Source organism: Vombatus ursinus, unplaced genomic scaffold (assembly GCF_900497805.2).
Source record: "Vombatus ursinus unplaced genomic scaffold, bare-nosed wombat genome assembly UNPS02014768.1, whole genome shotgun sequence".
Taxonomy (NCBI): Eukaryota; Metazoa; Chordata; class Mammalia; order Diprotodontia; family Vombatidae; genus Vombatus; species Vombatus ursinus.
Window position 1 is genome coordinate 9071119 of NW_020954546.1, and position 60828 is coordinate 9131946.

General features: G+C 48.4%; 3 protein-coding genes across 3 annotated transcripts in view; 1 reads left to right on the plus strand and 2 right to left on the minus strand.

Moving 5' to 3' along the window:
* Positions 1-8035: 8035 nt before the first annotated feature.
* Positions 8036-44888, minus strand: PARL (presenilin associated rhomboid like). The gene is made up of 10 exons (XM_027862232.1): positions 44767-44888; positions 37808-38003; positions 36968-37108; positions 33640-33688; positions 23194-23289; positions 21801-21950; positions 20318-20388; positions 17230-17331; positions 13090-13187; positions 8036-8385 (listed from the first exon to the last, which is right to left on the minus strand). The coding sequence occupies exons 1-10, from the start codon at positions 44886-44888 to the stop codon at positions 8274-8276; spliced, it is 1137 nt and encodes a 378-aa protein (XP_027718033.1). The 3' UTR covers positions 8036-8273.
* A 2834-nt stretch (positions 44889-47722) lies between these two features.
* DUSP28 (dual specificity phosphatase 28) lies at positions 47723-49576 on the minus strand. The gene is made up of 2 exons (XM_027861504.1): positions 49169-49576; positions 47723-48666 (listed from the first exon to the last, which is right to left on the minus strand). The coding sequence occupies exons 1-2, from the start codon at positions 49574-49576 to the stop codon at positions 48532-48534; spliced, it is 543 nt and encodes a 180-aa protein (XP_027717305.1). The 3' UTR covers positions 47723-48531.
* The window catches only part of ANKMY1 (ankyrin repeat and MYND domain containing 1), a 142609-nt gene continuing 131088 nt past the window's right edge, over positions 49308-60828 (plus strand). The window contains exon 1 of the mRNA XM_027861499.1: positions 49308-49318. The gene's annotated coding sequence lies outside the window, so the exon portion shown is untranslated. The remainder of the gene's footprint in view (positions 49319-60828) is intronic.

The window sequence follows — 60828 nt, forward strand, 5'->3', positions numbered from 1 at the left end:
GAGAGGTAAGAAAGGGTAGAGTTGTCCTGGCAAGGGGAAAGGCTGAGGCAGAAAAGAGAGACAGAGGGAAGGGGCAGGAGAAGAGAGAGAGGGAGGGGGAGAGAAAGGGGAGGAGGGAGGGAGAGGAGGGGGAGGAGGGGAGACAGAGAGGGAGGGAGAGAAGGAGAGAGGAAGGGAGGGAGAGAGGGGGAAAGGGAGGGAAGGGAGAGAGAGAGAGGGAGGGAGGGAGACGGGGGAGAGGGAAGGGAGGAAGGAGGGAGAGAAGCAGGGAGAGAGGGAGGGAAGAGAGAGGGGGGAGGGAGGGAGAAAAAGAGGGAGGGAGGAAGACAGGGGGAGAGGGAAGGGGAGAGGGAGGGAGGGGGGGAAAGGAGAGAGATAGGGAGGTGGGGGGAGGGAGCGAGCTCTCAACTCACAGAATGGGAGACTAGTCTTCTCCCAAGCCATTTCTATGCCTGAAGCGTGCCCACCAGTCATAGCTGAGGCTGGCTCTTTTCGAGAGGACCCTCGACCTCTTCAGAAGCGCTGTCCCAAGGTGGAATGGGCCCCCCAGTGGAGGTGTGCAAGCACAGCTTGGATGCCCACTCCAGACATGTTCTGCCGGGGAGCCCTTTGGGCCACTGGTTGGACTAAATAGGATGTGCAGGTCTCTTCTGTCTCTCATGATTCTGTGACTCCACAAGACCCCCAGAAAAAGCAAGTTGTATAGAAAAGAGATTCACTGCTTCCCAAATAATCCTCTTTTTCTGTTGAAACTTTGTCCATGGAAACGTTCGTTTTCCCCACATTTGTCAAGTTCAAAATAGATAAAACCAAACGCCTGTGGTCCTCGGGCTCTGCCACTCCGTCCGAGTCCACGCACTCGTCGCTGGAGACCCCAAAGCTCTCTTCGCATGGCTCATCCCCCCAGCACACTTGGGGCCAGCTGATGTCTTTCTGTTTCATAACGGTGCCCACGGACCGCCGGCTCTGGCTCCCCAAACCACCGAGTCGCTCTTCTTTGTCTCCTGTGCCCTCCTAGAATGGCATCTCAGACATTCTTAGTGGCCCAGTTACCGGCAGCACACTGTAAAAAGACTGTCGCGCATCTCGACCCACAATCACAAAAGGGTAGTTAGGGATTAAGCTGGTTCGGTGCTTTGCAGAAGCTTAGCTGCCGACCTCTCTATAGTGAAAGATCCGACCGGGACATAGAGCACAAAACAGGCTAGGGTGTGATACGAGGCAGAGAGACAGCAGCCTGACAATTGTGCTTTGGAAAAGGGCTCTGTCGGTTGGGGAAATCAGAGAAGGCTTTAAGTAGGTCGCCAGCTGAGTAGGGAAGGAACAAGGGGGTTCTGAGGGGCCCAGTGGAGGGAGCCCACTCCAAGCACGGTGGGTGGCTTGTGCAAACACAAAGAAGTGGGAGACCCCATATGGAGTTTGGAGAGCTGCTTTCGGGCCTCGCTCCGATGGAACATGGAGCCAGGGACAGGTAGTGGCAGGCCTGAAATGCCAGGCCCAGAAGTTAAGTTTCATCCCACGTGCAAAGGCAGCCATCGAAAAAGGACTGAAACTGTCGTGTTTATGCTTTAGGAAGACTTACTGTGTTTTGTTTAAATGAGCTTTTTTTTTTCTTCCAGTTATGAAGCATTAATTTCTCTCCCTCCCATGTATCCTGCCCCCCCCGCAAAAAAAAGATAAACCAAATCTTTATAATATGAAGTTAAACAAAATGAATTCTCACATTGTACATTTTAAAGAATTTGTGCCTTATTCTGCACCTTGCCTTCGAGGCCTTTCTGTCAGGAGGTGGGCAGTATAGAGCCCTCATGTCTGTCTTTACATTCCTGCTGTTGGCGTATTAATTAATCAGTCACACAAACATTACAAACTGTTGTAGTGACATAATTGTTCTGGTTCTGTTCGATGTACTCTGCGTCCGTTCATAGGAATCTCAGTTCTTTCTGAAACAAGAGGAAGATGGCTTTGGCAGCTGTGGAAAAGGTGAGTGGGAGCCCGAGACTCCAAGCAGATGCTCACTGGGAGGTTATTACAGTAGGTCAGGTGAGAAACGAGGGCTGCAACAGACGGCTGGGGGGGAGCCCCAAGGGGACTTGGCTGTGGGCTGGACATGGGGGGAGGAGTCAGAAGTGGCTGTGGTTTTGGGAAAGGATGACTGAGGGTGCACGAGTAAACCAACTGAGGTCTTGTAATGGAGCCTCGACTATTAGCAAAGTCAGGGAGTTGGGTAGAGGGACACGGCCATCAGAGCAGTTGGGTATGGGGCCCCCGTGGGATAGACAGTGTACTAAGATTACAGAACTATAAGCAGAAGGGGCCTTCGAGCCTACTGAGTCCAGTTCTCTCATCTTACAGATGAGGAAACTGAGGCACATCCTGATTAAGTGACTTGCCCAAGTGTCTGAGGTGGAATTTGACTCCAGATTAACCACCCTACACCTGGTTGCCCCCAGTAGGCAGCTGTCAGACACTTGGGATGATCCTGGGATGCTTAAAAAATCTTTGTATCTCCAACGAGTAGCACTGTATCTGGCACAGGACAGACAGACACACCTAATAGATACTTGCTGAATGAACAATCAATTGACTAAAACTCAGAGGAGATTAGAGCTCACTGTGCAGAACTGGAAATTACCTGCACAGACGTGATAACTGAACCGACAGGAAGAGCTGAGATTCCCAAAGGAGAGTGTCCAGAAGGAGACCACAACGAGAGGGCTTATTGTGGAAGAATCTGTGGTTGGCATGGTCCCCCAGATTTCGGGGTGAGGAGGAAGAGAAAAGAGGAAGGACCAGGAGAGGAAGGAGTATCTGGAGACGGGAGTGGCCAAAAGCATTGGGTCCTGCAGAAAGGTCAGAAGGAAGGAGGCCAGAAGACTGCTGGACGTAGCAATGAAGAGATCATTGCCCTCTCTCTAAAAGGCTGCCATTTTTAATAGAGTGGTGGGGTCAGAAGCGGATTGTAAGAATGTGAAGGCTTGGGAAATGAGTTTAGCAATGGAAAGTGGGGCAAGGTGTGAGCTTGAAGGGATGTAAGTTTTAGGCTGTGAAGAAGGAATAGGCACATGGGCAAAGACTGCGCTGGTGAGGCCATGCACATCTGGGCTGCAGGCTTCAGTTCTGTGAAATGCAGGTACATGAGGAACAGGCTGATTTTCCAGTTGACCAAAAAACAATCTTTGAAAGGATTGGTAGCATCCGAGAGTGGAAGGAACGGCCTTGGGGGGGAAGTGAATTCTTGTCCTTTGGAAGTCCATACATGGAGCCTTAAGACGGTAGAGACAGAATTCCGTAAGTTGGATTAGCTGCCTCTAAAGTCCCATTCAGACCGAGGAGTCATCCAGAGACAGCGTGGGCTACCAAGGCTAGGGAAGCCAGCCTGGGAGGTCAGAAGGCCTGGGTTCAAGCCTAGTATCTGACACAGGTAAGGGCTTGTCACAGCTTCTCAGGACCCCTAGGTGACTCTAAAACTATCAGATCCAGAATGGGTCCTGATCTGAACGGGTCTAATACAAAAGGGAACAAAAATTACAGTATCTGGGGGGAAAAGCATCGAAAGCCAAGACAACTGAACAGAAAAACCGGGGCTGGGCCCACAGTCAAGGCTGACTCGCAGCCGATCAAAAAGGAAGGCCAACCTGGAAATAGAAAAATGGGATGGGATTTATCCAAATCTGACTTCCCTTGCTTCCCTTTCTCTGCTCATAGGCTGGCTCCCTGGTAACAGGAACGCGTGCCTGCTTTCTCCCCAAAGACACCACTTCCCTCAGAGCTGCACCAGAACACGGGGACGGCAGCGCTCTGGAGAAGCGAAGAAACAGGGCGGCAAACTCTATCTAGTCGAAATAAAAGGGCTCGTTGGGACCTAGATATTTCCTGGCTCTAGACTTGGCTGCATGGATGGAGGGGACCCCTTAGCATTCCTTCGTTGTTGTTCAGTTGGGTCCGACTCTCTGTGACCCCATTTGGGGCTTTCTTGGCAAAGATACGGGAGTGAGCGGTTTGCCACTTCCTTCTCCAGCTCATTTTACAGATGAGGAAACTGAGTGAAGTGACTTGCCCAGGGTCACCCAGCAAGGAGTGTCTGAGGTTGGATTTGAACTCGGGTTTTCCTGACTTCAAGCCCAGCACTCTATCCACTGCACCATCTTTTCCTAGCTTTCTTCAAAGCTCAGATCACGGGTTGGTCACCTCCTACAGAAAGCCCTTACTCATCTCCCTAGTGGCCAGTGCTCGCTCTCCTCATGTTATTTTGGATTTACTGGTTTACTTATATCCCCCAGTAGAATCAGAATGTAAGCTCCTTGAGGGCAGGGACTGGATTTCATTTTTGTCCTTGTAGCCCCAGTACTTAGCACACAGTAGGTGAGCCTGGTGGTGGTCTCTGCCTAGCACTAAGCCCACACTGGAGGCAGGGCTGTTTGGTGGAATGAGCCCCAGGTAGGGGGTCTGAGGATCTGGGTGAAAATCTCACACCTGCCATTAGTTTCCTGTATGACCTGGAGCAAATTTGGGCCTCAGTTTCCTTCTCTGTAAAAGAAGACTCCCCTTCTAGCTCCAAATTTATCACCTAATGTTCTCAAAATACGCCTGTTGTCACCCCAGCCCACCCACGGGGCACGGAGCAGCTAAGGAGGGAGTGACAGGGGCTTTCCCGGCAGCCGCATGCACTGTGAGCTGACAGAGACAAAGCCAGGGGCCCGTCTCACTGATCGGCTGTGACAGAAAGGGGAAATAACGCAGCGAGCAGCCGGCAGTGCGGACAGCCGCGCGGCGAGTAGGATGAGAGGGCCGGCGGAGAGCTCCTGACGGTTGGGTTCTATCGGGGCCGCTCGGCTGGCATGGCTCTGTGCCAGGGCACGTCACAGTCTGAAGAGGCAAAGGGAGAACCAGAGGAAGGTCTGCCCACCGCCCTACTCCCCGACCCCTCCCCAGCTTCCTTCGAGACACAGCCGAAGCCCCAAGAACTTTTCTAGGAGACCTGCCCCTCACCCCGGCTGAAGCGCCCTTGTATTCATCGCGTTCAGGGTCTAAGCGATGTACTCGGGTCTGGAGAATGGGATGAGAGCTCCCTGAGGGCAGGAACAGCTCGACTTTCATTTTTGTATCTCCAGCTAAGCTTAGCACAGTGCTTGGTACACAGTAAGGGCTTCATAAATGCTTGTTCGTTGACTGATCGCCAAGAAGTTTAATCCTTTGGAAATGAAGGTGCTGCTGCCAGTGGCAAGGAGGAGCTTGAATGCAGGGTCTTGTGGCCCCAGGCCCGAGGCCAGGGCAGGAGAACCTTGCCAGGACCCTGGAGTGGGCTGGGCGCAGGAGTCTCAGAAAGCTGGCACTGGGTGAGGGCACCCCCAGATATAGGAGGGCAAAGGCGGGGGGTGGGGTGGGCTGAGGACAGTCAGGAGGAGCCAGGAGGACCAAGATATCGTAGGGCAAGGCCACGGGGTCCGGCCGGTGACGGACATAAGAAAAAGGTTCCCCAAGAAATGCAGAAAGCCTGCAGAACAGAAGAGGTCGGTGTGCTGTCCCTCAGGAATGCTCTTCACACTGGAAGGGGAAACATCTGGTGATGACAAGGCGGTCAGAAGCCTGCTGCTCGAGGGGCCCCGGGCTCAGAACGAGGCACACAGTCAGCACTTTAAAAATGCAGCCTCAGAGAGGTGAGGAAGTAAAGGAGAGCACCCGGCTGTCTACACCGAATTAAAACTTCACAAAAACATACTCAGCGTCTACCGTGGGCAAAATGCTGACTTTCCAATCCCCAGGTGTAGAAAAACTCCACTGCAGGGCACACCTTCGCAGGTGGGATTCTGTGCCCCTCCCTGCTGGTGATCCGGAGGAATGGGAGAACGGAAAAAAGCTGGATTCTGGAAAAGATCCATGGGTGAGCTTGACAAATTCCTGGCAATGTTCATGGGACCCCAAGGTCAGAGGGTTCAGAGCTGGAAGGAACCCTAAGGACGCTCTGGTCTAATCTTCTGTTCTTACAGATGAGGAAGCTGAGACTGGGGTGGGGGGGGGCTGGATTTTTTTCTTTAAAAAACATTTTAAGGGGCAGCTAGGTGGCGCAGTGGATAGAGCACCAGCCCTGGATTCAGGAGGACCTGAGTTCGAATCCGACCTCAGACACATAACACTTACTAGCTGTGTGACCCTGGGCAAGTCACTTAACCCCACTGCCTAGCCAAAAAACAAAACAAAACAAAAAAACCAAAACATTTTATCGATTCTTTTTGTCCTTATGCCACCACACACACACAGACCCCCCATATATATGTACATATGTATGTGTGGATATGCATTTATGTATATATACACACACACACATATATGTATATATGTGTGTGTTTGCGTGTGTATGTACTTGGGAGGGAATCTTTCCACTCTGAACAAACCCTTTCTTGTAACTGAAGAAAAATTAACATAAAACCCCCTAACATGGTGATTGCATTGGACAGCGTGTCCAACGTGCTGCCCCACCCCTCGGTCCTGACCCCAGGAAGGAGGCAGGCTCCTGTGGAGCAAGGCCAGGAACTCGGGTCCTTGGGTGACTAGCAGCACTGAGCCAGACAGGACGACCCTAGAGAGGCTGCAGAGGGAATACCCACAGAGACCATCTCCCACCCCACCACGTTCTCCGTCTGCTTTGGATCTGTCCACATGCATCCATGGTGGCTCCCCCAGTGAGAATGGAGGTTCCTGAAGGGCAGGGGTTACTTCACCCTTGTTTTTGTATCTTCAGCCTGGTGCCAGGCACAAAAGAAGGCACTGAATGAAGGCTTGACTGACTCGTTAGAAATGTTTGCATTTTAAACTGCGTAATAATGGCATCTCATACAGCACTGCCAGGAAGCAGGGTTAGCGTAAAACTACATTAATAAGAGATCAATGCTTCCCAAAGGTCAAGGATGACCACTCTCTATAAATGAAATGCCCCTCCCCCTGCTGATGTCAGGTTATCTGACTGAACACATTAGGGAGAGGTGCCCAGGTTACCTTGCTTTCTTGGGTAGGCCTCTAAGACCTTGAGAGGGGGTCCCCGTAAGGTCAGTCCCCCATGAGAGCAGGACTGGAAGGCACCAGTCAGGGGGTCAGGCCTCTGTCCTGTGCCCCACAATGGCAGAGGCCCTGCTGCAGCCAATAGCGAGAGAGGCAGAGCCTCTGTATGCAAAGAGGTGGGCATTCTGCTAGTTTACAGATGCTACGAAGCTGCCTTAGGGAGTGGATTTCATGTTATTCCTGACGGCTAAGGAGGAAAACTTTCCTGCCCTCATTTCCTTGGCCCCCTAACACATTTCTCTTCATTTAAAAAAACGTCTCTTGTTAACTTTTCAGGAAAAGTTAAAAAGGCTGATGTTGCTTTAAATTCTCTACAATCTGAATTTCCAAGAAATAATTCTCATGCACGAATAAAGACTCCACTGAGGAGGGTGATTATGCTTCTGACTAGCAAATAAAGGTTGAGTGAGAGATTGAAATTGGAGCATAAGCCTCCTGATTCAATGTCGGAGGAGCTGGGCTAGGGTTCAAACGTGAATCCATCCAAGTTACTGCCTGCCCACACCTAGATTACAACTTCTATTTAAAAACTGCACTGAAAATGAATCTCAATGTATTCCACTCACTGCAGGGCAGCAGTTTATACTTCCTGTCTTGTGAAAATCACTGAAGGCATCCTTCCGGACCCGGCCAGAAAGGAGGTCTTCACTCATCAACCACCAATGGACCAAGAAGAACGAACCGGCCCAGATGAAGCAGGCAAAGACACCTGAACAATCACCAGGACCAACAGCAAAGCTGGGCACCTGCCCCCCACCCCCGCCCCTGAGGCAGGGTGACACTGCAAAGCCAACGGGAACTGAACAGGAGCCTCCTACAGTCTGACACCAACGTTTAAACGTGTAAGTTCACCAGGGAGCAATGACAATCCTGCTGCTCACCGAGCGACTTAGAGAGCTCGAGGCTGACTTACTCACCGGGTTGAGGCAGAAGGTAAGCACCGCAGCTGCTGCAGCCCTCAAGAAACATCCTCCACTTACAAACTAGAGACAGAAACATTTATTGTGCCAGCTTCCTCTTAATTCACTTCCTACTGGAGACAAACATCTGGAAATACCGTTACAGATCCAGGCCCTACTGGTGCCTAGGCCCAGGCTTCTGGCTTCTGGGCTACAGCCAATATACTGAGACTGAATGCTATTTGTCTCTGTGTCTTCTAGGTGGGGTCACACCGAGGTGGGGTCACAGCGAGGCAGGACTCTCTTCTAACAGGATTACTCAGATCCACCTCCTTTCTTGGGGCTATTAGTCCTCATTTCATGCCAAATTTTCACTAGTGGCTCTCTGTTCTTCCAAATCAGCTCATGGCCATATGTAATATACCATCTGGGAGAAAGAAAACAAGAAATCAGGACACAGGCCCCCATCGGCATCCCTGGAGGGGCAGCTGCACCGATGACATCCGAGTCACCCAAGTTTAAGGCCGGCCGAAATGTCATCGTTTAGAGCGTTCACGTGTGATGTCTGAAGCAAAACGGAGGGGGAGAGGTGTCTGGGCTCAGAAGAGCCAGGTCTGAATCCTGGCTTGGGGTTATGCTGGACAAGTCGCTTCGCATCTCAGTTTCCTCTCAGAGACGGCCCGTCCACCTCTCAGCAATGCTGAAACACTCGAATGAGACCGTGAACACAGGCTCAATAAACATTTACCAGTGTGACTTGTGCATTTGCTGAATTGTATTAGGAAACCAGCTTTCTGTACTCATCAAGCAAAAGTTTAAAATTTGAAAAGCATTTAAACAATAGCAAATATTTAATCAGTGGTTCTTGGAACCAGATTATCTTCTAATAATAACTGGGGAAAGAGCCCTGATTATTGCAGGCACAGGGTAAATTTCTCAAAAACCCAAGTGTCTTTCATTTGTCCCACTACCCGGGACTGTAGGAGAACAGAGGCATGAGGACATCTCCACAGGAATAAATATTCCGCGCCCTCCTCGCCCTCCCGCTGCCTTCTAGGAAGCTACCGCTCCTCCCAAGCAGAGGTTTAAGGACCTGATCAATTGGCACGAACAGTACAAACAGGTTAAAGTGAGTTATGGCATAATTACACTTTTGATCTAGGAAAGAAGAGATGAGACAAATAAAGATACAGCTGCTGAATGAGTCATGGGCATGAGGGCACTTATGGCAAAGGAGGAAAAGCCTTCAGACTAAGTATGGCTGCAACATCCTCCCTCCCAGGGGACGGGAAGGCAGGGAGCTCTGAGGCTGTCTGATAACCAGCTCCTCCTCACGATAATCTAGACGTCCCTCAAATACAACCTGCTACTGTGAGCTGCCTTAGGGATTAAGAAAAGACAAAGACTTCTCGGGGACAAGCCAGAGAAACTCAGGAAATGGGAAAAGAGTCAGATTTAGAAACTGAGAAGAAAGTCTCTTGCCTTTTGGAATCTTGGTTACAGAATGCACTGAGACTAAGAATTTGCAGGTTAAAAAAAGCCCACCCAATTCCAGTGAAATCAGTGAAAAGGGAGGTGTGTGGGAAAGAGAGCTGACAAAGTGTCGGAACTTTTCAGGTGTTAATATGAAACACTTGGGAGACTAATCAACATAAACTCCAACCACTTCTCACAAGCGTCTTCTATTCTTTATTCTGTGATCCTGCCAAGGAAGCTTTTACCTACAATGAATTGCTGCCAACGTGAAGACTTCTCTTCAACAATCGGTGAAATTATAAACGGCACCTCCTATGGAAAGGAGCTGTCCCCATGCAGCATGCTGCTCCTCCTTTGTTTGAAAAGAGAGCGGGGCAACCAAAAGCCACCCTTCCCCCCAAAGCGTGGTGAGAGACAGCAAAGAATAGCCAGGGTCCAGATTCCTCTACCCAACGCTGCTTGCCATGGCTACCAGTGGAGCACCCACCGTGCGGGCGGCACACATGGGCGTGGGTAAATGTGTACAGGCACATAAAACCGGACTGATTTCACTGTCACGAGGACTCCTCTAGGGAGACTTCCTTCACAAATGCAGCTCAACAGCTCACGGCCTCAGTGACCTGCCCAGGACCCTCGCAGTCAAGTGACCTGCTCAGAGCCACAGGACTTGGACACAGGTCTTCCTGACACGGAGGCCCGTTCCCGAACCACTACATCAAGGCACCCTGCATCTCCCTGTCCTTCATGCTGTGTGGCTCAGCGCTCGGTGCTCTGGCTACGTCTCCACCTTGCCTCTTTCCTCCCTGGCCCAAGATCACTCTCCTGCCGCCTCTGGTCCACACTGTACCTGGATTAATTTCTCTTACTCTCGTTAACATTTCTTAGGCCAGGCCCAGGTCACATCCTCCAGGAAGCCTCCCTGATCTTTCCTCTTTCTATAAGACTCCCTTAAACAAATAGATCAAAGAGAAATCAATGATTCCATGAGGCAGCAAGAAATATTAGAACAAAAACAAAGGCTGGTAAAAAAAATTGAAAAAATTAACATATCTGTTATTAAAAACAATCAATCTGGAAAATAAGTCAAGGTAAAAGAATCTGAGAAGCAATCAGCTCCTTGAAAACCATGATTTAAAATAAAAAAGCAATCAAGACACTGTATTTCAAGAAATAATAAACAAAAATTGTCCACATCTATTAGAACCAGAAGGCAAAACAAAGATAAAAAGAATCCACTGGCCATTTCCTGAAAGAAACTTCAAAAGGAAAAGTCTTAGGAGTGCCGTAGTCAAAATTTTTCACATCAAAGAATATAAACTGCAAACATCCACAAAGAAGCAGTTCAAGTAACAAGGAACCACAATCAGGATCGCACAAGACCTGGCAGCTTCGACTCTACTTGAAAGGAGTGCTTGGGATACAAGCACAAGGCAAAAGATATGGGCTTCGTATACAGAGTAACCTCCTCTGAAGAGCTGGGGGTGGGATGGGGAAAGAGAGAATGAACTTTTAATATAAACAGAGGTTTTAAGCATATGAAAAGACAAGAGCTGAATGGGAACTTTGAAATGCAAACACAAGAGCAAGAGAGATCTAGAGAGACAAATGCACTGGAGTAATTAGAAGAGGCAGCGTGTAGATGATGCTGTGCTAACATTCTCACAAAAGTGAGAAGAAGAATCCCTTCAGAACCTTAATTTCATCCAGAGATACTGGCGGAGTGAAATAAGAAAAATGGAGGACCAGGAGGTGAACTGGTTCTGTCCTGAGGGTTCTAAGGCAAGAAAGAGAAGGGAAGATAAAAGGAACAGATTAATGCAGAAAACAGGAAGAAGGGGACGGGACTTGCTATTTCTCATAAAAGGCATGTGTGAGAAGATTATAAAAAACAAGGGGAAAGGGGCTCAGGACATGGGCATCAGATGAACTTCAATCTTTAACGAAGCGGACAAAGCAGGGTTCGACACACACACAGGCTTTGGTGTAGAAACCCACCAATCTCAATGGGGAAAACAAGCGAGGATGGGTTGGTTAGGACAACGCTGGGAAGGAACAGCTGTAAGTAAAATAACCTTCCTTATCCTTAAGGGAGGAAGGAAAAGAAAAAAGAAAGAAAAGATCAAGAAACTAGAATCTAAGATGGTTTCCAGCAACAGGGAAACAGTTGAACAAATTGGGGTATATGAACATTGTGGAATATCACTGCAATGTAAGAAATGATAAAAAAAATGACTTCAGAGAATCTTTAAGTATGAACTGATGCAGAGTAAAGTGAGCAGAACCAGAAGAACAATCTGTACAAAGACACGGGGAAGAAAAACGCCTGGAAAGGCTTAAGAATCTTATCAGAGCAAAGATCAAGCACATCTCCAAGGGGCAGGACGAAGCAAGGAAGATGCCCCGTGGCAGAACGGGGAGGGATCAGTGGGCAGAAGAGACACCTTGTTTGACACGACCACGGCGTGGGTTTGTTTTGCTTGACTATTCTTATCAATTACAAGGATTCTTCCCCCTTTGCTTTTAATTGGGGGTTAGCAAAGTTGATGGGGGGAGGGGGAGAAAAGGGAGTGGGGAGAGGGAGAGAGGGAGAGGGAGAGGGAGAGAGAGAGGAGAGAGAGGACAGAGAGAGAGGACCACTGAAACATTTTAAAAATGCACAGAAGAAAACAGAAGGAAATTCAAAGGGAAGCACAAAATAAACAGGACAGTTTTGAAAGTAATGTGTGGAATTGATTGATATACTTTTTAAGAAACTTATAGTTTCCTATACAACTTTTTTTTTATGTTCTGCTGTGTATGTCTCAATGCTCTTTTTTTTGGTGTTTAAGTTCGGAACAAAATAAAGGTTAAAACTCAGTTTGATTTTAGATGTCATAGCTCCAAAATGTGAGTTTAAAAAATCTACCTGCCCTGCCTCCGTAAGAACGTGCCTGACAGAGGCAGGTCCTACGCAAGGGCCCCTGCTGGTACACAGGAAAATGCCTCCACAGCCTTCCGGGCATCTTCCCACGGCTCTGCAGAGCTATGCTGCCCCCTCCTCACCCTCTGACCCCCATCTCTGCAGCCTGGGACCCATGCTCTGGACACAGAATCACAGCATTCTGGGATGGAACTCAGGGGCCAGCTGCTCCAGTCCATCCCTGACAAGGGCTCCCCAGCCTCTCCTCTGAGGGGCGCCCTCCCTCTCGGGGCCGCCTTTGCCCCATCCTCCCTCTGCTCCTAGGTCTGGCCTCTGGGACCAATTCCCAGATTCCCTCCTCCACACACTCAACCCTGGTTCCCTGGGCCTTCTCTTCCTCCAGATAAACCTGTGTTTCTTCCAGAAGAAGGGCTTCGTTATGCAATGAGCTGCTCTGACCAAGGCTGATGAGAAATTAGAGGAGGGAGCGATTAATCAAGGTTGTACCTACTCAGCTCCAGATCAAGGACACCTCAATCAGATGACTGGCAGTCCAAGTCCCCACCACCGGCCGTGCGATATAAATAGAGCCATGGGGGGAGGGGAGCTATGTCCAGCTCTGTTTCCATTCTACAGATGGTGCATGAATTTTTCTGGACTGATTTATTTACTTTTTGGGAGAAGACCGAGACGACTGGCAGCTAGAGGTGAGGAGACATCCGTTCAGTCCCATTAGGAAGTTAAGTGCACACTTACATTCCAAAAAGGGCTCCCCCAAGATGTGCCGCATGATCAAAAAACTTCCACCCCAGGATCATCCCGGCTGTGTCCATGGCGATAATGGCCTTCAGGGCCTGAAATCCAACACAAAAGGACGTGAGAAAACGCCGGTGGGGGCTTTCATTCCCAGCAGTGCAGCCCCTTCTGCCCGAACAGCAACAATTCAACACACCTAGGTCTGCCTCTAGAGGACCCCCCCATCAGAACGCTTTCTCAGGGGGATCGGTGGCCCGCCCCTCAGGCACGAGGCAGGACAGGCAAGGGGAGCAGAAGCCCTTGCCCCCAGAAGGGGCACACCCAGTACGAGACTGTCTCTGAGAACATCCAGAAGGCCGAGAAAAAGGGGACTGGAAGCAAATGACAATGGGGATCTAAAGAAAAAGGCTAATTCTTTTTACACCCCTGGGCAGCTCCTAGGGTAGGACTAGATAGAACCCTGCCCGGGCACTGGGTCTATCCACGCCCAGACCACACCCCTGTGAACAGTGTCTCCCGAGAGGAGGCATCCTGGGCCACTGTACCACTCTAGCACCATCACTGATTCTGGCCCAGACCCCTGCTCCCTCTGCACTGAGGTGAGTGGGGATAAGCAGGCCTCGGTTCCCCCCATCTGAGCTCTCCATAGCTCCAGACTGAAAAAAGCCAGGCTTAGAGATGTGGGAAGAGAGGCTGAGGCTGAGACTGACTTCCAAAGCAGACCCACACCACCCCCGATGACAGCAGCTGTGATCACAGGGAGTTCTCAGCACTGGGGGCATCACACTTTAGTCATGAAAGGACTGAGTTAGGGGTAAGGGGTGGTGGGGTCTCATTCGCTTTACAAAAGGATGCACTACCAATTTAGAGAAACTCATGTATTTGGGGTATACCTACAGCATAAAGCAAGACATGCGAGGCCCCCAAAACTGTGACATGATGTTGGCCCTTCGTGTTAGCTTTAGCTTTATAGTACCGCCCTAAAGATGTGCAGGAAGAAGCCTGTGGTAGGGCCCTGCCCCTGCCCCTGCCCTCTGCTCTACTAGAGACCTCCGATCCCATTGGCAGTGGGCACTCTCACAGAGGGAAGCCCCTCATCAATGCAGGTCGGCATCTTCTCTGAAACTCATCCTAGGAGAGCTGCTCAGAGCATGGACAGCAGACCTGACCTGCTCAGGGTCCCACAGTCCCTGCCAGAGGCAGCCCCCGGGCCCAGGCTTCCCCAGCCCTCCGGGATGCCACGCAGCCTCCTAATGAAGGTAGGGAATGACATATGGGACCAACCAACCTTGTGTGCAAAATGAGACAGAAGAGAAAGAGGGCACTGATGGGGAAGAATATTTTTACATTCGGGCCAGAAAAATCCAGGGGCATTAACAACAGATCATGCACAAACTGAGTCAAGAGTGAATATTAATAATTATGAATCAGACCATCTGGCCGAGCTCCCAAAGCCTGTGGCACTCACACTCTCTTTCACTGGTTGGCTGGAGGCTAATTCTCTGTCTGAGGCACCAAACTGGGAGCTCAGGAGCTGAGAAGGAAAGAAGGCCCCTGCCCTGGCCTGGCTGCCCCAAGCGTCCCCTCCACGGCGGGCCCCTACAACAGGAGCGCGGGCGCCTCTGTGTGAGGACGTGATGGAGAAAGGCCTGAAACATCCAGTGACCCGGTGGGACATCTTCCTACTGCGTGTGATTCCTTACAGGCACTTTCTCACTGATCCACCAAACAAGTCTGGGGGCAAGGAATAACCTGCCGCCACTCACACCTGTGTTAATGTTTGCAGAGAGGGGAAGTGACTGGCTCAGGGCCATGGAGCAGGGACACACGGAGAGCTGACCACACAGGCCCTCAGTCTTTTACTCTGTCCTGACCTCTCTGTGACGAAAAGACAGAGGAAAATGAGGAGAGGAGCAGACAAGGGGCAGAGGAGACGCTGAAACAAAGTCTGTATTCTTCTTCTCTTTATTTATTTACTTTTAAAGGCAATTGGGGTTAAGTGACTTGCTCGGGGTCACACAGCTAGGAAGTGACAGTTTGTATTCCTGAATCGGCTGGTGGCACAGTGCACAGAGCACCAGGCCTGGAGTCAAGAAGACTTGAGTTCAAATCCAGCCTCGGACACTTCCTAACTGTGTGATCCTGAGCAAGTCAGTTAACCTCTGTCTGCCTCAGTAAAATGGGGATAACAATAACACTTACCTCCCAGGGGTGTTGTGAGGATCAAATGAGAAAATGTGTGAAGGGCTTTATAAATGCGCTTTTGTGACTGTTACTGTCACGATTATTTGGGAGTGGCTGGCACACTCTTAAGAAACACAATCCAACTAAAGCACCCCTCCCCTCCCCCTGCCCTGCCCCACAGCACTTCCCTGTCATGGTGGCGCCTTGTCTGTGGGGAGCAGCCTGGACCCGTGGGGTCAGACACCGGCCAGCTTTTACTTTGCCCGTTTCAGGCCGTGACCTCCTCAGACCCAGGGCCTCCCTCATCACCCTCAGTGCTGGCAGACCGGGGAAGCAGGGACCCCCGAAGCTTCCCTGGAGGCCAGTCTGCTGGTTCTTAAAGCTTTTCTCTTAGATGAGCATCTCAGCAGGACACCTGTGCTGGACATTCCTGGGTAGGCTCTGTGGAGGAGGCCCCCACCAGTCCTAGCTCCCCTGACCACGTAATTAAAGTGAGAGGGCAGGGAAAGGCCTTCTGAAGACAGAAGATGAGATGAAAGGGCCAGATGCCATCTCTCTAGTTAGGCTGTGCATCATGACCTTCCCCAGTATTTTACTGGACCCTCTATGTTGGCACTTGACAGGAAATCAGAGTTCAGATCCTGCCCAGATACCTGGTAGCAATTACTGTCAGCGGGTGACTTTACCTCTGGGGGGCTCAGTTTCCTCATCTGTAAAATGAGGGTGTTTGGACTTGCAGGCCTGTGAAGGCCTATCAGTTCCCAAACACCAGGCTGGAGAAGGGGCCAGAAGTTACAGGCCAGTGAGCGGGCCCCACCACCAGAAGCCAGTCCACTCGCCCACCCTTATGAGCTGGGGCAGCCTGGAGAACTGGGCTGGGGGAGGTGTCCTGCAGCCCACCCAATGAGAACCATTGGCTACATCTGCTGGAAGCAGGTGGCCTACAGTCTCCTCATTTGATTCTAGCCTATCCTGCCTATTATTATATTTTCTCAAGTTATTTCTGTGTTGGAAGAAAGTCTAAATTAGAAGAAAAGACTAATGCCTTAGTCTGTTTTCAAATGAACAGCCGGGCCTGTGCTCAGAGGCAGTGTCTCTAGAAGTAAAGCTAGCACCTGGCCAGAAAGCTGCCCAGGACAGCAGACAAGGTGCCACCCCCGCAGGGAGGGAGGGGAAGCCCTGACACACAGTGAGGGGCAGCGGTGAGGCCAGAAGGCAGTGAGGCCCAGTTCACTCACGAAGGGGCCATCCCAAGGCTCCCCGGGGCACTGGGGTATCTCTGAAGGCCCCTAGAGGCCATTAGGCGATCCTGGCGGGATGAGGACATGTCCTGAACCAGACAAAAGGGACCGCCAATGGCTTGTGTCTCACACCAGGGACATCCTTGCCAGGGTCTGGGTCTGGACCCTGATACACCGTCCCCCGGGAAGTGCCTCTAAGCAGGACGTCTGGGAGTCTTCCTAAAGCTCCCGTCTGACGCATCCACTCACCATCAGAAGTGAGCTTTCTCTGCTCTCTCTCCCCTGAGTTCATTTCTGATTTTCTTAGGATTCCTTCTGGGTTAGAGCTGTGTGGCAGTGTGCCTGGCTGGGGGTCAGGAAGAGCCAAGTTCAAATCCTGCCTCAGACTCTTATGAGGTGGGCGACCCCTGGCCCTCACAGGATTGTGGTGAATACCCAGAGACAGTAAGTGCAAAGAGCTCAGCACAGGGCCTGGCACATAGTGCGGCTCTACAAATGCTAATTCCCTCCTGGAGCAGAGGCCCTAAACTCCATGACAAGTGGGGACCGTGTCCTGGTGCAGCGCTTGGCCACGTGCTCACCACAGGTCCAAAGAGTTGAATGTCTTGGATATTTAAAGAGTGGTGAGAGAAGCGAAAGGCCTCTCGGGAGACCTCCAAAGGAGAAGAGGCATGACCCGCCCTCTGGCCATCCCCCCCACCCGCCTGGCACTCACGTTTCCTGCAGTGAAGGTGAACATGGGCAGGAAGATGATGGCCAGCTTGCCCTCGGGGATCTTGGTACAAACAGCTGCCAGGACCGTCATGATGGCCCCCGACTGCAAAGGACACAAGGAGAGCGGGCCATCACTGAGCTGACCCCCACGGGTGGGCTCAGAGGGCCCCAGGCACCAAGGGGAAAGCCAGCCTGCAGAGTGTTCGTGGGGGGCCTCCTGGGGGCAGCAGAAGAGAGCAGAGCCACCATGCTCCTTCCCTACGGCCCAGCATCCCAGGCCCTCCCGCTGCCAAGGCCTAGGCTGGGGCGGCCACCACTTGCTCTGTGCGCCTCATCTCCCTTCCTGGAAAAGGAGCTCCCCAAGGGCAGGGAGCCGGGGGCCTGGCAGAGTCAGCGTGCTTGCTGACTGACACTGCCTGCGTGACCCTGGGCAGGTGACTTCCTCTCTGAGATGTTTGCTCACCTATAAAATGGGGACATACAAGATCCTTGCGCTCCCGCCTCACCCAGCAGTGAGGGTTGCTGGGACAAGAGCCCCTCACGCCCCTCAAAGCCCCTATACAGAGTTTCAGCGGTTCACTGCTCTGTTATAAACAGGGGGCAAGACCCCTGCAAACTTTGCCACCTCCGCTGGTGAGCAAAGAAGAACCAACCGGATGTCCTCCGACCAGCCATAAAGGTGATTTCTAAGGACCTGTCTCAAAATGGAAATTTATGCCAGGATGTCGTGAGCTCTGCAGCCACAGCATCAATCAGAAAAGCCTCCCGGAGAAAGAGGTCAAGCACAGGCTGGGGGGCTGGGCCCCTGGGGCTTTCTCACTGTGGCCCCAGGCACTGCCTCCCCTCTGTCCAGGGCACTTCCTTCAGGCTTCATGATCCAGACCCAGCTGAGAGGCCAACACCCCTCTGGCCTCAGAAGGGACCTCTGACAGCACGGCCTTGTCACACTACGTCCTGCCCTCTGTCTCCCACCCACTCAGCACCAGGAGCTGGGCCTCCCATGTACGGGTGCTCAGTACAGGTTTGGGGAATGAATGAATGAATGAATGAATGAATGAATGAATGAATGACAAAAGCCCAGGACTCTGGTGACGTTCATTAGCATTCAAGAACATCCAACATTCTACACTGGGCAATTTCTGAAAATGCTGAAATCACAGAAGAAAAACGTGATGATAAGACACAATTCCAGCAGGCCAGGAGGGCACGGGGCACAATTTTTTGGACATGGCCAATGTGGGATTTGTTCTACTTGACTAAGCATATTTGTTAAGAGTTTTTTTTTTTTTCATTTTCTTCTCAATAGTGGGGAGGGGGTGGAGATGGGAAGGAAAGGAAACAGATTTTTATTAGAAAAAAATTTAAATTAAAAAAAAAATGAACATTTGAAAAAGGGGCCCCCAAGCTTCCCATAATTAAACTTGAAACATAAGAAAGGCCGCACTACTGGACATTTCTCAGCAGGGGGTCAGCTCTAAGATGATGCTCGTGGTCTCAAGGAAAAAGACCTGCAAACTATGAGAATTCACAACTCTTCTCTGCCCACAATTCAGCCTTAGCTATGTGGCAGCCCCACTTATTTCTTCGCTATAATCTAATTTTTCAAGTGTCTTTGGAACTTTATGGTATCAAAAGCTGTCACAAGGGGGCAGCTAGGTGGCACAGTGGATAGAGAATCGGCCCTGAAGTCAGGAGGACCCGAGTTCAAATCCGGCCTCAGACCAAACACTTGACACTTACTAGCTGTGTGACCCTGGGCAAGCCACTTAATACCTACTGCCTTAAAAAAAAAAAAAAGTTGTCACAAGCAGCGGCCACTTTTATTTCCTAATGGAGAAAACCAGACTCAAGACTCAGGGTCCCAGGACATGACCATTTCCATGTGCCACACACATATGAGCATTTCTGACCATGTGAGTCATTACTGGGAAAAAGCGGGATTTCCCTCCCCCCATCTATCCTGGCCAAGAAAGCTTTATATTTACCTATGATAAAGTTCCATGAATAAAAAAAACAGCAAACGCTTAGATATAGAAGAAAAACATGGCACCAATTTTCTTAAACATGAAAATATGGACTTAAAAACATATGTATCAGGGCTGAATATATAATATAAAAGGGGTCTTAACTCCAGAAAAGGATGTGTTTGATGGATTTACATTTATTCTAAAGTTTGCCATGAAGTTATTTAAAATTTGTTTTAAAATTATTAATTCAATTTGAAAAAAAAAAGTGATTCAGACTTTCCAGGAGTGTTGCCCACTGAATGAATAAAGTAGAATGTATTTGCCTAAGATTTTTCTTTTCCATGTTAACAAGTTCAATTAATTCAAAAGAAAACATGTTCAGATTTATCACGTGCAATGGGAGATCACTGCATCAAATTTTTTTGTGTTTTTTTTTAAGGCAATTGGGGTTAAGTGACTTGCCCAGGGTCACACAGCTAGTACGGGTCAAGTGTTTGGTCTGAGACCGGATTTGAACTCAGGTCCTCCTGACTTCAGGGCCGGTGCTCTATCCACTGCGCCACCTAGCTGCCCCCCACTGCATGAAATTTTAATGGGGGAATCTATGTGCCAACTTCTAGTTCTGGTCTGTGGTGTTAGAGAAGACCAGGAAGACTTCTACGGACTGATGCAAAGCGAAGGGAGCAGAACGAGCTCAGCAGCGCACACCAGACCTGTAACAAAACACCCTGAATGCGGCCCCTCCCCTTCTCTGTGGGGCAGCGCACACACCGCCAGACTTGGCAGGTGTCTTCATTCACTCTCTTGGCCCATCTCCAACCACCCTCCTCTTTCTTCCTTATTCTTTCTTCTACGTGAGGCTCTCTGGGTAGAAGAAGGATGGATATATTTGGAAATAAAGGTCACGTGAAACCCAGAAGATAGCAATGAAAATCAAAAAGACAATCACATCACCCACTTTTCTCCCTCACAGTTTCAGTAAAGGACACCCCACTGAAACTCCCACGAAAAAGGGCTTAGCAGAAGCTGGAGCGCAAGATGCAGGCCCCAGTGAGGTGAGAATGTGAAGGGTTTGAAGAATTTATTCCGACATTGGGATTGTAGAGCAAGTGGAGAACTTACTGCACCAAGAGAGGGTCCGAATCTGCCCGTGGCCACTTTGCTGACATAACTGACGAAAGTGGAAATGACACCTGAAAGGAAGCACAGAGAAAAACCTTGTTCTAGCCAAGCCTGGGAGCTGCCCAGGCCCTGGGCCAAGCCCCAGTGGGGATGCTCTGCAGGACAGACCTGAGGGCCTGCCTGGGGGTCAAGGCAGCCACCTTGCCAGCTGCTCTTTCCTCCTCCCTGAAGGTTCTCAGGCCAAGCTGCAAGACCACCTCTCAGGGGCTACGGAGGTGGCTAGGTGGCCTCTGGGGAGCCGACTGACTGACATCTGGGGATTTACTTCTGCCTGCCGTTTCAGGGCAAATATTCACCCATACTCACAATTTTACAAACTTAACAATTTTACCTAAACATCAAAGAAAAACCCGAATCTCCAATTTGATCAAATAATTACAACTATGTTTTAAAATCTGAATATGTTCACAATGATACATTTTGCGTGCCTAAGGCCACTTTGTGTTAATTCTGGGATTTCTTTAGCTCTTTATGTGTTTTCTTTTTTGTAAGACTGGCAGGGTATTGGGCCAGATCCACAGCAGGGCAGGAACTAACAGATGGACCCCCCAGGGGCTGCTCTAGTACTGATGGAAGACTTCCAGCCCCTCGGGTCAATTCGTCATGCAAGATTTAATGGAGGAAACGGAGGGAGACTGCAGGAGGAGAGAAGGTGTGGACACACCCAGGAAGGAAAGACTCAGAGGACCCCAGAGGATGCAGGGATAGCAAAGGCCTGGTGCCAAGGCCCATATTAGCCGCTTAAATTCTTCGGGCTTCTTTCTACATCCCTTTATACAGCTCCGAGGACTCTGTCCGTGGAGTTACCATTTCAATGGGACAACCATATTCAATTACCGCCACAAATCATGTGTTCCTCCGTTCTCTGAACAGGAGCCCGTGAGTGGGTCATTGCAATGAGCATTCACTATTTATTATTAACGTTAAAAACAACTGTGGTTTGCAGAGTACTTGCTGTACCTTATCTTACTTAATCTTCCCAAATCCCCCTCACCCTCTGGCATCTGCCCAGGGGCTCCTGGGGTGCTTTCCAAGGCCTGAGGAGCACATGGTTCTGTCTCTACAGCGCCCCCGTTTCAGAGCACGAGCCCCAAAGTGGGGATTTCACAGAACAAATGAAGGAGGACACTGTGTGTGTGCTGGGAGCTCCTACGGCCGAGAGTCAGGACAAGAGGTTCGACTCCGGGGGGTGGAGAGACCTGAGCCCAGCGCCCCCGAATGCACGTGACAGTCTCCGGCCTCCTCCACCCCAGCTCTGCTGCAGGGGATCAGTTTCACAGGAACCTCAGGCTCATCGTCAAACTCAACTCGGGGAGGCCACTGAGGAAGCAGGACGACCGCCATGCCGTGGCCGGCCACTGCGGTCCCTCTCCCATCAGTCCACCCGATGCACGCGGGACCCGGGGGCGTCGGCGGTCATTACCTGCAGACAGGTAGACGGCCATGAACTGCTCTTTCCCGAGGATGCTGACGATGCTGGTGGAGAAGCTCCACAACACGTACATGTTGGCTGCCATGTGTAACAAGGAGAAGTGGCTGAAGGTGGAGAGCAGCATGGGTGAACAGAGAGCTTCTGCAAGAACAAGGACAGCCAAGTCAGCACGGCATCACCCTTAGGCCTAGGGCCTGGCGTGTGTCTAACCAAGAACACCAGCGGTCACCAGGAGGCTCCGATCCTGGGAGAAGAGGCCACCCTCAATGCCCGAGGGTCAGATCTTGGACCACTCTACAAGAGGGACCTACGTCGTGCTGAGAGGGAGTTATTTATACGCCAAGGGGATGGAAGTTTCCATTATAATTATAACAGAAGCAGGTGCATGGATCAGGGCCCATTTTCCATAAGGAACGTCTGACCAACAGTGAAACAATTAAGGCGGAAAAACCAAGGGCAGGTAGTGCTGGAGAGGAGCCCCTCCTCACCCGTGCGCCCAAAGACAGACCAAACCTGGCTGCTCGGTCTGGCCGCCTCCTTGTACCCCTGGAGGAATAGCCCCCGCCCCCACCCTGACTCTTCTCAGGCCCCGAGTGGGTCTGGTGGCCAGCATCTGCTCTAGAATCACGCTGATGCACAAACTCTGGTGGAGACACAGATCCCTGGCAAAAACTTCCTTTTCAATCAGTCATTCCACAAGCTATGAAGTGCCTACCACGTGCCATGTGTTTTGCTAGGCACCAGGGACACAGAGATTACAAAGAATGAAACCATGCCTAGCCTAGTAAGATGTTGATATTATTGGGATGTCTCAGTAAAAAAAAAAATAATGAAGTTTTGTGCAATGTTTTCCCAGAGAGTAAACTTGTTCTGAGTAACTAACAGCACCTACACATTTTCCTCAGAGTTAATATGCCACAATTAAAAAGAAAAAAGAAATAATGTGATTCTCGGGCCACTCGGGTTCTCCTCAGCCGTTTCCTCCTGGGCCAGAAAGCAGCGGCTCCAGCAGCAAGCTCTGTGCTCCGCCAGATCTGCCCAGGTGTCAGCAGCGGCCTGAAGAAGGGCCATGTGTTGGTCACCTGAGGCCCGGCCCAGCAGGGCCCATCACCAGGCAGCTGGAGACTCACAAAGACCCTCTATAGAGCTGAAGAGCTCCCCCTCCCCCTCAGCAGTCTCCCCATGGGGGGTGGGCCTTAAACTGCCCATTTGAAGGAAGGAAGGAGCTCCAGGTGACAACCTTGGGCAGCATGGCCATGCCCATGAATCAGGGGTCTTTGGAAACACTGAGGTAACACATTACTTGACATGGACCTCTCTGCCGTCCTGGCTCCGCCCCACCCCGCCCCGCCCCGACGCAGCTAGATGGCCAAGTGAGACTTACTGGAGGCTGGATTGGACGTGAAGTACTTGATCATTGACCTCTGGAGGGAAGGGACTCGCCATAAACAGAACACAAAGACATTGGCAGCTATGATTCCTACAAACACAGGGAATGAAAGTGGAATTCAAGCACACAAATAGCACACGAAACATCTGGTAGAGCATTCCAGATATGACAAGCTCTTGTGGGGAGCATCTGTCATGGCAGAGGGAGCAGCAGAAGCCCCGGGAAGGCAAAGATGCCCTCCCCTCCCACATCCCGGGACTCTGGGTCACCAGAGGGAGAAGCTCACAGAGCCAGGGGTGTGGCCCAAGGAAGAACACTGGTCTGTAAACACTCTCTTAGATACCACATAACACTGGCCCGGGATTTTTCCAAATAGAGGTCTCTATCTCCCAAAGAAGAAAACATTTCACACAATACACACTCAATTGCAAGCACGAGCCCCCACCCACTCTTTCTTTTTTCTCTAAGGTAAACATTTGCAAAACAAAAGGAATGATATTCATTACTGCAACAAAGCAAGTGTGTTGTTTAGGCAAAGTGAGGAAGGGTACAGATTTTTACAAGTATTTTCAAAAGGCCAACTAATTGTTGATAATGTCCTTTCCAGCATCCCCCCACACCCCCCACTCTTCCCTAATAACCCCATGGACTCCTGTGAAAGCATATGAAAAATCAGCTCTACACTTGGGATGGTTCAAACATCTACAAACACATTTTACTTCCAAGAACTCGTGGGCAATCTCAAAGAACTTTGAAACTGGCTTTGAAATTACGTGTAAGTCTCAGGGTCATCTGGCAGTGAACCTGTAGCCTGTGTGGGAGTGGTATGCTGATCGAGCTTTCAGCCAAGAGCTCACCCTTAACTGGAACAAAGTTAAGTTGGTTTATAATAACGTACTGACTCAGAACTTGGTCAAGAATCAGGAGCATTTTTTTCCTTGAAAAGTATATACTTAGCATAAATCCATGAGCTTTACATACGAATTAATCGCCCTAAAAGAGTATTCACTCAGTATCTGTTGAAAAAATGAAGGACATGTAGCATAGTAGCTATATTCTCCTTCGTCTCATAATAAGCTCCTTAAGAAGGAGGCACCCATTTTTGGTGTCCATGTTAGAGACATCAGGCCAATACCATCTGCTACTTCCCTGCCTCTCTCCAAGAAAGGTTTTCACCTCACACACTGAGATTCTTGGTAAAGAGCGGCACATTTAAGCAGGTGACCATGTTCCCTTGTGATAATTAAGATGACCCAGGACTGACTGCTGAAAATCAAATGGTGAAAAACGATGTCTGAATGCAGTATGTGATGAAGTGTCTGAAAAATGAAAGCACTCTCTCAAGACCAGAGAGCTTAAATAAAACACAATATTTCGATTTAGATTTTTCTATAACCTCCACTAGAAGGAAATGAGCCAATCTTCTCATAAGCAGTTCCTACCTTCATAGTAAATCTGAATTACACATCAGAAATGTTTGCTTCCCCATGGAGCATTAGTATGGAGTCTTTTACCTACTTGGGTTCTACTGCAGGAAGACCTACAGCTTTAAGGACTTTAAGAACTAGTAGCTTTAAGGCCAAAAAGGCCAAGCTTTGGAATGCCTCCAGCCAATGGTCTCCTAGGAGCCTGTTTCCTCCTTTCAAAACACAAAAGGAAAGGAAAACAGAATGGACACCGAAAGAACAACACCTTTCACCTGCCCATTGGAAGGAAGGAAAGAAGTCCAGGCTGCCCGTTAGCCAGAAGGAAGGAATCCTGGCTTTTCCGAAGGTTGCTGAGATTTACTGATTCTTATCACAAGATGCTAAAATTATGACTTACTAAACAAAAGTTAATTGTTTGCAATAAGACTGGTATATACTATTTAAATATCAATATGGAAAGAAATGGTGCTTTGCTGCAAAGGGAAACACTTTCCTAAGCTGTAGAATGAAGAGGCTCAGACTTAAATAAAGGTCCCTTTCCAGGTTAAATGATCTTTGACTTTCAGTTGAGGCCAAGATACCTCAAACTCCAAACTAGAACAGAGACAGGACAAGCCAGGGCAAAGTAGTATTTACCCTCTGGTCCTAAAATCAGATAATACTGATGTTGTTCTGAAATCTCACACTTAGGAACCGGAAAACCAAACCAAAAGAGAAAGCAAATTCCTTCTGAAACATTCAATCTGAGACCTTCCAAGAAATAATCAGAAATACAACTAGAAAGCTATTTGTACATGTTGTTGTTTTTTGTCCTTTTTTCTCGAAGAGGACCAAAGCATCAGAAAGGTGACGCCATGACTTGCAAATCCTCCCTCACTTACATCCAATTATTTGAATATAGGGGTACTTTTGAAACCCAGAGTTCTTACCTGAGCCAACTTGAAATCGAATCTATCAATCACCAAACTTGGGAAACCAAGAATTCACCAGCATCCCCCGAGGTGACCGGGAAAACACAACGGGAGGGAGGAGCCCTTAGAAACGAAAGCTTAGAAACTACTGCTACAACATTTGTTCGCAGAAAGACAACACCTGGCAAAATAACTTCTAACTTCCACCTATGTAAACATGAGCCCAAATCACAAGGACCAGAAAGAGTCTTTTAGTCAGAGGAGAATCTAAGCTGGTGCTCAGGGGCGCGATGGGGGTTTTACCATCCCTCTAAATGCCACACTGGATAACCGGACATGAGGGAGCTGGGATTTTTAGCATTCGAGTGTTATAAGGCCTTCAACACCCCTTCTTACGTACATTCAATCATTAGTCAGGACACATAGTATCTCGATGGGGAAACTAAGTATAGAACAAAGAACGCCAGTGCTAAAAAGCAGTTGAGTCTGACTCCCTTGTTTTTAAGAGAGAAATAGGACCCAGAGAGAGTGACTCTCCCCTATCACATGAGTACATATCACTAAGCAGAAGATAATTTGAGCAAAAGACCATGTGTGAGTAATGGGGAATTTTAATGTCAGTGAACTGATGCGTGTGAACACAGCGCTCCACCCTGCTTGAAATAAGGTCTTTAATCCTTCGCTTCCTCGTGACCACATCAGTTAAATGGGAGATCTCTGCCCACCTCATCAGGGCACTGTTCTAACTAATTCCTTGTAAAGTGTTTTGGAAACACCCATGACATCAAAAGGCACAGCCCGAGTTCTGACCTGAAAAACGTAGGCTCTTTTGAGATCCAACAGAACGCTGTGTGTCCAGCCCACTGGACAAGGACGAGAGGCATCACACAACAGCCTTCTCCTTCAGCCTAATCACCAACGACCTCAGGTCAGGACCTTTCTTTGCCTTTCCATCATGGCGGGAGATGTGAGCCGGCAGTCAGCCTCTCCCAGTAGAGGGGTGTGGAGACAGGGCCTCCATACACTTCAGAAGCTCCTGGGGGGGGGTGGCGTGTCTCTGTGATGAGTCAGGGAAACTTCCGAGATTCGTCAAGTTGGGTGAATTCCACCTACGTCTGGTAACTCATTGGGGCACAAAGGATGACATCTGAAAGACCCCGGAGAGGGATGCCTGAGATGATGAAGCCAGAAATGAATGTCAGGGCCCCAGCTGCTACAGGCAGGCCTCAGAGATATGGCAGATTTGGTTTGAGGCCAACACAATAAAGAGAATATCACAATAAAGCAAGTCACATGAATGTTTGGTTTCCCAATGCATACAAAAGTTATATTTACACTATACTGTGTGCATTATTGTATTGTGTATTATTATTGCACACTATATCAAGTGTGCAATAATAGTCTTAAAAAACAATGTAAATACATTAATTAAAAAATACTTTATTGCTAAAAAATGCTAACCATCATCTGAGCTTGACTGATCAGGCTCGGGGCTCCTGGGGCTATTTCTTGAAAAAAAGATAACAATGAAGCGTGCCACACTGGTTGACTCTTCCTTTCAGGTGAACACTTAAGAGGACATCGCAGGGTTATTAACTGACCTAATTTCAATACTGCTGTGTCTCAGGGAACAGAGAGGCTGAGTAGAGGGTTGGTGGGGCAGACGAAACACGCACAACATTTACTGATGATGTTACACAGGCATGGCTCGTGGCACTCTCAAACAGTTACAATATAAGATCAAAGATAACTGATCACAGATCGCCATGACAGATATAATAATAATAATAATAATGATAATAATGGAAAGTTTGAAATATGGCGAGAATTATCCAAATGTGACGCAGAAACACGATGTGAGCACATGCTGGAAAAATGGTGCCGACAGGCCACAAACTTTCAATTTGTAAAAAACACAGTCTCTGGGAAGCACCATTAAACGAGCTATGCCTTTATTTTCATCCCTGCAGCTGACGGACACAGTGTACCGTGGCAGAGGAAGGACAACACAGGAAATGATGAGCAGGTTATGAAGATGATCCCAGTTCTGTGCTCTTATGTTCTGATCTAAAAACAATGGGCGGTCCTTGGCCAGTGATGGAGTCCAGGGTTAAGGACAGATTTGTCTAGAGACTAGCAGATCTAATTAAAAATCCACACATTTGCTAAGCCTACCAGAGTTTATCAAGGCTGACAAACCTGCTTAGCGCAGAGGACAGCAGGTCTGTCCAGCTAAAAAGAAAAGTGGTAGAACTGCCCAATCAGTGACAGGAGACAATGACCAGGAGGAGCCAGAGACAATGTTCACAGCGCCAGACGTCCACAGAGCAATGCATGGAGTAGGGGTGATAAACAATATGAAAAAGAGATTTTAAAGGCCAGGTAGGAAATATAACCAGGGAGGTATTGCTGTGGGACAAGCCGAATGACTAGAAAAGAAGCAGGTCTAGAGTCAGGAAGGGTTACAACATTAGGGTTAGTTACACAAATCTGAAAGACAATAGCAATATGGTGTAGGGCTAGGCCTAGGGAGACAGAGAACAGAACCACAGCGGAGCACCGTGTATCAAGGTTACAGGCACACACTGCAAAAATCAACAGGTCTGGTGGAGACCCTTTGGGTGAGGATCTCAGAAGTGGGGACCAAAAGCTGTGTTGTTGTGGGAGGGCCTCACAGAGGGAACAGTTATCAGCACAGATCCCAAAGCCAGCAAGATGGCAGAACAAGGGATTCCCACCATTCAGAAAGCTGTTGGAAGCTGGCTCTCTCAGTTCATACCACAGCACCACTAAATTTCTGACTGGCCTTTCTGATAACTCCATCGTGCAGAAGCAATGAAAGGGAGGGCTCTCCTGAACCTGCTTCAAATGAACAGGGCTGATGCATTTGGCAACTAAGAGATCACCGGTGACAGTCATTCAGTGGAATGAGGCTGGACGCCAGGCTGTGGGGGGTTAACAGAGTTTGTGGATGGCCTTTTGATGAGTTTAACTACAAAGGGGAGAAGAAGGTGGAGACTTCACTAGCTGGCTAATTCAGTGCCTCAACAATGACAAGTCATTCCAAAAAGCTACCACTTATGAACTTATCCATGTAGACAATTTCCTCTGTCAGTGAAGACGGTGGCTAACTCTTGTCTTCTTGACCTGGGAATTCCTGTCCATGTTCTCTCCTGGAACCTCCCTAGAACATCTCTACCAACTGCACTAAATGCCTTTCTCTACCTTCAGAAAGTGCTCTCCACCTTCTTTGTGTCCTGGGCCCCTTTGATAGTCTGCTGAAGCCTATGGCTGGACCCTTTCTCACAATCATGGTTTTAAATGCATAAAATAAAATACACAGGATTACAAAAGAAACTAGTTAAGCTGAAATAGTCATCAAAATTGTTTTTAAAAGAACAAGTTAATGGACCTTAGATTAAGAATGAGCTCTAGGGGGAGGCTAGGTGGCGCGGTGAATAGAGCACCGGTCCTGGAATCAGGAGGACCTGAGATCAAATCCGGCCTCAGACACATAGTACTTCCTAGCTGTGTGACTCTGGGCAAGTCACTCAGCCCCAGTTGCTGCCTCACGAAGAGAAAAAAAAAAAAGGAATGAGCTCTAGGTTTTCTATATGTCCTAGAGTGTTACAGCAGGAATTCAGCTCTTACCTTCATCATGGATAAAGCTCCCCATCCATCCCAAACGTCCATCTTCGTGACGTCATCCCTTACAGATTGTTGCTTGTAAGTCATGCCTGGAAACATGCGGCAGCCCAAGGGCACTTTCCTTCTCTTGCTGTTGCTTTCCAGTATACCCCCAAGTCAGACTTTTCGGAGGACACACGAAAGTTTGCAATCTGACAGCATCACTGGGGAAGGTGTGCATTTGCAAAAACAGGTTCTTATGAGGAAGGGGCGTGGGAGCACGGAAAGTGCTGTGTAATTTCCCAATTTTCTTCCTTGTATTCTGGGCCCATCCATTCATACATCGGTAGCACCATCCCAAACATGTATTCATATATAACTCTAATCTCCACAACAGGCGGCTTTCATCCACATAGCTTCTATCTGTATGGACTGTTAAACCAATCTCTCTTGTGGACGCATGGATCCCACCAAGCATGCTCAGCATCATCCTAAGGCTTGATGCCCTCAACACAAAACCTCAGGTAAACTGGAACATCTGGATGCCTCACCATCTGTAGGGAATCCTTCCTCTCCTGGGACGCTGCAGAAGATAAGGAAGACCCTGACAACATCAAACACCTTTGGCAAGTGTATATCTCTCCGATGCTAAAAGTCAGCAGGGTCATTAAATAGAGTTATCTCTGTAGTTGTATTTATTGAGGAATTTTGTATAAACTTAACATATGCAAGAAAGATGCCTTGTTGGAGAAAAACCTTTAAGGCTGTGCTTCCGGTCAAATGCACGGTTTTTCTTTTCTTTTTTTTTTTTTTAAAGTAAACAACAAACAACAGACACAGCGGGATCTTGGATTATTGTCAGCTCTGAGTCAACCCTGAGACTATAAATATGTGCTCTGCTACAGAAAAATCATTTGGAAAAGGAAGCACATTCCCTTCCCATACTTTCCTCCAGGCTGCCCCTGATGTGTGTAGATCAGTTCGAGGATTTTATAAAAATCAGGAAGCACACAGTTTTGCAGTTACTAATGCCCTTGGGACTGCCTTTTCGGGGTGACATATTCCCATCTCTATCCTTCCCTGAGGCACCTTGTAAAACCATCCTTCAAGACTGCGTTGCTTCCACATCGATTTCTTCAGGGTGTGGTTGGTGGGATCCTATTCCTTCTATGTCCTTTCTACTTCTCTGTACGGCCCAGCAGGACCTGAGGTGGGAGGGACCGTTACGGACAAAACACCAAATCTGGTCCATTTCCCACTTGTGTGCCAGTAGCAACATCGATGGAAGCTCTTGGCCCAGCTGCCTCTCACCCCAAGCTTCCCGTTAACTTGCGTCCCGCAGTGCCTGTTACCGCTTTATGAAGCACCCCCAGCGGAAGGGGCATCCCCACCGATGAAGTCTCATGGTGATCCTGGAAGCCTACCTCCTTCTCCAGTGTTTTACAAAGGAGTTTATATTCTAAGCTGACTTCTGCTAACGGCTGCTGTTTGTCTCCACTTGGCAAGGATGGCACATAGGAGAGGCCTCCAGTGGCTTCCGTGCCGTGGACACTACCACACGGCAGCTAAACTGCGCTAGGATCAAGCCCTTGCTCTCCTCCGTTTCCCGCTCTTGGCAAGGACTCACTTGCAGCTGTCCACAGTCCTCTCTCCCCTTTCTCCTTTCTTCCAGCTTGGAGCTGGTTTTGGTTTCTGCTCTCACAGCCTGGCTGTACACGGAAGGGCGGGTTCAGATGAGACGCCCACGTCGGTAATCAAACAATCCTATCTGCTAAGTCAGAATCAATTTCATTTTTAAAAACGGACGCTGGTTCACTGGTGCTGGGGTTGGCAGAAAGTGCTGAGGAGACATAAGCGTAGGAGTAACCCACAAGCCTTTCACTTCTTACTTCTCAAGCCTGAGCCACATTTTCCAACATGCTTTTAATTTAACTGATGTTCTTTTCTTTTACAATATAACTTTCACTGGAGTCCAGAGGTCACTGAATTCATCAGACTGAACTGGACACTGATTAGATGCAACGTACTATCACATGTGCTATGGAAAATACCAAAATGAACAGGAGCCCCTGTTCTCTAGGCAGGGACATGATACACACACAACGAATCGCACCAGAATGCAGAAGGTTAAAAATGAGGTGTGAACAAAATGTTACTGGGGTCCCAAGCTGGGAGCTATCACTTCTGGTTTGGCGATCAGCGAAGGCCTCATGCCAAGGAGGCGGGACATGAACGGCGAATCATAGACCATTAATTAAGAGCTGGGAAAACTTTGGAAACCATCTAGTCCAATTCCCCCAGTTTACTGATGAAGAAACTGAGCTGGGAGGATTGTACAGGCTGTAAACCTGACAGCCAGAACTCAGGACCAGGTCCTGAGAGCTCAGGAGCAGGATCATGACTTTCATGCTGTGCTAGGAGAGATGGAACAAAAAGGGAATTCAGGCCATACCCGTGACCTGCGTAAGGGGGGAAGTGTGCCAGCAAAGGATCGAGTGGCCTATCGGGGTTGCCAACAAACCTGGACAAGTAGCCCAGGCCCAGATCATGGAGGCTCAGTGCCTACGCGTGTGAGAAAGCAACCCAGGCCAAGAGGATGACACCTCGGCCTCAACGGGAAGAGCAAAGGGAATCGTGTCTGTTCCCACAGGGACAGGACTTCAGACGACTAACAGCTTCACATCTGCCATGTGGTCTACACAGCTTGAGTGGTCTACAGAGAACACTGGTGCCTATCCTTGGATCTGTCTTCTTCCACAGGACAATCATTAACTCAACAAATGTTTATCAAGTGCCTACTATGTTCAAAGGGCCACATAAGCGCAGCTGCTTGGGGACCAGGGAATATGGATCCCCACGTCTAACACCACCCATCTGAACACCGCTGATAAACTCAGGAATGTGTCTATTCCCTTTTCACCTGTGTTAAAACAGGGGATGTGGGAGCTGACCAGTGTTTCCTGCTGGCATGGATTTATAGCATCCCCAGTGACAAGCAACTGAATGCTCCCCAAAGTATAAAACAGACTCACTGCTCAATGGAATAACCTGTGGGCAATACCATGGGTTTTCTTCAGGCATTGCTAGAGGTACCTAACAATTCTGAATGACTAGAAAACTGCAAGAACATCTTGTACCATCATGGCTGTGCTCCAAGCACCCAAAGCAATCTTATACAAGGGTTTTACCAGAGCCCAGAACAGTTTCTGTAAAGGCGCATTCCTTGAAGGCCCTGATGGAACACTTCCAAAATGTCATTTCCTTCTCATGGAGACAGGGGGGAGAAATAAAGGGGATGAGAAAACACAAGCATACAAAGACCTCAAGCTGATGCACTGGGATGAACCAAGGCATCTACCATCTCTCCATCATCACTTTTTTCTCTGCAGGAGAATTCAGTTAAGCTGCAGGTGCACACACGGGGCACTGAAGTACCTTGACGGTCTCTAGAGAGGTGAGCATTGAGATTAGGAGCTCTCCAAAGAGAACCAGGACCAAAGTGGCCTAATTTTACAGGGCTATCATTCAGAGGATTCAAAGGTTCTTCTTCCACAAGGAAGAAAGAAAGAAAACAGAAGCTGAAGAAATTAGACAGAGTAGGCCATATGAAAATTGTGGAACGAGAGGCTAATGACCTAACTATATGATGAGGGTAGCTGCAAGAAGTGACAATAGCCAATGACGTGTTGGATGTACCACCCCTAAAATTGGTGCAACAGGACCAGAGACATGAAAACTAGGGGGCGCCTTTCTCAGGCTGGAAAAGCCCAAAGGAAGAACCAAGGAGGCCTCATTTCCCGTGAGAAAGACCAAGGTTCTACTACCTGCCAGGCTATAGAAACGTGATTCAGACAGAAGTTCTGGAATACTTTGTGAGCCCGAGAGGAAGAGCCTGTAGTACCAGTGCGGAGAGTTCAAAAACTGTAAATGATCCAAGTGTTAATGTTTCGCCATGTCGTCCTGGCAGGATTAAAAACCTCTACGGTCCTGTGGATTTTGTTGCAAAAAATCTTAGTAGGCTGATTTTTTGGGTTCATCTTAAACTTTTCACACATAAAGCAGGAACAAAATGATCACAGTGCTGGGCACAGCACACCCACTCGAATGCTTTTAATACAAAGTGCTGCCCAAGCATATCTGTTAACCAGGTAACGAGGGAAGTAGCAAATGTTATCATCCTGTTTATCAGACAGAGAAACTGAGGCACAAGGCAGATGACTTGCCCAAGTAAACACTAAACTTAACAGTGGAGCAGAGGTCCTGCCTGGGAAGGATTGCCCAGGACATGTGCACATCCTACAGGTGCCACCCACTGTTTTTCCATGGAAGAACTAAGGTAACCTGTAGGCACAGAGATTATCTGTCTCGTAAAAAATTGTTAAGCATGGTACAAAAGCCATTGACTGTAACATACTGTACCTGTTGGTCTTATTTCTCTTCTTTTGAATGCCTAAAACGTGTAAGCTAACACAAACCTGTCACAGTTCGCTGGCCATCAGATAGGGTATTCCACCACTTGTTAATCTAAAACAACAACGGAAACCACATATTACCTCCCCATGGTACAAACACACGAAAATGGAAATCCAGAAATGGTAAAGCAGAACAATTGCATCAGTAAAAAAAAACACATCCAAATCAGGGGTGGGGGGGAGGGGGAGGGGGAGAGAGAGGGAGAGAGATTGTGTGTGTGTGTGTGTGTGTGTGTGTGTGTGTGTGTGTGTAGGAGGTGTGGGGAGTTCTTCATCCTGAAATTAAAGGACTGGAAATTGAAGTGATGCTAGGAAAAGTGTCTCAAATGCCCATGACCTTTGACTCAGAGAACCTATGGCTAGGAATACAGTCTACAGAGGCTGGAGACAGAAAGAAAAGCCCCGTCTATATCTATGTACACTGAAATTTTTTTGGCAACACTTTTTTTTTAAGCAATAAAGAACTAGGAACAGAATGGCTGCCCATGGACTGAGGCAATGATTCAACGAGTTGTGGTACATGGAATATTATTGCATCAGAAACGATGAATATGCTTGATCTAGAAAAGCTTGGAAAGACTTACATGAATTGATGCTAAGTGAAGTCAGCAAAACCAAGAAATATAAACAGTAACAATGCAAATAGAAAGAATCACAAAACAATCCAAAGTGAATGGTGCAAAAGTACAGAAAGTAAGCCTGGCCCCAAATAAGAGGCATGAGAAAATATCCCCACCCCACTCCTTCACAGCAACAGGAGATCCACGGTGCAAGACACTGCATCCATTTTTAGCCTTTATCAATATACTGATTGGTTTTGCGGATTTTTTTTTTCTTTCTTTACAAAATTTTTTTTGGTTACATAAGTTGGCTCTCTGGGATGGGGGAGGAAGAAATATCGGGAGAAATTCTGGTGACAGAAAAAACAAGAGAGATCGTAACAATTTAATTTTTAAAAAAGACACTGAATCCCCTTTGGAGTTCTAGCTCTCCCCTTTGGAGCCCAGAGGAAAAAGGCTAATTCCTCTTTCTCAGGACAATCCTTCTACTCTCTGAAGCAGCTACCAGGTCCCTTCTAAGTTTCTCTTTTCCAAAGTCGGAATGAAGGCAGACAGTGGAAGTCATCTAGGTTTCAGGATTAGCAGGAGGGTAAAAAGCCACGGACAAGGGAAAAGGGAAGTCTAGATACAGGGTGGTAGCATTTTGAAAATTCTGACTACCATGTTGAGACTTGAAGGGAGAGAGGTGAGGTGAGGTAAGATGAGGGGTAATGTCCTAAAAGGACTGAAGGTCACAGCAAAGGTGAAAATCAGACTCCAGAGAAATGATGGTGTTGGAGGGGGAAGGAGGACAGGCAATTCTGATTGGAGAAGGGAATTTAAGGGCAGAGGCACGATCTTAGGTATAAGCACCCAGTAAACAGAGGAGGGTGAGTGAAGACAGAGGTAATGAGAGTTGGGGAGGTCACGGTGTTTGTCATGTGACTTTATTTCCATTAGGGGATAAGTCTCGATCCCTTGAGAAAGTGGCCTTGTCCTAACACCTACTTAGGGCGACCAGGTCAGCATTTGCATATATACTCAATGTGAAAAAAATCTTCTGTACGCTAAGAAATACAGCTCCTTCACTGACAATAAATCAACTCGTTCCCTTCTGGAAAACGAAATTCCAAAATGTGATGTGGTCTGTGGTGATAAAGAAAATAGAAGGGAAAGAAACAGCATGACCTCGAAGTGACGAAGCCCTCTCAATCCTCCCTAACTTGGAAAAGGTTCCAAACCACCAAGCGGAACAAGAGGGCTGAAACTACCCTTCTTCCCACCCTGCTATGACCAAGAGAGAGCTCCTTCAGAAACAGGGAGGGAGCACGAGACCCTTCTCAGCGCTAGGGCAGCTGGAGGGAGCATATATACAGACAGAGAGCACAGGGCGAGTTGAATATGAAGGGATGATATCTAAAAAATAAAGGCGTGAGAGAGAGGATTGTACTGGCAGAAGTAGAAAGGGAGAGCAGAATGGGGTAAATCATCTCACATAAAAGAGGGAAGAAAAAGCTTTTACCGTGGAGAGGAAGAGTGGGGAGGTGAGAGGGAATGAGTGAACCTTACTTTCATTAGCTTTGGATTAAGAAGGGAATAACATATACACTCAATTGGGTTTGGAAATCTATCTTACCCTACAGGAAAGCAGAGGAGAAGGGGATAAGAGAGGGAGGGGTGACAGAAGGGAGAGTAGACTGGGGGAGGGGGTAATCAGAAGCAAACACTTTTGAGGAGGGACAGGGTCAAAGGAGACAACAGAATAAATGGAGGGCGGGATGGGATGGAGGGAAATATAGTTAGTCTTTCACAACATGACTATTATGGAAGTGTTTTGCATGACTACACATACATAACCTGTATCGAGTTGCTTGCCTTCTCAATGAGGGTGGGTGGGGAGGGAGGAAGGGAGAGAGTTTGGAACTCAAAGTTTACAATACGAATGTTAAAAAGATTGTTTTTACATGCAACTGGAAAATAAGACACACAGGCAATGGGGTATAGAAATCTATCCTGCCCTACAGGAAAAGAGAAAGAGAAGAGGATAAGAGAAGGGGGTGGCATGATAGAAGGGAGGGTAGACTGGGGGGAAGGGGTATTCAGAATGTATGCCGTCTTGGGGTGGGGGGAGGGGAGAGATGGGGAGAAAATTTGGAACTCAAAATCTTGTGGAAGTGATTGTTGAAAACTAAAACTAAATTAATTAATAAATAAAAAAGAAAAAGGGAGGAAGGCAGGAAAACTCTTGGATTAGTAATTTTTCTTTCCTAAAAAGTTAATTAGTAATTAATATTTAGTAATACCAAAAAATATTAGTAATTTTCTTTTCTTTTTTTAAACCAGACTTGATCCAGAAGGCTCATTTGGGACTAACTGGGAGTCACTGGCTTCACTTTGAACTATGACTGTACCCGGGAGCAAAATGACGAAGCTTTCTTTTTTGGAAATGAACCTAAAGGTTATTTAATCCAAAATGCATTATTTAACACATCAAATGTTAAATATTAAAAAGGAAGTTAAAAGGGACACCTACCAGCCACAGCTGCTGTCCCCTGTCTGCCCCTCCACTTCCCACTGCGACCATAAACCAAAGCACCCATCGTGCCGGGCAGGCCACAAGGATCTGCACCCGGAGAGGTGGGGGGGTCTGAATGAAACGGCGTCCCCACCACCCCCGGGGTCTTCTCAGTTGTGTTACGTGCTCACAGTAGGGCCTGCAGAGATTCTTGTTGCTGAAAGCAGCACAGCACAAACACTTTCAACAATCCTACTGCAAAGGAAGGCATCTCTACCTGCTTTCGGAAGTTTCCTTCCTTCTGAGGCGTTAAGCTATCCAACCAGTCTGCCTTGATAGCGTCAAAGTAGCTCTGGACCCTGGATTTCAGAGATTCATACTGCCAAATAGCTGCGGACCCAAACGCACACCCTGTAAACTGCAGAATGTGGAATGTTATAAAATTGTGCAAGTAAAACTGGAAAATGTTTCCCCTCCCATCATTTAATTTTCATCGCTCTAATATACTATCATGTGGGAAAGAATCTATCAACGCTGAATACATGGTAAGCTCTTGAAAACTACTCACTGAATAGTAAATTATTTCAATTATTTCCTTTTTCCTAGGTTCAGTTGTATAAATTAGGCCTGCTAAGCCCAGGTATTTTTAAAAAATGGCCCCAAGGCAGTTAAAATAACATTTTATAAGGGAGTCACAGTGTAGCGCAGTAGACAGACAAGGGGCCTTGGAATCAGAAGACCTGGGCTTAAGGCCCTACTCTGACCCATCCGGGCTGTGTGACCCTGGGCATGGCACCTCCCAGCGCCGAGGCAGCTTTCCAAGATGGGAAGTTATGGGGGAGGGAGCTTCTACACATCAACGAAAGCACAGTTCTGGTTCCCCATCCCACTGCTCCCCAAAACAGAGGAAGGTGAGCAAAATGCCCTCTTGAGAGTTCAAGGTCGTATGTCAGGCGGGAGACCCAGAAGCTCATGGCATGGCTCCTTCCTTACAGGGATGCTCTCCCCTGGAGCTGCCATCCCAGCTGCGGGCCCCCCGAGGCCTTGGCCTGACCTCGCCCCAAGCCCATCCAGTAGGACAAGTGCGACAGCTAACTCCAAAGGCAGGAACTCTTACCCCGACAGTAAAAACCAAAGGCTTTACAAGGTTCCTTAGAGGGTAGGGAGATGTATAAAAGAGGGTCTCTTCCACCGGAGGGGTCAAAGCACTTCTTCGATAGCTTCCATTGAGTAACCCGCCATCTGGCCGTCGGGGCTCAGTCTTTCTGGGGGCTTTTCTGAATCCATTTTTCGACTGAATAAAGAAGTTAAACCTGGGGGAAAAGAAGTCGTGTTAGGAACAGGGCTGTTTTTTACTCAAGTGATGCCCTTCAGGGAACCATTGGCTCAGTGTTCCCCAATGGGCAGCCTGACAGGCCAGAGGACAGCAGAGGGCTTAGATCCAGGATTTCCTTTCCAGGCCCCAAGGAGATATAATTCAGAAACATGACAAATTAAGAAACTAAGGGCACTTCTATTGAAGCTGGTGCTTTCAATCAGTTTGAGAGATCACAGAATTGTGGATCGAGGGTGGGAAGGAACCCAAGGGGCCATCCCATCTCACAGATGAAGAAACCGTGGCCCAGGGAAATTAAGTGACTTATTCAAGGTGACCAAAGTTGTGTCAGAGGTAGGAACTGAACCCAGGTCCTCTGACTCCAGATGACTAGTACTCATTCCCAGAAAGAAGCAAAAACAGAAAGGAATTATAAGGGGGGAAAAAGAAGGAAAGCTTTCTCAATTCAGAACTGAAGCATTTTAATTGAGGGCCAATTTCCAGAACATTAGACACAAACATATTCAACTGGAAAACACTGTCCTGTGATGCTTGAAAAGATTCAAGTGCCATGGCTTCTGGGTAATTTAATCACTTTATCAATAAGGCTGGCATGGTGTTAATAAATAATCTTCTGGCTGCCTCATTCGGTCTCAGACCAAAGGCAATCACGGCAGCAGACTCACTGCTTACACGCCCTTCCAAACAGTGGGCGGTCCGCCAAGTGGCAATCGAACCTTTTTTATTTGCTGTCTTTCCAGCTTTGGGTCATCTCAAACCTGACAATGCAGGATCGCGTCTTGTCATTCACACCATTGAGAAAAACCTGAGTAACCCAGGGACAGGCAAAGATACCTGGAGCACGCTACCTCCTTTCCAGAATGATGACAAAACATTAGTTACAACTCTGGGTACGGCCGTCCAGCCAGGTCTCGTCAACCTAACTGTGTTACGCTCTAGCCCACGTTTTCCCATCTCTATCAAAAGAAAAGCATGAGCCACTCTGAGGTTATACCTCACACTCATGGGAAAAAGAATGAAAGACCAAAGTGGTACACAATGGAGGAACTGTAGGAGGATGGAAACACGAATGCTTTTTTGGTGGAGCACGAATTGGTGCAATCACTCTAGAAAACAACTTGTTGAGACACGAGAAACGTTACTAAACTGTACATACCCTCTGACCCAGTAATATCCCTACAGGGCATATACCCAAGATGACCAACAAGAAACTTTTTTCATCCAACATACACAAAAAATATTTAAAGAAACGCTCTATGTAGTAGCAAACAAGTGAAAAAAGAGAGGAGTCCAGGACAGAAGCTTTGGGGGACAGCCACTGTTAGCAGGCATGACGGGATGAAGAACTACCAAAGACACTAAGAAAAGGAAGCTGGGCAGACAGAAACTGAACCAGGAGAGCAGTGTCACAAAAATCCAGAGGGGAGTACACAGAAGAGAAGGATTAACAGCATCCACGGCTGCAGAGAGGTGAAGAAGGACGAGGAAGGACTGAGAAGAGAGACCCTGGGTAACCGTGGTGGGCCATCAGCTGATGATGAGGCTGGAAGCCAGACTGAAGAGCTAAGCCTAGAATCAAGCAGAGGACAGCAGCATTAAGTGAAGGCTTCCTAAGGATGGGGAAATATGGGCACGTGTGCAGGCAGCAGGGAAGAGGCGAGCGGACCAGGAGAAGCTGAGAAGAAGTGAGAGAATGAGGAGGAGAGAAAGAGGGGCATCTGCAGGACAAGATGGGAGGGCTTGGGATCAAGGGCCCAGGCAAGCAGAAAGACCCTGAAGGGAAAGAGGGAATGGAGGAAGATGCCTGAGTCATGTGGGGCAAGGAGGACAGGAGCAAGGTGGGATGTGTGCATGTTCAGCAAATGTCCTTATGATAAGGGGGAATTCTATGGGGGTGGAGGGAGTCACTGGAGGTGACAGTCACATATGCATTTTTAACAAGAGATTTTATTCAAATCTTGCTTGTACAACGCCTCTATGTCCCATTACACTCTCCGAGAACAGCTCGGAGTTCAATAACGCTTTAGGTAACATACTGCTTTCCATAATCATGTTTCTCAAAACCGCTTCATAAGACAGATATGGCAAGTACGATTATGATAATTTTACAAACAAGGGAAGAGGCTCGTCAGAGTTCAATATCTCGGCCAAGACCGAAGTTAACAAAAGGCAGATGGGGTCCTTGTACCCAGATGGTAGAACCTCTCAATGGGAAAAGACCTTGATTCCCTCCCACCCCCAGCATCCCTGAGTGACAGTAATATCTTAAAAAACAAAGCAACAACAAAACCTTTTTTAAAAAAATAGAGAGTAGCATGAGACACTGCCCAGTGCTTTGGTGGTATCTGGGTGAACTCTATCTACATCATTCATTCATTCAAAAAGCACGTATCCAACACCTGCCATGCGGCAACGGCTGCACCAGCCCCTCGAGAAGTAAAGACCAGAAAAGGAAATCCTTGTTGTCAGGGTGAAAGAACATACACCCAGACAAGCCTGCCCCAAGTGGTGCCCAGGGACGATGCTGCGGAGACCCCAGCCAGGATGGTGGTCAGGCAGAAAAGGAGACAGGAGAGCCAAGGGATGAAAAGGGAAGAGAGGGTGGAAAGAGGAAGGAGGAGCAGGAAAGGAGAGGAACGGGGACAGGGCAGGGAGGACAGAGCTCCTCTGGGCCTTCTGCTGTACTGAGAAAAGCAGTCATCTCTCCCAGACGAAATGAGGCTAGCCCGGCACGACCCGCTTTGGGTGAAGCCACATGGGCTCCTCGGCTCCATCCTCTCTGCTCTCAACCCCCTCCCACCTTCATCAAGGGGCTTCCCAACACTATTTCTCTGCAGTCCTTCCCCATCACTATGCATCCCCGGCACCTGAAATTCAACACGTGTCAAACGAAGCTTTCCAAGTCTTCTCCCCATACTGTTCTTCCTTTGGACCCTGTTCTTTGCCTATGACAGCTCCGTTAACCCAATTTACCATGTTCCTCTGACTCTTCCTCTCCCTCACTTCTCATACCTGACCTGTAACTGTGTCATCTCTAACACCTGTCCTCTGCGCTCTCTACTCCCACTACCATCACCCTAGCTCAAGTCTTCAGTGTCCCGTGTGTGCACATGCGCGCTCGCACAAGCATGTGCAGGCTAGGGGAACAAGACTGGAATTGCTTTTTTATATCTCTTCCTACTTCCATTCTCTCCCTGCTCCAATTAAACCTCTGGCAGCAGGAGCTGGCCAGCCCATACCACTAGCCTGAAATCTTCCCTGGCTCCCTGCCAAACAAAGTTCAAACTTCTCTGCCGGGAACTCGAGGTCCTCCATAACCTGGCATGCCTCCCATCACTCTCTGAGGACCACTCGGTCCCGACACAAACCCTGCCAGCTTTGGGTCTCCCAAACAGGAACATCACTCTCCCACCTCCCTATGCTTTTGCTCAGACTTTTATCCTCCCCATTTGTGCCAAGGACCTCCCACCCCTAGGTTAAGTCCCAGCTGAATGTCAGTGGGAAGTTTCCCTGATTCCTCTAACATTAACGACCTTCCCCTTCAGACCTCGGCCAGCACTTGGATCTCTAACTCTCTAAAATACTCGGGCACTGGCGACGGCGTCCAAGGACCCGCTTTCAAGTCCCCGTTCTGATGCTTCCTCCCTGGGTGGATCAGACAAGTCAGAGATGGCCATGACGGTCCCTGCCTGCTCTCTGTCTATGATTCCATGTCCTTCCTTCTGTTGTAACATTTCATCCTCTTACAGGACTGAAAACTGCTGTGGGTCAAGACCATTTCTTGCCTAAACTCTGTACCTGCCCCCGATCGAACCCAACCAGGGTTTAATAGTGCTTACTACCTTCGAGGCCCTGTGTGCACTAAGTGCTGAGGCTACACAAAAAGGAGACAAAAGGAGAAATGGGTGACGGGCAGCGATCCACTGGTGGTGAGCACTTCACAAAGAATGACTCCCTGAAAGACACGAAGGTCCTTGCTCCATTTTCACCACCAACACTCTACCTTCTGCAGAATCACAAGCATAAATTCAACATTGTGTAGGCTGTATTTCCCAGTGGATGTGTCATCTAGCTGCTAAATAAACACATTTAACTTTAGGTTTTCTGCAAATCCTTTTCTATAAAATCTGCTAACATTCGGCTTAATTTTGTTTTTCCACAAAACATTTCCACATTGGTCTTTGCATTCTTGGGATCCTCCTACTTGCACACATTCACAGGATGACTGAGACCCTCGATCTGCACCACTGTAACTGTTCTCAAGGTGAAATGAGGATTTTCCCTCAGTGGATTGTAAACACTCTAAAGCCCGTTTTCTGTTTCTTTTCTAGCTCTTCTTTCTGCCTAGTATCGGGATGTGATTTTATTTTTGGACCTGCAATGCCACAAATGCAGGGAACTTCTGGTGTGGAAACTTCTTCCACAGATGTTGATCAGCAATTTCCGGGTGAGTTCTAGTCTTTCATGTCTTGGGGGCACTTACAGGCTAAGTGATGGATCCCCCCAGAAGGCATAAGAGGCACATGTTCAAGCCAGGTTTTCCCATCTCCAAGGCCAGCCCTCTCTCTACTATACTATGCTGCCTTCCTAGGTGGCACACACATACTAGCTATGCTCCTGCTGAATACCAAGAGGCCAAACTGAGTGATTTTTTTGGAATGTAGCCTGGATGATGCACAATGCCCTAAGGGCAGGGGCAACAGCCTGGGAACTATGAGATCTGGGTTCTAATCTTGCCTTTTGCACTGAGTGGCCCCAAGAGGAAGGGCTATGCTGACTCTGGTTTCTCTGTCTCAATAAAAACCTCACGGGTTTGTTGTGCGGATCACAGAACTGAGAGCTGGCAGAGACCATAGGGGTCACACAGAACAAAGGCCGAGTGCTTCGTAAACTACAGCTAGAACAGCACAGGAACGCAACATCTGGCTCGCGGTGTTTTAACAACGGATGCACCTTTGCTTCTGGGAAAAACTTGGGATTCTTACTGTATCAAGTAATCTCGCAAATGCAGGCGTTTGCTTTTTTCCCCGTTCATTCTGGGTCTGCCTGCTTTGCTCCCCGTTGGCTGTGTCTGTCCAGCACCTACATGCTGACGGACCCGCTTAACAGGCAGTCCCCAGCTGCATGCTGGACAGCTGGACACCAGGCACTCTATCCACTTGAGGGTTTTTTTACTGTACTTCTATGGCTATTCTAGAAGCTAAAGCCAAATGAACACAATGGACAGGAATTTAGGGCAAACTCAGGGATTCAATCCGATCAAAGTTTGCTGCCATCTCTGACCTTTTCCACCACTCAGTAAGGCACTGATCTTTTTTTGGTCCCTCAGTTTCTTCCTCCACCTCACCATCATGTTATAGCACCAACATCAGAGAGAAGAAAGTGTCCAAAGTCTAATGTTATATTGTACCATCGACTTCCAACTACCTGTAATCCAATTTGTGAACTGCCCAAGACTAAGAGATTTCCTTTGCACCCTGACCCAGTTGGCTCACTGGCCAACAACAAAAGGGAGAGAGGCCAGGAATGAGTGGCCAAGAATACCGCTGTCAACATCTCTGATTGCAGTTCAAAGGCAAGTTTGGCCAGCGTATTCTCTCTCCACCAGGGCAGGAAATGTGGAGTGGACTTCTAAGAGTCCGCACTGGTAAACGCCCTAACAGTCCCCGTGAAGCTGGCTTGGCTGAGAACTCTGCCTCTTACTGCTCAAACTTGTTCTGTCTCATTTTCTCCCCCTGGAATAATACCCTAGCCCCAGCGTCAGGCTTGGAAGAGACACCTTCAGGAGTCTCCAGTCCAACCCACGAGCCTTGTCCAGAGAGAGGCCAGTCTCACCTCCAGGGCAGATTCCGTCCACCCTATCTTCACATCTCTGGCATCCTTCCCCCTCCCCTCTCACCTGGACTATTCCAACAGGTTCCTAACTGATCTCTCTGCTTCCAGTCTCTCTCCTCTCCAGCCCACCCTGCATGCACACAGCCTCCAAGTGTGCATTCCTAAAACACTAATTTAATTTTACAAAGGAACTATCCTTGCACTCAGTCCTCGTCTCTTTTTCCACTTTATCTCCCGACGCTCTGCTCACGTGAGCTGACATTTCATCTCCCACCTCCATGCCTTTGCACAGGCTACCCCCTCCACGCCATGAATCACTCGGCCTCTACTTACTCCTATGTACGCCTGCTGTTTACTCGTAAGCGCCCCTCCGAGGCCCTGGCAGAGTCCCACGCACACAGCAGGCTCTTAATACTTGCTCAATGAACTGAATTATGCACAAAGGAGAACGGGGAGGACAGAGGAGAGAACTAGGAGAGAGAAGGGGGAAAGAACAAGCATTTATTAAGCACCAACTACGTACCATGTGCACAAATATCTCGTTTGAGAGAGAGAAGGAGACAGTAAGACATGATGGGAACTATCCTGGGGAGGGGTCCGGGCAGAGCGGGGCGGGGTAGGGTTCTGAAGGTGGAGGGCTGAGTGACCTTGGGCCGGTCACGAGCCTCTCTGGGCCTCAGTTTCTCCCTCTGCACAACTAGGGGCTGGGACGGGGTCAGCTCTAGGTCCGGTGCTGGAGACGGGGGGGAGGGGGTCCCTCCAGGGCGCGGAGCGAGAAGCGGGGAGGCAGGGGTCAGGGTGCGGGGGTCAGGGGTTAGGAGTCGGGTCATCAGGACGGGGGTGGGGTGGGGGAGAGCAAGGGAGCCGGGCGCCCAGGCCGCGCCCAGCCTCGGCCCCGCCCTTACCTGGGGCCCAGCAGCAGGGCAGGGGCCCGGCCGGCGCACAGCTCCCGGCCCTCGGCCCCCGGCGCCCCCCACGCCGGGCTGCCGCAGCCCCAGCCGCTCCGAGCCCAGGCTCTCCACGCCATCTTCCCGACCTCCGCCCCCCATGTCCCACCCCTTCCTCCGCCGCCTCTTGCACTTCCGGGGCGTGCTTCCTCCCGCCCCGCCCCGCCCCGCCCCGTTCCCCTTCTCTGCCGGCGTCCTCGCCCCCTGGCGGCAGCGGAGGGAACAGATCCGACTGGATTCGTCTGGGCGGAGGGGGGGAGGGGGAGGGCGGGCTCTGTTTCCAGGGAGACGAGAGGGCGGCTTCTGTCTCTAGGGAAACGCGCAAACATGCTTGAGTCAGCACGGTCCTAGGTGACCGCTGTGCCGTTATCCATGAGCGGTACTGAACGTTGTGTGCACAGCTTCAGAGCCCGCAGCCCCCCACCTTCCATTTCCCCAGAGAACCCTAGGGACAGAGCAGCTCTGGACACCGTGGCCTGGAGTTGGGGTCAGAAGCTTCACCTCTGCCTCAGTTTCCTCATCTGCTGCTGTGCCAGCTGTGGGTCTCAGCTGTTTCCATCTCCTGCCCTTCTAAACTGCTCTTCTGAATGCCCGTCCCCTCCCAGTGGAGAAGGCTATCAGCCCTTTTAACTTATCCACACCAGGATCATGTCCGCTCTTCTGTGATTCAGCCAACCCAAGAAACCTGTCTTTTGAGCTCTTCCGTCCCTGCTGCCTCACCCCTTAAAGCCAGTCCATTCTCTGAGATCTGTTTAGTTTCGGACTAAACTTCTTAATGAAGATGATGTAGAAACCATAAGACGTGGACGCTGGATCAGCCAGCACACCCTTCTAACATGCCAGAAGCAGGGGTGTCTATGACAATATGAAAGAACAGGAAGAAAATGAAATAATGCTGCAAAATTATCCTGAACAAGGTTGGCCTCAAAGAAGAAACAGAACACCCCACCCCCCCACCCCCTGCTTTGCAGAAGTGGGAGAACACAGGATCGGAACGCTGAATGTAACCTCAAAAATTGTCAATATGTTGTTTTATTCTTCTGAAGTTTTTTTTTTTTAAATATTAGAAAGGATGGCTATCTGGGAGAGAGTAGGGGGATAGATACAGTAGGAATGCAGGTGAGGTAAAAATGTGATATCAATAAAATTAATTTTTAAAAAAGATGTAAAGTACTGAGTGAGATTAATGGGGAAATGATTGGGGTGGGGAAGGGCATCAGGGAAGGCTGGGATGGGAAAGGGGCTATGTGAGGCATTCTGGGCAGAATGAAGATCACAGATTTAGGGCTGGAGGGGGCGCCAGAGGCCATTTAGTCCAGCCTCGGACCCCCTCCCCTTTTAAGATGAAGGAACTGAGGCCCAGAATAGTTCGCTGACTTGCTCAAGGTCCCACAGATATTAGGCTAGCTAGGTTGCACAGCAGTTAGAGCACCAGGCCTGGAGTCAAATAGACTAGATGTCAGATCCTGCCTCAGACACTTACTAGCTGTGTGACCCTGGGCAAGTTGCTGAACCTGTTTGCCTCAGTTTCCTCATCTGTAAAATGGGGATAATAATAGCACCTACCTCCCAGAGTTATTGTGAAGAGAAAATGAGATAATTGTAAAGCACCTAGCACAGTGCCTGGCACATAGGAAGCACTAACTGTTAGTTATTATTAATTTGTACCCATGGCTAACTCCACAGCCAGAGTTCTTCCCTAAAAGTACAGAGGTGGGCAGTTGAGGGAATGGTGAGACGCTTCTGGTTCCATCAGAAGCAGGGGTCATGGTCTTGGATGGTAGATCAAAGACCCAAAGACAAGACTTTTTCCTGAGGCATCTACTGCCCTCAGAAGAGCGAATGTGATCAGCAGTGCCCTGAGGAAGAGAAGAGCGGCAGCTCAGGATCCAATACCCAGAAACACTTAAATGAAGAAAGAAGGGGCTGAGGTAGAGGAGAGGGGATGACTGCTCTCGAGTGACGGTCATGAGGCATCAATGCAGCTCTCCCTGAATGGAAAATGGACCTGGAGAGACCCCTTGTGGACAGACAAGGATGCCAAAGACAAGAAATGGACCAAGGATTTGCTGAATGAATGAAAACGCATTAAGCACTTACTACTGTGTTAAACACTGGGGATTAAAAAAAAAAATGGAAACGATCCCTGCCCTTAAGTAGTCTGCATTCTGATTGGATGAGACAAGGCATTTAGGATTCCAAGGCAGGGCAGATGGAAAGGCTCAGTCCTCCGAAGGGACCAGAAGCAGTGAACTGGAAGGTCCAAGCGCTCTGGGGCTTCATCTGCAGGTCAGATGGCGGTGTTGGAGGATCTAGTCTCGTGGTAGATAGTAAAGCCTGGTGGAACTCAGGATGCATCTATTCCACATAGGACTGGGCCACCCTGGGTTTAGGGGGCCATCCATCCCTTGAAAGCCCCTATCAGCCTTTGGTGAATATAATTACAGAGGGAGCGATGGGAGTTTATTCGCCTGGAATGCCCACCTAGTGTTGGATTGGAGACCATGATTTATGGCTAAGTTTTCTAGAAAGTGGGAGGAGTACCATTTATCTTCATGATTGCTAAAAAGTTTTTCCTTCTGTCAAGCAGACTCTTCTGCCCATTGATTCAACGTCTTTCCCAACATAAACTCAATGCTAAAATGGACAACGCAGAGTCCAACAGGACTATGATCTTTCTCCCCCAGGATATTGTGCTTCTGTTAAGATCACTTCATCTTTTCTGGGGGGACTGCTATGTCACACTCTTGATGAGTCTGTAGTCTTCCAAAAACCTCTTTTGTGTGAATAACTCTGACCATGTTAGCAACCCTCTTCCTTGGTCTTGTACTTCCTGAGTTAAAAAAAAAAACAAACAACCACCAAAAAACACCAACAAAACAAAAACAACAAGACATTTATCTCTATTCAATTTCATTTGCAATGTGGCACAGAGGACACATATTCGAGTGTATAATAACAAACCGCTAACCATGCAGGAAGTGCCCACTTGCTGAGGATCACCCAGCTTGTTAAGGGTTAAACACCAATGCAGCTCTGGTCTGTTTGGATAATAGATGAGAAGCCAGACTCAGAGTTGGAGAGCCAATGGCCAGATTCCTCCATCAAGCAGAAAGGCTGGTAGCTGGTAGGTAATGGAGAGTAAGATGGCCTGATGGCTCCAAGTTGGGAAGACCTGGGTTCTGTTTCTGACACTTACAGGCTGTGTGACCCTGGGCAAGTCACCAAATTTCTCAGTGCCCCAGGCAACTTTCTCAGATTGAGAAGATGCTGCGGCATTCTTCCAGGAGGCTCCCTATTCTGTAGAGATCACAGGTCTGATTTTGTTTTTTAAGACCCTATGGGATTCCTCCCAACCCTGCCTCTCCACCCCTGCCTTGGGATTCCAGAAAGCAGTCCAAGTGGAGAGTCTCGAACTTGGAGGGAATGGCCATTTGGTTCCTCCCTTCATTGTACAGATACAGAAACTGAGGCAGAGAGAGTTTCCCCCCAGGTTCCACCAAGCAGCTGGGGCCAGAGCCTGGGTTCACGACCAGGACTTCTGCCTTCAGCTCTCGGTTCCGATCTCGTACCCTCGGCAGTCCTCAACACTTCGGTTAAGTCACACTTCTGCTCCAGGGTACCCCTTCGAACCCTGGGGATGGCTCTGGCTCCTCCCTCCCCCCCGGGCTCTGCTCCAGGTTCGTCCCACGGTCACGGTCCCGGGTGGGAGAACAGGCCACGCTAAGGACGGTCTCCGGCTGCGGCTTGGGGGGTGTTCGTCCCGGGGGGTCGTTTCTGGAGGGTGTCCTCGTACTTCTGCAGCTGAGCCCAGAAGCCCGGGTTGGGCTCGGCCACGGGCCGGGCCTTCTTCACCACCTGGAGGGGCGGACACGCACGTGAAGCAAGTGGGGGGACCCCGGCAGCACCCCCTTCCTTCTGGGCTCAGTTCTGCCCGTTTGGAGGCGTGGCTAGGCAGAGGCCGGCGGCCAGGGCTTGGAGGACGCCCGGAGGACTGGCCCTGCACCCACCACGGGAGATCTCCCCTCTCTGAGTCTTGGGGCGAAGGAAACAACACGGGCGGGGGAACACGCTGCGTCGGAGCCGGTGAGCAGTCTCCCTACTCTTCCCGTCCAGAGACCCAGGGCAGCCTTCCCGAGGCCCCACCCCCTAGGGGACGCGAAGCCCCGCCCTAGCCCCGCCCCCACACCACAAGGCCTGCCCACCACCCCAGGTTCACTCCGCCCCCTTACTCAAAGCCCCGCCCCAAGCCCCGCCCCTCCTCGCTCCAGTCCTGCCCCTACTGGGTCCGGCCCCGCCCCTTCTCCCGCCCGGGCCAATCACCCAAAGCCCCACCCCTACCCGCGCCGGCCCCGCCCACCTGGAAGGCCTGCTCCAGGCTGAGGCCGCCGTGCCGCATGAGATAGGCGGTGCACACTGCGGCGGAGCGGCTGCGGCCGTTCTTGCAGTACACGAGGCACGTGCCGCCGGCGCGCGCGGCCGCCTCCAGGGCGGCGCAGCAGGGCTCCAGGTGCGTCAGCAGGTCCTCGGCCGGGTCGTCGAAGATGGGCACGCGCAGCGTGCGCACGCCGGGCGCGCGCGGGCACGGCTGCTGCCGGGTCACGTTGACGCAGAACGTGACGCGCTCGCGCGCCAGCACCTCCGCGTCCGCGGCGGCGCGCGCGGAGCCCAGGAGCAGCCACGGCGTGACCCGCGCGAGCCGCCGTCCGGCCTCCGAGCTCGTGGCCTCCGCCGGGCCTCCTGCCGGAGCTGCCGGCTCCGCGTCCATACCCGGTAGGGAGGAGGCCGAGCGGAACCTGGGCTGCCCCGCCGCCCGCCCCTCCCGCGTGCTATATTTATCGCAGCCGCCCGCGCTCCCTCTCCCTCCCCCGGGTCCTAGTGCCTGCCCTGCCCCGACCCCACCAGCGGGGGGGCCGGGAGGGAGGGAGCCCTGGCTTCAAATGCAAGCTCCTTCCAGTTCTGGGCCTCAGTTTCCCCGTCTGTAAAAGGAGGAGCAGATGGGCCAGTCAGTGGGGAGGGCATTGGATAACGGGTGGGTGGAAAGCCAGAATGTTGTACTCATGTCCTTGTGATATCAGGAGAAGACAAGGACTGTCTGCAGCACGTTGGGTGGACCCCTTGGGATGAACTTACGGGAGGGCATGAGTCACTTAGGATGGTTTGCTATCTGCAGCTGGGAGGGAAATTTCCAAATGAAGGAACTCTGGGATCTGAGAGTAACTTACAGCATCATGAAAAGATTACTTCCATGAATAGGGTTTAAGCAGCTGTTTACGTCGGATTTGGAGGTAGAAAGGATCGTAATTGTCAGTGCAATTTATCTTGCAGATGGAACTGAGGTCCAGAGAAGTGAATTCACCAAGGTCATTTACTTGGGACTGGAACCCAAGTCCTTTCCGTCAAAATCCGTTGCTCTTTTGACTTCACCACGCTGCTTGGGGTTCCCTTGTAGTTCAGACTGGCACGCAGTAGGTGCTTTAAAATCGCCAGTTTTGTGCACCTTCACTGCACTTGGTTGGGAGAACGGGGAAGGAGAGAATGTGGTCTCACAGACGGGGTTGGACCTGATTGGCCTTGCCATCCGATCCAATCCGATCCGATCCAGTCCGTACCTGAACTGGACCTACCTCTACAGCCTCCCTGACAAGGGCCCGGCCTCTAAGGGCCTCCAGGCTTGTGAGTTCCTTGAGAAACTCTTTTGTCCCTCTTTGTGTCCTGAACGCAGTGTCTGGCCCACGTAGACGCTGAATAAATGCTTGTTGTTTGGCCGATTATCCTGCAGCGCTCATTGTTATTGGCAGCGCTCATTATTAGGAAGAGTTTCATTCATTCATTCATTCATTCATTCATTCATATATTAATTCATTCATTCATTCATTCATTCATTCATTCATTCATTTATTTATTTTTACATCAACTTGAAATGTGCCGCCCTTCACTTTTCTCATACTGCCCCAGGTTCTGCCTTCTGGGCCTAAGAATATCTCTCGAAATACTTAATGATGTCCGGCTCATGCCCCCTTCTCCCTACTGCCCTCTACGCCAAAGTTCCCGCTTCCTTCGGGCAGCTCTCTTGGAGTGGTCACCAGTCCCCTCTTTAGCATGATCTCTTGCCTCTGGCTGGATGCACTCATTTATCGGTATGGCACCAGAATTGGACGTGCTGGTGTCTCCGATGGGTTCTGATCCTGGGGAAGTTTTATGGAATGTTCCGGTCCCTAATTCTTTGTGAATGTAGCCTAAGATCCTTCCAGCTCCTCCGGCTCCTGCCTCTCAGGGCTGATGCTCACTGAACCTCAAGTTCACTAACACCCTCTGGGTTTTTGTTTCCGCTCAGATTCATCCGGCCCCATTTTCACTTGTGAAGTCGTTTGTTTGCCCATTTACACGTTTATCCCTTTTAAACTCAGTCTTGTTATATTCAGCCCGTTGTCCTCTCCTGTCAGCCTCCTTTGGGATCCTGTCAGCCAGTGTGAGATATCGTTTTGAGCTTTCTGTTATCCGCAAATTTTATAAACGTTCATTCCCTTATTCAAGTCATTGGTGAAAATTGAACTGCTGGTGTAGTGAAATCATGCTGGAACCTCTAACCCAAATCTTGGCTCTGCTGTAGTTTCTGAACGGGCACCTGTGTGACTGGGTAGGTCGTTTCCCTTACCTGGGTATCAATTTATTTATGAAACAAAGGGCTCGATCCATTGAAGTCAGCAAACATTTATTAGGTGTCAGGCATTGTGCTAAGGACTGGGGATACAAATACAAACAAAATGCAAAAAAAAACCCAACAAAAAACAAACAAACAAACAAACAAAAACAAATGCAAACAATCCCTGCCCTCAAGGAACTTAGATTCTTATGGGGAAAGAAGACAACCCTTAAGAGAGCTAGAAAAGGAACGAAGTGATGGGGATAAGAAATACAAACCAAAAAAAAGAAAGCTAATCCTTGCCCTCAAGGAACCTACATTCTAATAGGGGATGGCAACATAAAAAAGGAGCTGGAAAGAGGGTGGAGCTGGGAGCGAGATGGTCAAGCCTGGAGAATAAAGGAGAGCAAAATGGAGGCTCCAGGAAGAACTCTGCAATGGGAGAAGGCTGAAACATCAGGGGCAAAGTCCAGAGAAAGAAGCGTGATTCCTGCCGGCCCTTCCTCTCCATCTCAAGGTTTTCTTCCAATTTTAAATCTGATGAGCAGAAGGCCAAGGGCAGATTCCTGAGTGATCCTCCAAAGACTTCCTTCCCCATTGCTGGGGATCCATCAGTGACTCTTTGGGGCCAATTGTGAATCTGCCTAGCCATACTATTGCTACTCCTGTGCTCTTGTCCACAAAGAAAGACTTCATCAAATTTCACGGTGTAATGAGTTTCTTCCCCAGTAAGGAGCTCAGAATAATAAAGAATCTCAAATTTTAGTGAATTTTAGGGAACAGGAGAAAATATTATGAACTGTATGAATATGAAACATTATGAATAATTTAGTGAACAACGTAAACCTAGGATTCAGCGTACCCAAATGGTGGGTTTAGATTCTGGGGTCAGACTTGCATTGAATCCCAGCTTTGCTACTTAATGCTCTGATATTGAGTAAGTCACCCCCCAGGGCTTTAGTGTCCTCATCTGGAAAATGAGGAGGTCAGACTGGATCACATCTAAGGTCCCTAATAGGATATAACCTCATTTCTTTTGGACCTCACCCTTTCGAAATTTGTGACATTTGAATTGAGGTTGAACTGAAATTTAGCTTTGTTCTGTTTCTGAAGGGGGAGCTAAGCAAACAGTATAAGCAAGATTTCACTGAGCATTTTGACTTGAGTGTGTTTTAAAAAGACACCAAGCACTTTAGAAACATATATATAATATTTATACATGTATTTAGAAATAATTGTTATGCCAATTACAAATCATTACTCACTAAAGTGGCTTCTTAAGGACCCTCCATTGAGATTAGGTTGTCCTAGTTCAAATCAGTGTACATACTTGAAAGTATTAACCCAGTGTGCCTTAAAAAGGCCTCTTTATATTTTTCATTACTTCAGATTGGTCTTTCCCAATTTGTGGGACTTGAGTGAGCTGCTTCACGGTAGGCCCACTCCCATACAAGCACTCAGAAAGTGCTTTCTTGTTTGATGGCCTCAGTTGTCATCTTTTGAGGGAGAACATGTACACCCGATGCTTTATACTGACATCCTCTTACTTAGCAGATCTCACACTGTGGTCTGGGAACCCCTGGGAGTTCCTGAGACATTTACAGGGAGGTCTGCAAGGTAAAAACTATCTTCATTATCATAATAAATTTTTATTTTGAATATGATAAAAATCAATCTATATAACCTGCATAAACAGAAGTGCTTTGAACAGTGCCTGGCACATAGTAGGTGCTTAATAAACATTTATTGATTCACTAACAAAAGCTCTTTTGGGGGTCCTTGATAATTTTTAAGAGTGTGAAGGGGGTCCTGAGACCAGAAAGTTTGAGAACTGCTGCCTTAGCTCATCATTCCCATGCATGGGATTCGGTTGCACATTGCTGTGATTTCTGTCTCTGGGGGATAGCAGAGTAGTATCTGTGTCGTGCCTGATGCCTGGAAGGTTTCGATACTGACAGTATCATTTTTTTCCTTCATGCTTTGGTTTTACATGGATTGCGTGGAGGCTATTTCTACAACCCAGATTTCTCTAACAAATAAAAAAATTCAATTTAATAATCACTAGCATTTATGTTCTCTTCCTGATTTCAAATCTGGCTAGCTGTGTGACCTTGGGCAAGTCACTTAATCCTGTTTGCCTCAGTTCCTCACCTGAGAGCTGGAGAAAGAAATGACAAAACCACTCCATTATTTTTGTCAAGAAAATCCCAAATGGGGTCACGGAGAGTCAGACGTGACTGAAAGTGACTGAACAGCCACAGCACTTATGGGCACTGAGGTTTGCAAAACACTTTGCATATGTTATCTAATTCGGCTATGCAAGTATTAATATTGAAGAACTCTTGTTGTTCATTTGTTTTTTAGTATCTCTTACTCTTCATGACCCCATTTGGGGTTTTCTTGGCAGAGATACTGGACTGGTTTGCCATTTCCTTCTCTGGCTTATTTTACAGATGAGGGAACTGAGGCAAACAGGGTGAAGGGACTTACCCAGGGTCACCCAGCTAGTAAGTGTCGGAGGCTAGATTTGAACTCAGGTCTTTCCAACTCCAAGTCTGGCTCACTGATCATTGTGCCTGCTAGCTGTCTTCATCTTTGCTATGTACCAAATTTTGTGCTAAGTGCTGGGGGTACAATAGAAAAGGCATCAGTCTCTGCTCTCAAGGAGCTTACACTCCAATGAGGGAGTGGAGGTGAGGGCAGTGTTTGCACGTGGGAAGTCACTGGTTTGGTGAGGAGAACTTTCAGGTAATCCTCGTAGATGTCTTGGGCAGAGGCCCTGGTAATGTCAATTTGATAACAGTTCTTAGAGCTGGAGGTAGATTGTGTGTGTGGGGGGGGAGGGGGGGGTCATGGTCCCAGTTTGGAATAGCCTAGCTTCTTCGGGCACAGTTTCTAAAAGTCTGGTTTGGAGGGTGGAACAACGGCAGGGTAGAAATAGAATTAGTAATAAGGTTGCATTTATATAGTACCTCCTGTGTGCCAGACACTTTACAAATATTGTCTGATTTCATCCTCATAACAGCTCTGGGAGGTAGGTGCTATTATTATTATTATTTTGCCATTGAGGAAACTGAGGCAAACAGAGGTTTAAGTGATTTAGCCAAGGTCATGCAGCTAGTTAGTTTCTGAGACTTGATTCGAACTCAGCTCTCCTTGACCCCGGGCCCAGTGCTCTATCCACTGGGTCACCTAGCTCGCTGAGTTTCAGTAGTTTACTTTTCAGTTGAGAAGACATGGTAGGCACTCACAAAACATCAGTGCCTGGTAATATATAATACAGTGCTAGGTGAACATGATGGGCTACTCCAGTGTCTAGTTCAAATAAGTTTAGTGGTTAATTAGGCAAGAGGGATTTCAAGTGACTGGAGTAGTCGTCAAGTACAGCCTTTTGACTTATTCCGTGGAAGTTTGGATTCAGTCAGAGGGCCACACGTGGCTTCAAGGCTGCCACTTCCCACCCCTGCTCTAGGGTGAATGGAATAGCAGGGATAATGGTGGGGCAGAGAGGCATGAGCTTGGATTGGGAGATAGGGATTGGAGATAGATTGGCTTACCTGGAGCAGAAGGAAGTTTGGGGATAGTAGAGATTCAGTTGAGAGGAGAGAGACCTTTATTTTTGTAACAACAACACCAATATCTAGTATCTATATAGTGCTTTAAGGTTTGCAAAGTGCTTAAAAATATTATCCCTATTAATCATTTTGTAGGACTTTGACTTCCAGGCTTGGGCCAAAGCTATGGCAAAGATAGCACTTGGTTGATAGGATAGCCATTTAAAACGTTTTGTGACTTATTCAATCATCAAGGACTTGGATTAGACTAATGAAAAGTCAGCCCTGAATCACCCCTCTGCGCTCTCTGTGCCTTTGGAAGCAGACCCCTTTGTGTCTTTTCAGTGTGGTTTATTGACATTTTGGAGCCTTTATGGAGATAATGAAAAGCGATCTGAACACTAATTTGCAGTGATGGCTCACCTAATGAGGTAGCATTACCAAGGAGATGGTTCCAAGAGCTGTTAATGAGAGCACAAAACCTGATCCAGTAGAGTAAGAATTCATTTTATTTTGGTTCCTTGGACGAGTAATGAGAGTGGCTCGGTTCATTCTGGGCAGTGGCCAAGCCATTCCGAAAGGGGCAGCCGTTCAGAAATCACCCAAGAGATACTTAGAGGGAAATACATAAATGGATCTGTGCTTTCATTAATGTTGGTACTGCCTCCCCTAGTGCTGATTTCAGCCCATCTGTACCCTCTCTGATGGTACCATTCCTGTCCATGTCTTCCCATGATTTCTCCATAATTCTCTATCCAGGGCACTAGAGGCCTTCCACTTGGCCTGTTAATATCACTTGAAGACCAGTATAACTTTCAGACTGTTCAGAGTAGAAAGTGAGGGAAAAGTAGAGGTTGTTTGCCATCTTGGGGTACTGGTCCCACCTTAATGCCTTTACACTGTTGATTTTACCTTGTTTGTACATAGTTGTTATCGTGTTGTCCCCTCCTTAGATTGCGAGCGTCTTGAGAACAGGAACGAACTGTCTCTTGCCTTTCTTCGTATCTTCAATGCTTAGCACAAGTACCTGACACATAGTAGGGGCTTTATATATTCTTATTGACTTAACTTGATCTACTGGTTCTTGATGGGGTTGGGGAGAGAGAATAAGGGAATAAATATTTATATAACTCCTACAGTGTGCCAGGCATTGTACTAAGAACTTTGTAAATATTACCTAATTTGATCTTCATAACAACTCTGCAACGTTGGTATGGTTATTATACCAATTTTATAGTTGAGGAAACTGAGGTAAATGGAGGTTGAGTAACTTGCCTAGGATCACGTAGCTAGCAAATGTCTGAGGCCAGATTTGAGTTGGGGTCTTCCTGATTCCAGGACCAGTGCACCACCCAGTTACCTCATGATACTTACTTATGATTCTCCATCAGTGAGTGTTAGAACTGAATTTTCTCCTCTTGCCTTTTTGACAATCTAATTTTATTTTCAAATGTACAAGCCCCTTTTGTGAATCACACAAATAGAAACACACATAAATATCCATATAGTTTCACACCCAGTTACATAGTCATAAATCCAAGTCATTTGTTAAACATCTACAGTGTGCTAAGTATTATGCTAAGCAGAAAGATCGCCAAAGTGTGGTCCTGCCCTCGTAGGGCTCACAGTCTAATAGCAGGACTTTGACACATACACGGTCAGGTATACTATATCTACTACCCGGATAACACATACCCAATAATTGTGAGGTGATGGTACAGAGTTAGCCTCAGAAGAGACTTGGGTTCGAACTCAGCCTCTGACACATAGTGGCTGTGCCACCCTGCGCAATTCACCTGACCTCTCAGCGCTCACAGAGGTCAGTGCTGACCTCTCCATGACTCACATTGGGAGAAGGAGCTTGCTGCACTGAGGAAATCGGAGGTCCTGACAAAAACATAATAAAATAGTAAAACAAGAGTTGATGTGGCACTCAGCTGCCCAGTGCTCAGCAGACTCCTCCAATAGCAAACATGTGGATGCCAGGAGATAGATGTCATTTGTCATTGTGCTCTCCATGGACGCCAAGTCCTCGTGATTGGGATGTTAAAACTTCTCTCCCCCGGGGCACTCAGATGGGACTCTCCATAGCTGAGCCTGAGTAGATGCCAAGCCATGCCTGACTTGGAAACCACAGATGCTGAGACAGTACAAGGGGGAGGAAACTGCTGATTCCACCACAAATCCCTTGTCTGAAGAGCAGGCTCTTGCCAATTCAGGAATGATCCCATACATTTGCTGGATCAGCAGCCATTTTACCTGGAGGCTCACTGTAGGAGCAGGGAGCATGGCGGAGGCTCATCATTGATTAGTTCTGTGATTGGAAAAACAAACCAGTTCAGATCACAAGGAAAGGATCCACTGTGGTATTTGATTAAATCTCTGATTTATGTGGAAGGGGGGAAAATCAAAGCAATAAATGTTGAAGTAGTTAGTACCATAGTTCTCACTAAAGTGTACATGACTGCTCACAGCACAAACTACCCTCCTGTCCCTTGTGTAATTGGCCCTAGTTTCCTTCCAGAAAGCCTCCTCCAGTTTCTCACTTCTGAGGCTTCTCTTTTGTGACCTTCATTCCCAGTAAGGCAGTCCTTGATTTTTTTTTCCTAAATCTAATTTCATCTGGATATGGATGTTGAAGGAGAAGTAGAGGAGGAGGAGAAAATGTATTGATTCTGCTAGGATTACAGGCAATGTGAGGGGTGTATGGGGGGAGGGGAGAGTATATTTTTCCATGAAATCACACCACTTAGTCCATTCTGCCTACTCATAAACCAGTCCAAGGAACAAATGCTACTAGTTGACTGACCAGTCGTCAAGCGTTTATGAAGCCCCTACTACGTGCCAGGCATACAAAGAATGGTGAAAAACAATCCCTCCCCTCAAAGTGCTCACACTCTGATGGGGGAGACAATATATAGAAGGTACAGAGTAAATGGAAAGTAATCTGAAAGGAGAAGGTTCTAGCAGCTGGGGGGACAAAGGAAGGCCAAACTGGGGACTTTCTATTAGATTCTAGAAGTAATAGGGAGCCACTGGAATTCATTGGTGAGGTAGGGGTAGCATGAGCTACACATTAGAAAAATCATCACAGCACCTGAGGTAGACAAGTTCAAAATGTCTGAGGCTGGATTTGAACCCAGGTTTTCCTGACTCCAGGCTCAACTCTTTATCCATGGTGCCATCAGTTGCCTCCATATGGACCCTGGAAGATGTGGTGAGGACGATCCCCAGCTTACTCCAAGTCTCCCCACAGCTTTGTTGTATCAACATGGTCACTCCAGTGTCACTAACAAAATGGTTGCCATTTTGTTAGAGTTCTGGGTTGGGAAAATCTCTCTGCCGTTTCATCCTCTGCTGGTCATTTTTATAGGCCTTTTATAGGCCTTTCTAGTCTCTGTGGAACCACGGGATCTTAGGATTTAGAGGCGTAAGGGATTCATTATCTAGTCTTCATTTTAAAGATAAGGAAACTGAGGCGCAGAAGTGAAGTTGACTTGCTGGAGTGAGTTTGAACCTCAACCCCTATCTTCCTCGGCAGGGTCTTCAACATGAATGGGAATAGTCTCCTACAATCTGACTCATCCGCTGCTCCTACTCCCATGACCCATATGATAACGTGTTGAATCTCACCATTACCCATAACTGTGCTGCCTCCATAATTCAGGACTCTGAACTTTCCCTTCTGATTGTAACCTTCTGTTCTCCCATCTCTGTGCCTCAGTCCTAAACCTGTTCATCACCTCCAACCTAACCTGTGGTCCGTTCACCTCTCCATGCTTCTAGTCTCTGTCACCTGCTACCAGTATGATCCTAAGCACGTCCCTTTAGGCCTCAGTTTCCTCATCTGTAAAATGAAAGGCTTGGGCTAGATGGTTTCCAAGGTCCCTTCCTGCTCCAAATCTATGACTGTGTGAAAATTGTTATATTGTCCAAGTGAGCTAAGCAGGTAGCCTCCTCTGGGAAAAGTCTTTAACATTTAAGATAAATAATTAGGGATAAATTAGGGTGCCTTCCCAGCCTTCAAACAAGTAGGGAGAAGAGGCTCGTAGTTTGTATTAGTAGAGAGGTAATATAGGAAGAACTGCATCTCCTGATGGAAAGGTTCTGAAGGTCTTCCCCCAGAGGTAATAAAGGAACTACAGGTGTGCCACACCTGTTGACACCTGCTGGAACCCCAGGTTGAGAAGCTAGCCTACTTGGGATTTTAAGTGGCTGACAGTCAATAAAGATGTTGGGTTGCCCTTTTGGAAATGGCTGTTTGTTTTCTAAAGGCTCTATTTTGCTTTCTTGATAGGGGATGCTTTTGGAGGAGTTTGTATAAGCATTGGGGGGAGTGTGAGGTGGTGATTTCTTCAGACTTTCTGGGTAGAGACTATAAACCAGACAAGTGAGAAATGCCCTAAAGTGAATCTGAGCCCTTTGTGTGTTGTGAGAGTCTCTAACTAAAGGATCTGGGGATATGCTGAAGCCAGCTCAAACCAGTTTATGTGTGAAACTGTTGTTCAGTTTTCAGAGTGAGCATTTATACCTTAGAAATCAGCAAATGCTCCAAGTCAAGGCTTGATTTATTGTTTTGTTGTTTAGACTTGAGAACGTGATGGAGAAAATGTTAAAAGTGCAGAATAAATCTGGCAGTGTATTGGGAGAATATATATGTGGATATATATATGTATGTATGTATGTATATGTGTGTGTATGTGTATATATACATATGTAAAATTTTTGGAGAACTGGATGTTAAACATTGACAGCCCCCTCCTGGCTATGCGCTTGGTTCTAGAGTAGGCGCCACGGTTTAATCATGTGATCCATAGTTCTTGTAACAACACGTGCAGGGTTACCTTCCTGAGGTTATGACTCCATTGATGAGCAGTTTTGGGGCGCCTCCTAAGTGCCAGGGATATGAAGACAAAGGTAAAACTGTCCCTCCGAGCAGCAGTCTGGGAAATCCCCCTTACTGGGCTGCCTGGTCCTGCAGACTCAGAACAGCCAGTGCCAAATAAGATAACACGTAAAGTGCTTCATTAAGGTGCTTCTTATATGTGAGTGACTAAAGAAATAATTCTTCTAGCATGATCTTGTATGGTCTTGTTTGCTAAGATGCAAGTATCTGTAGGAGGGCAGAATATCACGGTAGAAAGTGGGCTGGCTGGATTTGAAGGCAGAAGATCTGGGGTTGATTCCAGGCCCTGATACTTACTATCTATGTGACCTTGGGCAAGTCCCTTCCCCTCAGTGGGCCTCAGTTTCCTCATCTGTAAAAAGAGGGGGAGGTCTAGCTGGCTCTGAGGGCCCTCCCAGCTCCAGCTCCATGATCCTTCCTCTGGACTGGTGCCCAGCATCACTCGCTTTGCTGCTTGAAGCCTCACTCCCATTTTGTAGGAACCTCTCATGTACGAGCCTCTTGCTTCCCCTTAGCACCATCCCTCCCCTAGGTCCCAGTGGATTGCTCTGGAATGGTCCACTATTTCTCTCTGCCTCTATCAGCTGCCTTTCAGAGATCTTCCCCTCCTCTATTCTCTTGGGACCCCCAGACCTCCTCAATTCATGGACTCATAGGCTCGTAGATTTAGATCTGGCGGGGACCTTGGAGATCATTAATCATAATTCCTTCAATTTATAAATGAGTCAACTGAGCCATGAAGAGAGTAAGTGACTTGCCTAGGGTCACACTGATAGTGAAGTATCAGACATGGGATTGGAACTCAAGTCTTCCTGACTCCAAGAAGAAACTGTGCTTAACCGTTTGGCCATATGTGCTCTGTATGCTGGAAGGAAGGAAGGAAGGAAGGAAGGAAGGAAGGAAGGAAGGAAGGA

Excerpts from the sequence above, each read along its gene's own strand:
- PARL (XM_027862232.1), bottom strand. The coding sequence starts at position 44,888 with ATGGCGTGGAGAGCCTGGGCTCGGAGCGGCTGGGGCTGCGGCAGCCCG. Across the intron at positions 37,109-37,807 it reads CTTTGGTTTTTACTGTCGGG|TTTACAGGGTGTGCGTTTGG; the intron begins GTAAGAGTTCCT and ends CACATTCTGCAG. Across the intron at positions 21,951-23,193 it reads CACGTCCAATCCAGCCTCCA|AAGCTCTCTGTTCACCCATG; the intron begins GTAAGTCTCACT and ends TTGTTCTTGCAG.
- DUSP28 (XM_027861504.1), bottom strand. The coding sequence starts at position 49,576 with ATGGACGCGGAGCCGGCAGCTCCGGCAGGAGGCCCGGCGGAGGCCACG. Across the intron at positions 48,667-49,168 it reads GCCTGGAGCAGGCCTTCCAG|GTGGTGAAGAAGGCCCGGCC; the intron begins GTGGGCGGGGCC and ends CCGCCCCTCCAG.